Consider the following 72,089-nt stretch of genomic DNA (forward strand, 5'->3'; position numbering starts at 1 on the left):
TATTTGGACCATTTGGCATAAAACTTCTTATCTCTGAGAATTTGCAAAACTATTTGTAAATATACGCTATGCTCTTCAATGGACTTCGAGTAAACCAGTATGTCATCATTAAAGGCAACAACAAACTTATCCAAATAGGGCTAAAAATTCTATTCATGAGATCCATGAAAGCAGCAGGCGCATTCGTTACTCCGAATGGCATTATAATGAATTCATAATGATTATATCTCGTTCTAAAAGTAATCTTTGGAATGTCCTTCTCCTGAATCTTAAATTGATGATAACCAGAATGTAAGTCAATCTTCGAGAATACCGAAGCTCCTTTTAACTGATCAAACAAATCATCAATGCGTGGGAGGGGATATTTATTTTTGATTGTCACCTTATTGAGCTGTCGATAGTCCATGCAGAGACGCATTGATCTATCTTTCTTCTTAACGAATAACACTGGAGCTCCCCAAGGTGATACACTTGGTCAGATAAATCCCTTCTCCAACAACTCTTGCAATTGATTCTTTAACTCTTACAATTCTTTCGTAGCCATCCGATAAGGTGTTATTGCAATTGGAGCGGTTCCTGGCATTACTTCAATTTGAAATTCTACCTCTCTATCTGGAGGTAATCCTGGCAACTCAGAAGGGAAAACATCAGGGAATTCCTGAACTATTGAAATCTCATCTAATCCTTTCTCTATAGCTCTTGTATCTTTCACATTTGCAAGAAAACCTTGACATCCTTGTAGCAATAGCTTCTTAGCAGACATTAATGATATTACATTTGCTAAAGGATTAAACCTTTCACTGATCACACTTATTTTTGTTTCTCCTAGACACTTCAGGGTTACTTTTTTCGATCTGCAGTTAACATCCCCATAGAAACGGAACAACCAATCCATTCCCATAATCACTTCAAATTCGTCAAAGGGTAATTCCATCATATTAGCAGGGAATTCAATTCCCTGAATATTTATGGGACACCCCTTACAAACTTTGTTTACTCGAACACTATGACCTAAAGGATTAGTTACTATAATTTTATTACTCATGGCTTCTAAGGGAATCCTCAATTTCTTTATTAATTTACTTGTAATGTAGGAATAATTAGAACCCGGATCAATCAGTACCAATACTAATTTATCATACAGCTGAAAAGTACATACTATAATATCAGGATCATCCCGATCTTCACTTGTCTTTAAATTGTGTACCCGAGTAGTTGAGCGAACTTCATGTTGTGCAGAGGATTCAGACTGGTTTCTTCCTCTGCCCTTTCATCGTCCTCTCTGTGAGACAGAGCCAACTCTCTCATATGAAGCAGGCTCACCAACTAATAACGGGCAATCCCAAATAAAATGTCCGGCGTCTCCACATCGAAAACAAGCTCCATAAGCCATCCAACATGACTCAAAATGATTCTTCCCACAATGCTGACACTGTCTCGCTTGACTCTGAGTGGATCTTCCAGTACCAGATCCCACTGATTGCGTCTGTCTATGCCTCACTTAACTTGCTCCTTTAGCTGAGGATGCAACTGATTCGGATCTAGCTTATGATCGAAATCCTGAGTCTCTTCCTCTTTTTGGTGGTGCTGAGCTGGAAGAAACACATGTCCTCTTTGATGTCTGAACTCTTAATTCCCCGAATCTCTCATTCTAAGCTCTTTCAAGAGCTTTGGCACGATTAATCACATCTTGGAATGAGGAAAAATTCAATACTATCAACAGCTCTTTCAATCTAGGGCGTAAGCCCTCCACAAACCATTCACAAGCCTCTTTTTCAGTTGGTACAAGCTCAGATGCAAACTGACTAAGCTTGTTGAACTCACATTCATACTCATATACAGAGCGGTTCAATTGCTTCAAATTCAAAAACTCTTGTTTCATTTGCCGAATGAACTGATATCCAATGTACTTGTTTTTGAATTCTTCTAAAAACAAGGACCAAGTCAACTGGTCATTTGACATCCTCATGGTGACGTTCGTCCACCATATCCTCGCCTGACCCCTCAGTAACTAGACAACTCCATCTATTTTCTCCCCTTCAGAGCAGTGGAGACCATCCAACATGATTTTCAAATCATTTAACCAAAGATCTACCGCAACCGGACCTTCCTCGGCTTTTCCCTTAAATTCGGGAACTCATAAACCTCTCAACTCTTTTGCTACATTCATTCTTTGAGTTGGTGGAGCAGGAGGTTGAAGACGCGTCAGAATAGCATCTAACGTTCTGAAGAACGTATCATGATCTTGCACAGGCACTCCTTGAGATGCATGTTCTTCACATTCCCTGGCCAGGGTAGGTGAATTACTGCTTTAAGCATGCCTATCTTCTCCCGCTTCACTTCGGGAGCTACTATGTCCGGACATCTAATAAGAATAAACATATCGCTCTATTAGCAAAATAACATAATCATACTATACCAGATCAGAAGTTCTCACTTTTTTGTTGGTATGTATTCTATTTAAAGACTCTATAGACTCTGGTTTATGCCTAGAATCGGCTAAACCATAGCTCTAATACCATTAAATATAACACCCCTAACCCGTACCCGACCCATATACGAGTCCGAGATGTCACATTACCTTTTTAAAACATTACTCTTAACAAATAATAAAAAAATACTTAAAATTATATTAAGAAAATACGATAATATACATATAGTAATACAAGTTTACCAAAATACTCAGAGCATACAAAACTTAACCCTTTAGTTACATGCCAACACTCATTTACATAACAAAATGACCTACTGATTAGGTTGCTTCTGATCTGATAGTTGCAGGAGTAATGTTGTCAGATGCTTAACCTGTATCTTCTACTTTCTCGAATCCTACGCGTGAAACACTCACACGTTAAGTCATCGACTTAGTGAGGCAATGTAATAATAATAGCAAGGAACTGTAATGAAAATGCCATAATGATATGAAATGAGATGAAATCGTATGCTTAATCAATGTAGTTTATATCACCATCATCCTTACCCGTAAGCATATTACATTAGCATTCACGAATTTGTATTAATAAGTTATTGGGCCATGATACCATACTGAGAACCTAAGGTACATGAGTATTGTGAGGTTGTGCACTATGCTGTCACCACAGCTCGTATAATTTACACCAAAGTGTCGCATAGAAATTTGTCCCGAATGACCGCGTAGAATTTGTCACAAAGGACCGCGTAGAATTTGTCCCGAATGACTACATATAAATTCCTTAAGAATCATATACATATGCCAAAGATCAATTATATGTCTCAAAAGACCTCATAAATATTCCAAAGAATATATATATATATCCCGAAGGACCGCGTAGACCCTCTACCCTTGGCATGCCAACTATACCTATAGTTCTCATCTACAGAACATGGGCTTTTACAATTCACATAATTTATATCGCATAGACATATCATTTCCATACCTTTATCACATAATTCATATAACTTTTCCTGCATATTCATGTCACATAATGCATATAATATGAATTCATGTCAAGTATCATAATATGGAATGTGATCATGTATCAAATATTGAATCTATACTTATCACAAGTCTCGAACTGAATATAATACTATATTCATGCTATGCATATGCACTCACCTATAATTTCTTGCTTTTTCCTCGATCGATCTTACTTGTCGATTGTTCCAGAAATCTCATTTTGAGCTCGAAAATCACCTTATTTCAGCTCAAACCTTCATATTTTACTCCCTTTAATATTCCTAACTTTCATATACATACTTAAACTCATTTCTACTCTATAATCACTTCTTTAAACTCCAAATCTAATCCTTCCTATGTAATTGAAAAATTATACTAGTTTTGCAACATGCTCAAATTCCTATTCTAACACTTCCTATCCCTTAATTAACTTGATAACAAGTAAAATCTCACTTCCAATTCTTATTATGAACTCTAATCCAAGATTTCACTTTTCTACTTCATTTATTCAAATCCTCATATACTTCTCATCTTGAGGTTTTAAAACAAATTAAACTTCCTTTAAGCTTAACTATTACCTAATGGTCATAAATCAACCATAAATTCATCAAGAAATTCACTAACAAGAGATCTTACCTTTAGTTTGGGTCTCACGTATGAAGAAGAAGAAGAAGAAAACTCTGGAAGCTTGTTTTGGTTTCCTATACTTCCACGTGGTTTAATATAATACTAACCCCAATAATTATCTTACTATGAAAAGACCATTTTGTCCTTCTAATCCTCCTTCTTTATAATTTAATCCTACACAAAATAGCTCAAATAAGTCATTGAACTTTTCCATCATTATACTTTAATCACCATATTCTAAAACTTTACAATTTAATCACTAACCCGGTATGGAGGATGTTATAGAATAAGGGTTTGCATTTTAGATGGAAAGAGTTAGCGTTGGCTAACCAGATTATGTGATGGAAAATATATAGAAATATAAAATTTTGAGATGTTGTCAGGATAAGACAACCAAAGATGAGGTGGATCGGGATACAGTTGTATATTTTGATCATAATATTCTGACATAGTTAAGAAGATGAGGACTCGTATGTTTGAGTAAAACTAAGGATTGATAAGTAGAGTTTAAGAATATGTACACCAATGATCAGTTTATAAAATAAAGGAAGTTGGAATATTGAGCTGGAACAACGGAAATTACATAGTGTATGAGAATAAATGTGGATTTGATAAGTTAAGTAAACTATCACTGAGATAACTCCGACTGAAAAGAATGTATATGAATGGTTCGATGAAGGTTTATGTTTTAGATTGGAATAATTGGTTGTGACTAACATAATTATGTTATGATAAGTGTATTAAGTTAAAGGATTAGAAGATGTTGTCAGGGTAAATTAACTAAGTATGGTGTGAATTGAGACATGATTATGTATTTTGATCACAGAAATGTAAGGTAATGGAAGAGACAAAAGAATAGTAATGTATATGAATAAGAGTGTGGGTTGGATAAGTGAGTAAATTGCACTGGTTGGATTTCAACTGAGAAGATGAATATGAGTAGTCTGATTAGGGCTTATGCCCTAAATTGAAACATTGTTATTGATTAATTGTAATGGTATGGATAATAAAGTTATAGGATTTGAAGAAAATATAAAGTTAAGTTAATCAAGTATGATGTGAATTTGGATATGGTTTTGATCATATAGATATGATGTAGGCAAGGAAATATGTTGAAAACATTTTGATATTTCGATATAACAAATTAAGATAAATGAATTTTAAGATTCTCCAAAAAGATTTTCTAAGTATATTCAATATAATTATTCGAATATCAAAATATTACTCCAAATCTTTCAAAAGTCATTTTTAATCTTTACTCAAGTGTAAAATTAAGTTTTAATCTTAAAATTATTTCAAAAACAATTTTACAAAGTATTTTGAACCATTTCAAAGCCAAAAATTCCAGAATGTCCAGAGGGAACCGATTCCCCCTGAATGGTTTGGCTCCGAGAAAAATAGAATGCTCTGAGGGAACCGATTCCTCCCCAAGGGGATACCGATTCCCCCTGTTTAACGGTTGAAATATTTGAATTTTACACTTAGGGAACCGATTCCCCATGAGGGGGTACCGATTCCCCCATGCTCCAAGCTATTTTATTAATTGATTTCACACTAAAATGGCTCTATTGACTCCACTAATCATCCCCAACATTCAGAATCATTTGAAGGTGTATTTAAATAAGCTTAGAAGCCATTCATCAATAACAAAAAACAAGTATCAACAAGAATTAAGAGAGAATCAAAGAGAAAGCATCAAATCTCAAGTTTGAGCATTTTCAAGCCTATTTTCATTCAATATTCATTTTTTCTTTCCAGAACACTTATTGTGCTCAATTGTATTATTCTTGAGTGTTCTTTCTTTGTTATAGAATTGTGAAAACATCTTGCCTTGTGAGGATTTTCTTGTAAGTTTGCAAAATTTGTATTGTTCTCTTTGGGAGAGAGTGTTCTCAAGAATTTGGGGTATAATTCTTGAGGGATTTGTAAGGTTACTTTTTGTCCTTAAAAGAAAGACAAATTAGTGAATTTTTGGAAAATCCTTAGTGTGGATAGCTAAGGTAGTGGACGTAGACTTTGTTTGAGAAAGTCGAACCACTCTAAATCGCTGCGCAATTACTTTCAATTTTCTGCACAAGCTTCCACCAGAATTTTTATTTGCCAATTCACCCCCTCTTGGCTATATTCATAGATCGATTAACTCAACAAAATAAGTATTTGTATGTTTAAAAGGGGGCTTTGAGGAAGGAAATACAAGTACAAGAAATGGTAAAGAATGAGGTTCTATATAAGTAAAGTGGATTATTAAAGTTATGAAGTTGCGATGAAGATCAGTAATCAGAGATGAGTATAAATGATAAGAAAAGAGTATGTGAACATTAAAGAAAAAGATATGATATGTATAAGAAGATTTTGATTTTGAAGGAAAGAAATAATAAATGGATAGGAAAAGATTGTGTGTATAGTAATACAGACAAGGATTAAGAAATGAGCAAAAGCTTGATTTATGTGCAAAGCATATAGAGAATGATGAAAAAGATCAAGTGATTCATAATAATAAGGAATAAGGATTGGGGTAAATGACTATAAAATGAATGATATTATATGGACTTATAAAGATGTGGATGTATATGAAGATTTGAGTTTGGGGAAAATGGTAAGTTTGCTAGCAGTAACAGGAAAGATTAAGAAAGGGAAGCAACATGAAAATATTAGAAGACATTATATTATAAAGGTATGTAGTGAAAATTCGAGGACGAATTTTCTTAAGGAGGTGAGATTTGTAACATCCCAAAAGTCGGGTTAATGACCAAAATAGAATTTTTGGTAATTTAGTGACCAATCTCAGAAAAGATTGAAAGTTTAGGGATTTAAATGAAAAATATTGATGTTGGATTTAATAACAAAGTTTGAAAGTAATAAGGGTATTATGATCATTTTTCAGGAAAGATTTTTATTTCCCTTTATAAAAGGTAATAAGCACGTGGGAAGGAGATAATTTCTCCAGAGCATTCTTCAGCCTTCTTCTTCCTCCTCTCCACCGTGAAGCCTGGTATAAGGTAAGTGGGTATTCAGTTGGTTAATTCTTTTGTTTTAAAGCTTGTTTTGATTCTTGGGATATTAAGAAAGATTAAGAAAAGCTTTAGGTGGTTTAAAACTCAAAGATTAACAAGTTATGAGAAATTAAGAAAAATGAGTTTTTAAGTGAATTTTTGAAATAGAAGGAGTTAATAGATTTTGAAGTTGAATTTGACTTGTCAAGGGTTGAATTAAGAGATGTGAAGTGATAGAATGAGTTTTAAAACATGTTGAAAATTTGGTATGATTCTTGAAGTTAATCAAGAGGAGAGGATATTAAGGTTAAAGACAAGATAAATGAATAAAAATGAATCTAAGCATGTATATGTAAGTTAGGATTATAAAAGAGGATGAACCATGAAGTTTTGAAGATGAAAAAGTGAATTATCGTGCCTAAAGAGTAATTTCTGGGCAAGGTGTATCAGTACACATTCAAAGTGTACCGATGCACTTTTTAAAGAAAAAACATCGAATGCCAGGAATGTATCGATGCACTATGAGTGTGCATCGATGCACCAAGATAAATTTTGATGGTGCATCGATGCAGTAAGGGGTGCATCGATGCATCAATATTTCGAACCTATTTTGGGTACCGATGCACCTATAGTGCATCGGCACACCCCTGAAGGAAAAAGTGAATATTAGTTTATTAAGTTCGTTTAAGTTGATAATATAAGATTACAAGGTGTATGTATCTGATAATTGCCTTAAAATGTATAATTATGTAGATTCGGAGCCTAAACAAGTTCTGGGATCATTGACAAGTAAGATCGATCAAGGGGAAAGATAAGAGATTAGAATTGACTAGTGAGGCCAGGTGAGTGCATAATAGTGACATGTATTGTTTAATGGAAATAGGACTTGCGATGAGTTTATTTCCTAGAATAATATGCATGAAGTCATGAATAAGATTATGTGGTTGTTATTATTATATGTGTTATATGTGATTATATATTTTACATTAATTGTATGTATGCATAACTAAAGATATTGATGTGCTTTGTATATGCTATAGGATTTGTGTAAAACACTAAAATGTAATAATGAAAGAACATGAAATAAATTATATGATAGATACATAAGGAATGAAATGAACGAGTGAGCATAATATAATCAAGTATAAGTCATATTATATGGTATAGGTGATTACACGATAAAGGTTAGATGACTCTATGAGGATAGTATAAATTCGAGGGCATATGCATAAATAAGGATACATAAGTTATATGGGGAAGATTTATATAGTTAAAGGAAACTATGGTTTATGAATTATAAAGTGAAGAGCTACAAAGCTTTATGAAAGAGTATATGTATGAAATAATGGGAAATTGAACTAATTAAATAGATTAAATTAATATATATAGATTAATTATGTAAGTGAAAGGGGAAATGAGATAAGATAAGTAGAAATTATTTATAAGATAAAATGAGACTATTTGAACATGCATTATAAACTTTATAAAGGATGACTTAGGTTAAATCATTATATGATATAAATATAGGGCATTACTATGTAAATTACATTAAAGAGACATGTTTACACGATTACAAGATATGATACATGACATTAGATATATGAAAGAGAAAGTATATGTGATATGAGAAAGTGAAACAAGTTAAATGATATTTAATAAGGTGAATATAAGAGATTAAAGCATAAATTATACGAAAAGATATAAGTCATAGGATATGACACGTTTATAGGAACACAGGAGAAGTGTTATATGCCATGTGATACATGAATACGAAATGATATGAGAATTTACATGAACTACGTGATTAAATGTATATGTGAATGAAGCTATGAGTTTATATGAATATGTGATATGTTTACATGAATATGAAAAAGGATATAAAAGATAATGCCCATGATATGTGTCATGAGAGCTAGGGGTATAGTTGGAATGCCAAGAGTCGAGGGTCTACGCGGTTCTTCGGGACATATATGTTTCCTTTGGAACATCTATGAGATCTTTTGAGACACATACTTGGTCCTTGGAATATGTATATGGATCTAAAGGAATTTTCTACGTGGTCCTTAGGGGCATCTTATATGACACTTCGGTGCATTTCTACGCGAGACTTAGGTGTAATTCTACATGGCACTTCGGTGCATTTATACGAGCTGTGGTGACAGCATTAGTGCACAACCTCTATAGACTCACATATCTATAGTTCTCACATGTGTACATGGGCTAATAAAGAAGATGATATAAAAGAACCTTGTATGATATTATGTGCTTTGTTTGTAATCTTTATGGTGAAATGATATATATGATATGATGGTGATGTGTATATATTTTGGTTAAGAAGAATAGATACAAGAACATATGACTAAAAGATAAAGAACAAAAATAAGACTATTAAATAGATAATGAGAAATTTATTACATACGCTTTATATGCTTTGTGTTAGGAAATATGTTACCAGAATTATATGATGATATGGGTATTTTCTTTGTGAAACAATATGTATATATATATGATATACAAAATGCAATAAGTATAATATATATTAAACAGGAGTAATAATAATAATAATAGGTAAAAAGGAAATGGTATATATATATATATATATTTATGTTTGGATGCATTTTATGGTTTATCATGATTACATGAAATGTGCATAATAGGAATTAGTTATGATATGCTATAGTCAGATTGTTTATGCCTCACTAAGTCATAGACTTAGCGTGTGATTGTTTCACACGTAGGTTACAGAAGCGAGAAGAGAAGCGAAGAAGAGCAAGACAAGTCAACATCTCCCTTACAAAATTTCATATCAGAAAATAGATGCTTTGAATGTGTTTGGTTATTTTGAATATAGTTGGCATGCACTAATTGTTGAGTTAAATATGCTCTGATCGATTTTGGTTATTGTGGTCAATTTATGTAAATAAACCGCTTTTACTTTAATGAAAGTTTTAAATTTTCTTTGAATTTTGTTAAGAGTCAAAGTTTGAAAAGTCAATGTGACACCTCATACTCGTATTCGGGTAGGGTACGGGTCTGGGGGTGTTACAATGTTCCTCTACCATTATAGAATATTCATATGATTTTAATTTTTTAATTTGTTTAACAAAATTTTTTATCTTTATGTAATTTAGTCGACAAAAATCTCGAGATAATGTTCTCGAAATAATTTTTTCACGAGATAATGCACTCCTCATATTATTTGCTGAAATAGGGTGAAATCCACAGTGTTTGACGTAGGTCGCCATGTCTTTCGGGCGACCTACTACATCGCCAGTTTACCGGCGAGCTGCACAGAGAGAATGAACGTTTGAACGTTTTGCATGTCACATGCACGTCCCCAACACATAGGTCGCTATGCCCTCCGGGCGACCTTGTAGGTCGCTTTGCACTCCCAGCGTCCTGCCACTACATACTGATCCCTCGTGATTCCTCTTTCAGTTGCTCATGAGACCTCATGCATGCAGCTGTAATAGCTGCATTATTGCAGCACGATTTGAGCTGCAAAGTGCAACAATAATTCATGCAGCAGCTGGCGTAATTCCCTTATGCATGCAACCTTAATAGCTGTATTATTGCAGCAGTTCACGGGTGGACCAAGCTGAACCAAAAATTATTATCATTGATTCAATATATTGCTGTAATAATTCATGGGCGATGGGGGTTGTTGCTATATAATATGGTGTGAGGGGGGTTATCGGTTGTAAGAAGGAAGAAAGAAATGTGAAGGAAAGGAAGAATAAAGGAATAAGAAAGAAAGAAAGAAAGAAAGGTAACTGAGCATAATTTAAATTAGTTTAAATTATTAGTTAGTTAGTTAGTTAGTTAGTTAGTGGGCATAGTTTAGGTTAGTTATATAATATAACAAAAATTTAGTTAATTACTTTGTAAGTTTAAGTTAGATTAATGTTGAAGAATAATATTTAATTTGTTTGTTGAATCATATTAAATTAATATATATGGTTTATTATATGTCATTATTTTATTAAAAATAATTATAATTTATATTAAATTATTTATTATATGTCGTTTAATTTATATTAGTTTGTTGATGTTATATTATATGAAAAAAAACTAGTTAATTTGTTTTTTTAGTTTGTTAGTTTAAGTTAAGTTGTATTATAATAAAAATAGTTTATTAGTTTAAGTTATAATTTGTTATTTTTTGTTCTTGTGTAGTGTAAATTAGTTAGTTAACATTAGATTGTATTAAATGATTTTTTAAAATATTGTTGTTTAATTTTTTTTACAGATTCATTCGAATGGCTGACCAAATTCAACTGCTGAGACTTGACAATGAACATATTTCAAGTCATTTGGGAATAATGGTGAATAAAATATTTGTTTAATGAATTATTAGTAATAAATATTTGAATATTATTTTATGATTGTGATAAATTATTTGTATTATTTAATTGCAGGAGGACGAGCAGTGAGTCATTCGTCATCGGCTATATAAAGTGCCCAAGCCACACCGATTGATAGAAGAAAACTTACAAGAGGCTGGATTTTGGTATGTAACATTTGTGCGAGATTACAAGTTGGTCCCAGGTTTAATCAGTGCGTTGATTGAACGTTGGAGACCAGAAACGCACACGTTTCATTTGCCGTGTGGCGAATGTACGATAACTCTGGAGGATGTGGCAATGCAACAAGGGATCCAAACAAATGGGATGACGGTGGTAATGTCACATGAGTTTAATAATGTGGCACAACTTTGCAGCTTGTTTCTTGGGAAAACGCACGTACTACAAGAGTGTAAAGGGTGGCGTGTGAGGTTGTCATGGTTGAAGAATGAATTTCAGCTTCAACCAAATAGTACGGAGCACAAAATTATATATGCAACACGACCATATATATTACAGTTGATTGGGGGAATTTTGATGTCGGATAAATCCGGTAGTTATGTTCACACTCAATAACTTCTTTTTTTAAGAAATTTTGGGAATAGTAGGCAATATAGTTGGGGATCGGTGATATTGGCGTTCTTGTATCGTGAGATGTGCAAGGCGTCATTAGTCTTGAATGATAATAATACAACAGAAATCGATGGATGTTTGTTCCTGCTACAATCATGGGCTTGGCATAGAATTCCGTTTTTTACACCGATTAGTCGGACTGCGGTTGACTTTCCACTTGCCGGAAGGTAATATGAATTCTCTATTTTAATATAAAATATTAATTATAAAATATTTATTTTGATTAAAATTATTGAACAAAATGACCATATTTTTGTTTTGATTGATATACAGATTGAGGCATAAAATTGAAGGCACGTGGTTGGTGCACAACAACATTAAAGAGTTCAGGATAAAGATCGACATTAAGGCAAAAAAAAGAAGTATGTATAATATGTTATTTTTAATTATTATTTAAATTAACTATATTATTTGATTTAAATCAATTTTATTGTTATTTTAATTTTACAATTTAATTGGAGACTATACATGAATGAAGCAATTTTGGCGTTGGTTTCGCACGATGTTTTAGATGGGTTTCAATATTGGTGTGTTGTTACACCATTGATCAATTTTGCTTTTGTTGAGATCCAATTTGGGGATTGAGTACTGAGGCAATTCCACTTCCACCAACCTATTCCGCGGAGTCCATGGGATCATGACCTCCTTCAAAACTTAGATGGTCGTCGTCAGGTGAATTGGGTTGAGAAGCATGACCACCTGCACATATTTGATGATCGCCGTAAAGAAAATGTTAATTGGGTTGAGAAGCATGCAACCTACATTAATGCTTGGAACAATAGAGCTTCATTCATGCCAACTCTTGATGACATTCAAGACGACGACTTTAATTTTGAGACTTCGGCTAACCTTGCTTATTTTTGGAATAATTGAAAGCCATTCTTGACAACAATGGTAGAGAGACGATATTTTTTGAGGTTGAAGAAAAGATTTGGTAAAGCTGAATACTCTCTACCGAGTGGGAGTGTGAGTTCATCTCAACAACCTGAAACGGAAATGACCAATGTGGATAATAGCACACCACAACCGTTCGACGATGCGGGATCGTTGCATCACGCATTTGATGATTCTACTGCCCCAACATACATACCAGAGTTTGTGCAGCCTGAGGCACCCATCTACTCTCCTATGTTTGCGTCGACGTATGACTTTGAACACATGACAGTTCAAATACCCCCAATGAATGAAGAGGATGTGTACCATACTCCTGAGCATCCGCAACGGCCACAACGCATCAGACGTCCGCCCCGACATTATCATTCAACAATACCCCGACATCGGCAATAATTGTAAACTCGTTTGTTATTTGTTACAAATTAAATGTTGAAATTATACTAGGTTTTTCAACCTTAACAAATTCGACATATTTATAATGATTTTTAGTATCAAATCATTATTATAATTTTATTACTAGTAATCATTATTATCAAATAATTAAATATTAATAATAAATCATTATTAATAATAATTACTAAATCATTATTAAATCATTATTATCAAATCATTATTATAATGATTATTACTAAATCATTATTATAATGATTATTATCAAATCATTACAAAATCATCAGTACATTAAATATTAAAATCCGTATTAAATCATTATTATCAAATCATTACTAAATCATATAATTATTAAAAAATCCTATGTGTTCTGATTTAAATATGAACAGATTTGTTATTTGCTACAAATTAAATGATTAATGTTCGAATCTCTTTAAAAAACTTGATTACTAAATCATCAAATCATTAAATATTAAAATCATTATTAAATCATTTTTATGGTTAATTGAACCACACGTCCATTCGAATCTGTTCAAGTCCTCAAATTATAAATGTCATATCAATTAGGTCCCTCTATTTAAAAATTCCGCTCGAATAATTTATCGACAAAAATGTGTAGATATAATCATTTATCACCCCATTAGTATCAAATCATTATTATAATTTCATTATTACTAATAATTATTAAATCATTACTATTAAATCATTAAATATGAATAATAATTTCATTATTACTAGTCATTACTAAATCATTACTATCAAATCATTAAATATTAATAATAATTTCATTATTACTAATCGTTACTAAATAATTATTATAATTTTAAATATTAAATCGTTATTAAATCATGATTATTAAATCATTACTAAATCAAATCATATCATTATTATAAATCAAACAAGTGTTCCATGGATGGATATTAGTTATGTAACGAAAATATGGTTAATTGAACCACACGTCCATTCAAATATGTTCAAGTCATCGAATTATAAATCATTACAAAATTAAATCCGGATAAATACATAGAAATACATATATGATTACTAATGATGAGGCATATATCTTGGTAAATTAGGACAATTATTTCTTGAATGGCCTTCACCCCTACATAATCTGCATCTCTTTGCTTGACCTCTCTCTCTAGCATGAAAATCCATACTGGTATGAATATGAGTGGACTCAGGTCGACCTTTTGGACTTCTGCGAAGCATTGGATTTGGCAACCATTCGTCATGATCCTTTTTGGGCCAATATGATTCATTCGGGATCTGTCTGAACGCATAGCTGTAGACATTTAATATCCTACGTAGGTGAAAGCATTCATCAACATAAGTGTATGCGCTTATACTAGCATGCATACATGCAGCGACTGCATGAGCACATTGATATTTCCATGCCTGAAAATGACCACAACCATACCATTTGTGTCGTAAATCAACTCTAAATATTTGGTCTTCTCCTCCGACGTTACGACGTATGCACGACACTACAAAAGTATGACCAACTCGGTCGAAATTATGAACAACCATTGATGTTGTCAATCGCTCATTTGCTTCAATTGATTCCACCACTGTAGGAGCCCAAGTTTTACCTCTATTTATGAGAGTCTCATTTTTCTTGCCTTTATCCGACCAAACCTTAGCCAATCTAAAGTACATCTCTTTCACCACACTCGCTATTGGGAGATGGTGTGTACCTTTTAGAATCGAATTAATGGCCTCAGTAAGGTTTGTGGTCATATGTCTGTATCTTCGACCTTCATCGTATGATTGCAACCATTTTTCCCGCAGTATTTTTTAAGCCCATTTCCAAACACGCTGATCATCGTAAAATACCTTCAAATTCTCCAATCTCTTGTCAAAATTTGGTCGACGTAGTTCGTATCCTATTTCATAATATATTGTGTTAAACCGCAATTAAAAAAACACGTAAAAATGCACAAATATTGAAAATAAAACTTACCCATGCTGACTATCTCGCTAAGAATGTGTGCATTATGAAACCGGTCGATACTATTCTGACCAATATGACGGATACAAAATGTCGGATATACATATGGAGGTATCCAACGACTTCCTGGCCGTTCAATTGCCGCCAAAATACCTGTTCCTCTATCGGATATCAAGCAAACTCCATCTTCACGAACGACATATTGATGTAGATTGGTCAGAAAGAAATCCCAAGCCTCTGTTGTCTCTCCCTCAACAATGGCGAATGCAATTGGGAATATATTTCGCTCACCATCTTGTGCAACTGCCATCAAGAGTACATGCCTATATTGACCATACAACCACGTACCATCTACTTGGATCATACATTTGCAAAATGGAAATCCTTCATATGCGGGCATGGTTTGAGACTTCACTACGGTTCCTGGGATAAATCTCTTCATTGCTTGTAGCAAATGTGGTAGCTCATTGTACGATGTATCCCAATCTCCATACGCCAGCTTCATTGCATTTATCTTCGCATTCCACACCTTGCTATATTTTACTTGATATCCAAATTAACTTCGAATAGATGCAGCTAACACTAAACAAGATATCCTTGGATCCTTTTCAACCATCGCCTTCACGTATTCGCATATTACATCGGAATTCAATAGTCGGTGGTCTTGTTCGATGGAGTTTCGTAAACATGTGTGTGGACCATTGTACCTCGTGATGACCCAAGCATCGTACCTTTGATTTTTCGACACTCTGATCTTCCACTTGCACTCTGGGCGATATTTTATACACTTCACATATAGGGTTTTCTAGTTTGACTCTGCAACATGGACATCAACATGGCATTTGATGCAGTACTCTTTAATCGCCAACGTAGCTTCATTTTTTCCTCTGAATTACACCCCAACTGAAAATTCACCAGAATTATTGAATGATTCAGCCATTTGGTACGGAGATAAATGTGGCATGTTTGGGAATTCAGGTGCTCTCATCGTATCATAGTCTATCTCGTACATGTGAGGAGTAGCTTCCTACGGTGTCGGAACTTCATCAATTGCACCTCCACTGAAAAAAAATTCATCGTCGCCCAAAACGGGTTCTTCGGTTTCTTCATCTTTGCTTGAATCATCATGAATTTCTCCCCATCGATTTTCAGCATCAATATCAACAGCCAATTCCGGTATATTTCTCGTCTCATACTCTGCTGCTGTAGATATCCCTCCGACTTCATTTCCACTTTCTAATAGTTCCATAAAACTGTTTTGGAACCTGTATGTCGGGTACTTAAACTCACGATTGAAAGCCATTTCAGATGAATTTCGAGCCACATCTCTTAATGACCCAGGAACATCACATCAACAAATAACTCAATAACTGCTATATTGATTGACTTATGTAATCCAATCATAGTTCCAATATCATCATCTTCTTCAAGTGGAACTGCAACATATCTGATTAGGTTGGGACATATCATAAATCTATACCTCAAACCATCTACTGCAGTTCAAATTTTTCTTTCTATCTTCTGCTTCATTTCTATAAATGTGATGTCTTTTTTGAACATCATATTTATTGGTTTTTCAGACTGAAAAACAACTCTGACCTCATTTTCCCTGTCCATTATAATGGACAATCGTGAAAAAGTTGTTGCTCATTTTCTCTACAAATAAAAAATATATAAATTTAGATTAAAAAATTAGATAAGATAATTTCATAAATCATTAAATAATTAAATATAATATAATATACTATTATATTAATGATAAAATAAAATTTGTTATTTAACTTGATTGATTAATTACTAATATTAATAATAATGATTTAATAATTATTATTAATCTAATGATTTGATATTTAATGATTTAATAATAATATGATTTAGTCAATGATTACTAATAATTATTTATTATAAATATTTAATGATTTAGATTGTATACTAATCATTTAGTAATGATTACTGATAATAATGATTAGTTTGATAATATTTTTATTTTTTAAATATCAATCAAATTTGTTAATTAATTGTTATAAATTTTAAGATTATATTTAATTCAATTTTTACTCCTACTAATTTACAATTAATCTAATATAAATTAAACAATTTTTTTTAAAATAACACTAAATATTTTTAAACACAATATTTTTTTAAACGATAATAAATTAAACAAATTAATTTTATATAATCTAATATAAACTAACGAACTAACTAATTTACACATACACAACAACAAAAAATAAACAACAAAAAATAATAAATTACCCCGTATTTATGTCTTCTTCCTTTCCTTTCTTGTTTCTTTCTTCGAATCAATCTGTACGTGGGCAAATGTTGTGGAATAATGGCATGTACGTGTAAAAAAAATATTTCTTTAAACAACAATAAATTAAACAAATTAATTTAATATAATAAAATATATTATAATATAACATAATATATTATAATATAACTTAAACCAATAAACTATTTCTTTATTATAATATAACTTAGTTAAAATAACTAACTAACAAAACTAATTAAGCACTAATTAACTTTTTTTATAATATAACTTAAACTTCAACAAACAACCTAATATACGTTTAAACACATTAACAAATTAATTAAATATTTTTTTACATTTAATAACTTAAACTAAGAAACTAATTAACTAATTTTTTATATAATCTAATATATAACTTAAACTAACAAACTAATATAATATAACTTAAACTAACAAACTAATCATTTATACTAACAAACTAATTAACTAAATTTATGTTTTACCCTAAACTAACAAACTAATTATTTCATATAATCAACTAAATTAAACAATAAAAAATTACCTCACGAACGATGTTTGAGCCTTTATCTCCCTTTCTTCTTCTTCTTTTCCTTTCCTTTCCTTTCCTTTCTCTCGCCAAATTTTCTTTCTTTCTTATGATTCTACCCTAAACCCCTCATATCCAATATATAACGATCTTTGCACGGTTTTAAGCTGCAATCAATATGAGTTCAATAATTCACGTTAAAGGTATGGCACTAATTGCTGCAATAATGTAACACTAATTGCTGCATGCAACAGTTGATTTTACGCTGCAACAATGTAGTTATGATAGCGGGAGGGGACAGTCTCGAAGCTATGGCACGAGGGAGCAGATATGGCACGAGGGAGCAGAAGCTTGGTCGTCGGGCTTGCATGGCGACGTTAGAGGTCGCCCGGAAGGCATGGCGACCTATGTGGGAGTGTTGGCCATCATTCTCTCTCCGCTGGACATCGTGCATGGCACATGCATCATTTTTTGGACGTACAAGGGGGCTGGGAGTGCATGAAGACCTACAAACAAGGTCGCCTGGAAGGCATGGCGACCTACAAGGTCGCCTGGATGGCATAGGTCGCCTGGATGACATGGCGACCTACAAGGTCGCCCGGAGGGCATGTCGACCTATGTTTTGCATGGTACACGTAGTAGGTCCGCCCATAAGGCATGGCGACCTACAACCAACACTGCAGATTTCATCCTATTTCAGCAAATAATATGGTGCATTATCTCGTGAAATAATTATTTCGAGAACATTATCTCGAGAGTTTTGCCTAATTTAGTCATTCAACTTTATATTTTATTTTAATTATTTGATTACAACTATTTTAAATTCTTTTTTCCCATCAATTTCTTAATTCTTTTATACTCTCATCAATACTTTATAATAAAAATATCTTATTTAATAAAATAAAATAATAAATATATAATATAATTTTAGATGAATGGTTGATTTATTAAAAATATTACAAATCTTACTTACACATGTCAAAAAGAATATGAAGCAATGTGTATGTATATTAAATATAGTTAGAAAAAGTCGTTTGAATTAGAACCGGTTAATATTGTAGCATCATAAATATTACATTAAAATTCGAAACAAAACTTTGACAAATATATTTCATTTGACTCAACTCGAAATTCTTTCAAATAAAATTGTTATTGATATTATAATTGTTTTTTAGGCAAAAAAATACTTTAATAATAATATTGAAATTTTTAAATATAAATATATAAAAACTTATTAAAATATTTAAAATATACTATTAAAAATTATTTAAAATAAAATACTATTAAATATAGTAAAAGTTAAGTAAATACTATAAAATTTAAAAATAGCAAAATTGTACCATGACAAATTATAAATTATTATAAGAAAAAACTTATTTATAAAATATTAAAAAATTAAATATTTTTATTGAAAAATTATAAATTATTCATTATATCAATTAATGTTAAGTATCATGTCAACATTAACGATCAATAACGATTTTTATAAATTAAAGAGTAAAATTAATGTAATTCAAAGAATTTTAAATTTAAATTGATGCACCTAATAACGACAATCATATTTCTTATTTCGGACAATTGCGAAAAGAAAATTATTCCTTAAGTTGATATTTCTAATATAAATTGTAATACATTCATTTTAATAATTATTTATGTGTAGATATATCTTATTGAACATAATGTACATATAATTTAATAAATTTTTAAATATAAAAGTTGTCCACCTTAATCAATTTAGTTTTATCTATTTTTTCCGGTAGAAATCACTAATTTTATTCAAAATAGAAAATATATTAAATTACAATAAAAATTTATATTAATAATAGTTATTAAGCATATAATTAGGCCATTGTCTCATAATTATTGAAACAAAACTAGTAATTTATAATCACACAAGGACCATACAAGAAAATATTAAAATCTAATAAAGAAAATTCAAACAAAGATAGATACAAGCAGATATGATCGCATCGAAAAACAAACCATAAAAGAAGATCAAACTACTAAAATATCATCGACAAACCATAAATCAGACTTGAATGACATGAAAAGTTATCCACAAACACATAACGAGTATCCAAATCTAATCCGATGGTCAAAAGCAGGGAAGATAAACAATATAATATATAATCAACATATTAATCAGTCGTGGTGATGTTAAATCAATCCTTAAAAATGATAGGTGAAAACAACAGTTAAACAACTAAAAGATATAATAAATCGTGTCTTAAAGGTAGAAAAATCGTGTCATATAAATAGATTTGTTGAAAAAAATTAAAAGAAAATAAAAAGACAATAGAGAATATCGAGTGTCGATAACCAACGTTAAAGTTGACGTCATAGTCTATTAACAAAGATAAAAAAAAATGATAAATGGTGTATTGATGAGAGAAAATTAGGAGAGAAAAAGAAGAAGGTAAATATTTTACTTTTATTATTTTAATTTTATCTAATTTTGAATGAATTAGTATAAAAAAATATTAAAGTTTAATCGAATATGGATTTATAACCACATAAAGAATACTTGGCGTGAATTGAATAAAATAATATATTGTGTGGAAATATATTTTAGATTTTTATACCAAAGTAAAAGTAAAAAAGGGAAAGTTGGAGAATTTTGTTGGAATTATGCGTTTCCGAAGCAATTGATGAATGGTGAGGTGATGCTTGGTGGGAAGAGTAACGAGACAAGTCATATTAGGCACGCCGTTAAACCACCTTAACGTTTATACCAAAGAAAAGGAAGATAAGGAATTGTAACAAAAAAGAAACAAAGTCAAGAATTTTGTTGAATGAGTTATGAGTTTCCTAGCAATTGATGAGTGCTTGAGGTGAGGCCTGGGGAGGGAAACTAGAAAAGTAATAGTCTGGCACGCCGTTGAACCAACTTAACGGCTTGGATTGGATTCCGGCATTTATCATCCAACGGCTATAACCTTCCCTGAGATTCCATGCTATGGTCAGTTTGAACGCTACGACAAACGAGTGGTCGTCGTCTTTGAAAATTTAGCTGATGACGTGGTCAATCTCTGTCGCTTTGGTTTGGTCTTGTGTGTGGCATTTTATATTAATTAATGAGTGAATTAAATTTTTTTTAAAAAAGCAAGTGTGTACCCGCGACTGTTGAGAAGGGAAAGCAGATGGAGATTCTGATGCCAAAACCGCCACCGCCACCGATATAATTACGATTGTATCGATCATAATTGCAGGAATTTTGTTGGTGTTGCTTGGCTTGGCTTCTCTGCTTAAGTATTACTGTCAGTGCTGTTGTATACGCTGCCCGTGTTTCTCTTTCCGAAACTGTCCTGTTTTGGAATTCCATTTCAGTAAGTACATATATACATATATATTACACACGCACGTACATGAATGCATTTGCCTGGGTTATTATTGTTGTGAATCGTTCATCTATTCAATTTATTGTAATTTCAATCTGAGCGTGTTCATTTGTTCACCCTTTGGTGTAGGAATCCCAATAGTTAGTTGTTGTTTGTGAATTTGCTAAGAAAGTTGTTGAAATGGATTTTTATTTCTTTTCCTCCGCGACTGCCACTGGTAATTTCGTTTCCAAGGATAGTAGAGAAGACTGATTACATGATAGTGGTTATCTGCTTTGTTGCCCGAGTCTCAACGCTACTGTATCTCAAGCATTGATTTTGCAGTTAATTGTTGATTTCTTGTAATAAGCCATATTTTCCTTGTATGTAATTAAATTTCAAATAATCCATTCTTCCAGAAAGAGCACAAAATATAACAGTATAGATATAAGTATTACTGAATGAGCAGAAGATATGGGTTGTGTTCATAAATTCAATCTTCACTAGATAGTTTAGATGCATCTGGGTGTAACTGTGCGTGAGTAGAGGATGAAGAAAACAGAAAAGTAAAATTTAAGTAGTTGTACCATAAATATTGATAATTCATTCATTTTACTCCTACTGTGATTTTTGTTGATAAAATGACATTCTTTTGAATTCATATCCTATTTTCATAACTTTTAGTGGCTTCAAGCTTTTGTTTAACTGCCCACCTATGAGTGCACATGCTAGTGTTTGTTCATCGAATTGTGTGCTGTAGTACATTCTGATCATTCTTTTTCTTCCCCAGAAATCCGTGAACTTCATTATATTGGCTTCATTTTGCTCCTTGTCTGATGGGGTGGGGAAATATTTATAGAAGACGTGTGAGAGTATTCACAATGGCTTTGATAATCTACTTGGATTATAAGGTAAATTTCTTGATTCTCACTTCTATTATGAGTTAATGCTTGGACAAAATAATTCACCTACATTCTCCTTTGTCTGAAGGCTGTGCAACGAAGAGAGAAATGGACTAGCAAATCAAAAAGAGCTGCTTTATGGGAAAAGGCTCACGAGCGCAATGCTAAGCGTGTTCTCAGTTTGATAATAAAGTTGGAAGGCTTATGGGTGAAACTTGGGCAATATTTATCCACACGTGCTGATGTGCTTCCTGAAGCATATATATCCCTTCTCAAGCAATTACAGGATTCTCTTCCTCCTCGTCCCTTAAAAGAGGTAATCGTTCTATATTTTGATGCTCAGAGATCAACTTATTACCCAATGTTATCACTTTGATTATGAACAAAGAAAATGAGATTTAGTAGTTTAGAAAATCTCCTCCATTGCCTATCTGCTCAACTGATGTGGTTTTGAGGTTGTTATCATCACGTTATCTCACTTTGTAATTTATGTATCAAAGTCGTACAAACTGATGATTAGTAATACCATGGTTTGCCAACACAATGTATGGAAGCTGTCCTGTACTCCTGCTTAATTGGATTTTAGTCACCATGTGCAGTGTAATGACCGGATGTTATTGGCAGGTTGTTTTCAGTGTGCGTATATGCCATCGTGACTGGATATATAACTAGGTTTCCTAGTGCTTTTGCCACATTCATCCATTTTCCATTTTGTTTAAGTAAAGGCCATGTTTGTAAATTATTTAAAGAAATCATTATGCAACTGTCAGCAAAATTTTATTTCTGAAATTTAATTTACGTCAAATTGGGAGTATTTTTAATTCATAAAAGACATTAACCCCTTTGGTTCAGAGAAGGATAAAGACTGATATGGTTTCCTGCAGACCAGAATATTGGCAAATATTTTTTTTTTGGGATTTAATTTTAAGATTTTGATCTAGAATTCCATAAAAAACCCATACAAGAGGTAGCTTGGTGCATAGGTGTTCTCCAAAGGCTTCAATAAATGAATTTTAAGAAAATCCTACTAAGATGTGGATAGAGTCGCAGAGGAGTAACTTTCAATTGATTCTATACATTTCTATGCATAGGTCGTTCTCAAAGGCTTCAATAAATGAATTGTAAGAAAATCCTACTAAGATGTGGATAAAGTCGCAGAGGAGTAGCTTTCAATTGATTCTATACATATCTATTGTTTGGTGGAGAGTTTATATATGATTGTTTATGTTCGTCTTCCTATCAGTCCTTCCACATGCATTTATTGACTGGATACTTTTTTATAATTTTCTATTTGCACAGGTTTGTCAGACTATAAAAAAGGAGTTTGGCAAGACCATGGACGACCTCTTTGCTGATTTTGTGGAAGAACCTTTGGCAACAGCATCAGTAAGGAGGACTGTACTTATTTTGCTCTTCAAAGGGAAATGAAATTAATTTCCTTTACACTCTTATTGACAAACGAGGACATCTTTTATTCCATGCAGATTGCACAAGTCCATCGAGCAAAATTAATCAATGGACAAGAGGTGGTGGTTAAAGTTCAGCATGAGGGCATCAGAGCAATCATATTGGAGGTTTTTATGCTTTGGCATTTTAGACGATGGTGTGTGAAGTAGAGTTGTTGTCGTTATATGATTGTTAGGCATGCTTTTGTCTTTTAGGACTTAAAGAATGCAAAGTCAATTGTAGAGTGGATAGCTTGGGCGGAACCACAATATGACTTCAATCCAATGATAGATGAATGGTGCAAAGAATCCCCAAAAGAGCTTGATTTCAATCATGAAGCTGGTATGCACCATTTAACATGGTTTATTCTATATCTGATTTATTTAGTTGGGAAAAAGATGAATCTTCTCTTCTATTTAGTTGGGAAAAAGTGGTAATGCCGGTTGTACTGGTGATGGCTGCTTTGATATTGTGTTCCGTGACAGTAGGGAACAGTGATGTTCGACTTTAAAATGTCATTGGGAATTGCGCAGTAGGTAGCAATTGGTGCATGAACTGGAAAATGAAATTGTGGCAATAATGCTGGTCATGGTTGAAAACCAGTGACAAATGGAAGTTTCTTGGCATCAGCATAATAGTAATGGTTGCTGGTGGCTGGTTGGCGTTGTGGAGATCTAAATGTATTGTTCGACCGTGTAGTGGTCAGGCATCCAACCTACTGGGATCATGGGAATGGATCAACTCATTAAGTTATATGCTAATACTGGATTTGGGCCATTAACGTACCAAGGTCAAAAAGAGAAAGATGGACAAGTCTGGTTTTTTGAATTGTCTGCTTTCCCATAATTCTTTCTTCTTTCAAGTCATGCGAATATATTCTTGGAAAAATTTCAATTTATTACTTTCTTTCTTTCTTTCTTTCTTCCTTTCATTTTTGTTGTTGCATTCGTCTTTGTAGAGAATACTAGAATCGTGTCTAGAAATCTTGGGTGCAAAATGTTTCCCGGTGAGAGCTACTCTTCCAACCGTGTGAACGTTTTGATTCCAGATGTTATTCAGGTATATTCTGACCTAACCTTTGAATGTGAATACTGTTCTTGAATGTTCCAGAGTGTTTGTGATCCGATATAGTTATGAACTGCTAGAATTTCTGTCATCTGAACATCAGAAAATATTATGCTTCTGGTATCATGATTTGCTTGTAAATTAAAGAGAGGTAGCACTGGAGTATGAAGATCTAGAAGTGGAAATAAATTTTTTTTTGTGACCATGTGGAATTAATGTGTAAGATCAATACATATGAAAATCCCTCTAAACTAATGACTCCTTAAATTGTTACCTCTTTGAGGGTCAAAGAAACACCTAGATAATTTGAAAAACTGGAAAAGCAAAACTTACAACTAGAAGTGCTACATTAACTTCATATAACCAAAATAAAAATGAACTAATGTCAGATATACGTATGGAGGTGTTTGTTTATATTAAACAAATCATGAGGCTTTCAAATCTGTGTTTTTAATTTTTTTTATAGGAAAATCTGTGTTTTTAATGATTTCTTTTAAAACAAGAATGGTATTCGTACCCTCGTTTATCTTTGAATGTACTTCTCTTTATAATACCCGGTTCTTCTTGGAATGTGGCGGAGAAATTAATAGTGTGTGAAAATTCTAGCTTTGCTTGGTGAAATCTCCACGTGAGGAAGAATTTGCCTACTTGAGGCTTTACCATTTATCTGATTAGCATGCAAAGATTATTCCTTCGTTGTGGGTATATGTTTTCATTTCTGCTCATAAACGCTTACTCTGATCATGTTGGCTTTAATGACAGTCAACCAAAAATGTCCTCATCTTAGAGTACATGGATGGAATTCGTCTGAATGACTCTGCATCTTTGGAAGCTTTTGGTGTTGACAAACAAAAGATTGTTGAAGAAATAACTCGTGCATATGCCCACCAAATATATGTTGATGGGTTTTTTAATGGTGATCCCCATCCTGGTATCACTTTCTCTCTTGCCTTGCCAACTATGCTGATGGATTTTTAATGGCTATCTACATCCTGGTTCTATTGTGTTGTTTAGAATCTATTTATCTATCACGAGTCTATGTATCTATATATTTATCTATCACGAGTCTATGTATCTATATATTTATCTATCCATCCATGTATCCTCTGTGGTTTAATCTCTGTTAAAATTATTCACGTGGTTTATTTCTGATCCTCATGATTCTACTTGTGATTTCCCCCCTTTTAATGTAATATTTCTTGTTAACTTATTTGCAGGAAATTTCCTTGTGAGCAAGGAAGCTCCTCATCGTCCAATTTTACTTGATTTCGGACTTACAAAAAAACTATCAAGCTCTATTAAGCAAGCACTAGCAAAGATGTTTTTGGCTTCTTCCGAGGTTTGTGTCTATTTGTTATATGTATATTTTTGTAATTTGTTTTCTATAGCTCTTGGTTATCTGAAATTTAGATCATTATGGAGATGACTGATGGCTCAATATTTTTCCTTGAGCTGTAATTTACCTTATTTTGTCTTCCTTTGATTTAGCATTAAATAGTCATCTAATTCCTGTTATACCACTATTCATTTAACCTTTCTCTTCTTTGGACTTCAAATGTGAGGATTATGTTCTCATCCTAATTCATATATATCATTTTTTACTGGTCTCAACAACTCTAGACCTTCAAATATAATTTAGTTCTCCATATTCATCTTTGCAAGGTGAATATTTATGTCAGATATCATTCACTGTTATATTTTGACGTTTCTATTATTCTAGTCTCAATTATGAAATAATACATCACTTTTTGTCGCAGGGTGACCATGTGGCTCTTTTGTCTGCCATGTCAGAAATGGGCCTCAGGTTGCGCCTAGATATGCCTGAGCAGGTTATGGAGATAACGAATGTATTCTTCCGTAGTTCTACACCAGCGAATGAAGCTCAGGTAGGTATCCACTACTTGCCTCTAAAATTGTTTGTTTACTTCTTCAAGATCATCTCATGCTAATTCTTTTTGCATGAAGCAAAATTTGAAATCCTTGAACGAGCAAAGAGAAAAAAACATGAAGGCTATACAGGAAAAGATGCAGCTCAACCCTAAAGAAGTTAAACGCTTCAACCCGGTAAGTTTATTTCTTCGGTTTCTTTTGGTACTAGCGCTGTAAGTACATTACATCTACTGCTATTTTTCCTTTGGCATTTTCATTAACTATTTAATCCATCATTAACTAACTATGATTTATTTTTAGGTTGATGCGTTTCCGGGTGATATTGTAATCTTTGCACGGGTTTTAAATCTTCTGAGAGGTCTGTAATTGAAATTCCTACATTCACCTTGTATTAAATGATTGTGCACTTCGATAGCTTATCGCTTATTTTACTTTAATTTAGGGCTTTCATCCACTATGAATGTCCGGATAGTATATTTAGACATCATGAGACCATTTGCTGAATCCGTTCTTCAAGGGTGAGTCTATCTTAAGATTACAAGGTCAAGTTTATGAAAAAAATCTCATATTGAGTGTGATTACATTGTCAGAAACATTAATAGAGGACCATCGACAAATGTACAGTGGATCTACAACACACCAGTACATTCTGATGTAGAAGCCAAGCTGAGACAGCTCTTAGTTGAGTTGGGAAATACTGATAAAATACTTGGGATTCAGGTCTGCAGCACTATCTGTTATTAGACTGTGGTTTGATGATCTGACAATCCTTTGTTTTTCATTTTCTTAATATTTTATCTGACTTCCTTCATTACATCACTGCTGTAATTAATATTCAAGCTTGATGCCTGGCCTATAATTATATGCCTTTACTCCACTAACGCATCTGTGGAACTTCACTCTTCTTTTTCCACTCTTTCTCCTTATGTAGTGATTTTTTCAATCCAGTCCTTTGTGTCTTGAAATAGCTTCAATAACTGAGACTGCAACCCCCTAGTACTTCAATATCATGCAGTGTAGTAGGACCATATTCATCTTCATAAGTATATCTAGAGGACTTAAACGTGCTGTATTCTATGGTCCCAAAATATGTTGTTATATCTAATGTATAGGTTTAATCCTACTGCACTGTGCATATTTTCCTGGGAATGCATTTGGGATTAAGTTGTTTTCTTAGTGTATTTATGCTATTTTTGCAAATATGAACTTGAGATTAAATATGTTTATAATTTTGAAGGGATATAATAAAATGAATTTCATATTCACAATTTCTTATAGGTCTTTCCTATTCATCCCTAAATAGGCATTTAATAAATCAATGACTTTGCAATAATCATGAAGTTCATAATTACACATGCTTTATCACACAATTTATACTAAATTTTAAATCCAAATTCCTTCTTTTAAATCCTAGTTACCAAATGCAATCTTAAGAGTGATTTTGGTATTTTAACTGCTAATCTACTACCGTATTGGTCAGGCTTTAGTTTAAAAGTATATTTAACTTCTGCTAATTCTGATAATATTTTCAATTTTTATCTCAAGGTATGTGCATACAAAGATGGGGAGGTTATCATTGACACTGCTGCTGGAGTGCTTGGAAGATATGATCCTCGCCCAGTTCAGCCTGATACGCTTTTTTCTGTCTTTTCTGCGACAAAGGGTATAGCTGCAGGAATGTTACACTGGCTGGTAGACAACGGGTAAAATTTTATGTTAAAAATGTCTTTGGATGCACTATCCTGTAAAATCCAGAAGTTAGAATGCCTGCAAAAAATGTCACATGCAGGAATAAGTGGTTTAAATTGCAAATAATATGCAACTTCTTCCATAGAAGATATCTGTTAAAAAATAAATCAAGTTACGGAATTCTTTTATAGTCTCTAACTAATGATACCTTGTCTTGCAGAAAACTCAAACTTGAAGAAAATGTTGCAAATATTTGGCCAGAATTTAGAAGAAATGGAAAGGAGCACATAAAGGTTATAATTATGTGCATAAAAGCCTATTAATTTGGATAAACATTATTTAGAATAAGTATTTCAATATACACTAATTCCTTGAGTTTTTCCCTTTCAGGTTCATCATATACTTAACCATACATCTGGTTTGCATAATGCATTGGCTAACCTTAGAGCAGAAAATCCTTTACTAATGACTGAGTGGGATGAATGTTTGAAACGGATGGAAGAATCTGTACCTGAGACTGAAACAGGGAAGCAGCAGTTGTATCATTATCTTTCTTTTGGCTGGCTATGTGGTGGAATAATCGAGGTATTTTCTCATGCTTACTCATTGAATTACGTCACTGTACCTTTCCCATATACTTGATTGAGCATTAAGATTTTAACCATATTCCTAGAATGAGCATTTCATTTAATTCCATTATGATACATATTTGGGAAGATGAAAAGGTTAATCTTTCGATATTGTTGGGGATGAATGGAGCTATATTGCTCCGACTTCATTTTTCTTAGGAGTATTCTTGTCTAGCACACATATCTGGATATATATCTTGAGATATGACCCTCCAAGGACCCCAAAATTCGTGAAAAGACCCTGTACACTAACACAGAATCAAAACCAAGAGACCCACCACCTCTAACCCTGGGTTCTGTGATTGTAAGTTCCTTCTTCCCCTTAGGATGAGTCTACTCCGTACAAAAAGTACCCTTTTCTTTCATCTCCAAGCTTCATTGCTAACACAATATTGCTCTAAACAAACCTGAGAAAAAGTTGAACATGCCGTTACATACCTGTATTTGGTATTCACACTAGAGTCCGAGTAATATAAGAGATTTTAGGACTAATGGAGTTGGTAATCGTGACGAATCATTATTCACACCTAAGCTTTCAATCAAGTCGAATCATAGTATTGTTTGAATTCAAATGGAGCTATTCCATCCCTTGGAGGAAAGCTCAAAACTTTTAATAAATATTTTTCCTGTGAAGTTTGACTAACTTGGAGATGCTAAATTCTTTTGGAAACTTTGATAGTAGGAGGTGCGTTTTCTCATAACTCTCTTGCTTGAATTTGTTTTAGGACGTTTGTTTTATTTGATCTATTTTTTCTCGCCAAGCTTTTAAAAAAAACGTCTTTCCAGCAACACATTTCATGCTTCCTACTTGATTACTCATTCTTATCATTATAACATTCTTTTTCCTTACATTCCGACTGACTTGAAATTGTAGGATAGCTGGCTCACTCATATAACCTGGTTTTAATTTATTTACTTGGGTGAAACAGCATGCATCCGGGAAGAAATTCCAGGAGATTCTTGAAGAAGCTTTCATTCATCCTCTCAAAATTGAAGGCGAGCTATATGTTGGAATTCCTCCTGGTAATTTAATCTCCCGTCTTTGTCTTCTTGATTCATTATGTAGAAATGGCTCCATATTCATTGCTTGTGCAGGTTCTCTTCATCTTTCTCAAATTAGTATGTGATGCCTTCTTTATGTTCTAACATCCAGGTGTGGAATCTCGACTTGCTACACTGACGCTAGATACGGATGATTTGAAGAAGCTGTCAGAAATGCAGAATCGACCAGAGCTGCCATCGACTTTCCAACTGAACAACATTGGTGAATTTGCAGAATACTTGCCTGCTATATTTAATATGCTCAACATCCGTCGTGCTATCATACCTGCTGCTAATGGACATTGCTCAGCCCGTGCACTTGCACGTTACTATGCAGCCTTGGCTGATGGTGGTATGGTACCACCACCACATTCTTCTATTTCAAATTCTCCACTTGGAAGCCATCCCCAAATCCCCAAATTTCCTTCGAAAAAGATCCATGAAAAGCAAAAGGTTAAGGTAGAAGAAAGTAATGATAGTAAGCAAAGCAGTTATGCCAGGATTGAGGAGGACAATGATGACGAAGATGATGTAGAGAAGTATAGCAGAAGTAGCAGGGGTACAAGTGAGGGCATTGCAAAAAGAGAGAGGGGTGGAGGTTCTGAAAGCAAGAAGAGCAAGATATTTTCAAATCCAAAGGTTCATGAGGCATTCATGGGAGTAGGTGAATATGGGAATTTGTGTTTGGGCGATGGGACATTTGGACTAGGATTTAGGAGGTTTAAATCCAAAGATGGGGATGGGTCATATACTGGGTTTGGGCACTCGGGAATGGGGGGATCTACAGGTTTTTGTGATGTAAGGAACCGGTTTGCTATGGCTGTGACTCTGAACAAAATGTCATTTGGGGGTGTCACTTCAAAGATTGTAGAGCTAGTTTGTTCGGAGCTGAATGTGCCGGTGCCGGAGGGGTTATCGGGCTCTCATGATGTTAGCAGACCACTGATTAATTAATTTTAGTGGTGCTGCTACCTGTATTCTGTTTTCGTCTTCTTATCACTATCACTTTTTTATCCATACACATCATGTAATATCTGTATACGAATTTATTTATGAACAAAAACAGGAAATGGATGGACGATTGTATGTAATTTTTGTATTTCTTACGTTACATACACTAAATGAAAATTTCATATATTTGTATGCATATTAAAGTTGTATTTTTTCTATAATTAATTTAGAGTCGAATGAAAAGGGTTTAACCAGTCTCTCCAATCTTCTTTTTCAATATTTCAAACTATTTATGGAAGTTATTTATGTGCTTACAAAAAGCATGTGTGATTCTTGCTAAATAAGCTTTATCCACTTGGTGTATATATATATATATATATTCTATCAGTTAAATCATAATTTAAAATAATTCAATAAGATTTTAGATCAAACCTCAAATTTTTCATCATCTTTCGTCTTCCTCTACACCAAGTTGTTGTATAGGATGAGAAATTTGAGATTTGACCCAAAACTTTATTGAGCTATTTAAAACTATAGTTGATATAATATATAAATTTTAAGGACTAAAATTATTATTATATTAGGAAACATCATTATCTTCATTAAATTTTTAACGATTAGTAATTAAAATAGAAAAGAAATCGTAATATTACTTGCCATTTTTGCAGAAAAAATAGCATGGTGACCAAAATTATAGAAATACAATAGTTTGATGACTAATGTTGTAGTTTAACCATGTTATACTTTCTTGTCAAGCTTTTATATGAGATGATGTATTTTTTACCCAATATAAAACTATTTTACTTTTATATAGATTTAAGAACGTTTGATAAGTGAAAATAAATGACATATATTATTAGTAAACAAAGAAAAGGTATTTACTAAAAAATCAAAAAGTCAATCTCAATAATCTATTTTTACTCATACAACTGTACTTAAAATTTTATAAAATTAAAGAGTTTTATCTTATATAATAGGATCTTATCCCATAATATATATATTTTGCTCTTCTTGCAGTAGGCATTCAATGAATTCATTAAAGTAAGCATGTCCATCAGTTGTCCAAATTCCCTACTCTGTCTTGATAATAAATTTCAGGTATGCATTTTATATATCCCCTCTGAGTCCGCTCTCTTAATCACTTGCCCTGCTCAAGTTTTTGCTGTTTTTCTGCAATTTTCCTAGATTTGACGAGGAAGGAGTGGACTCATTCGGTGCATTCGGACAAGTATCCCATAATGCTCACCAAGTTCATGATGATGAAGAGGGAGTATTTATTCAAGTAGTATTGCAAAGTGGCCCCAATGCGCGAGATGAGGAGGATTGTTGATGAGATGCGAAATTGTGAGGGTATTCTGATGAACTTCGTGGTGGTGGAGGAGACGAAGGCAGGACCTCTCATGGTGGGGGCGGAAAAGGCCTGGGACTGGGACTGGGACTGGGTACACCTGGGAAATGAAGTTGGTGATGCCTATGGCGTATGAGATGTGGGGTTGAGCAGTAGGAGCGCGGAGCACTACAAGGGGAGAGGGGAATGCATAACGGAGTTCTATCTAGGGATGGACATGAGACCGAATTGATTAAGTCAGGTTTTTTTTATAAAAAAAATTAGGTTCAGGTTAGGTCGGGTTAGATTTTTTTTAAAGGCGTTGTTCGGGTCGGGTCGGTTTCAGATTTGGGATAAAAATGCCCAACCCGATCTGAGAAAAAAATATTTTACTTTATATATTTAAGAATAATTATAATAATACCCCTTTATATATTATTATTTTTAATTAAATCACTGTTTTTATTAAATAAAAATAAAATAATTATAATAATATCCCTTTATATATTATTTTTTCAATTAAATCACTGTTTTAATTGAATAAAAATAAGATTTTTTATTATTTCGAGTAGATCAGGTCGGGTGAAAGATATAAAATTTTCGAGTCACGTCGGGTTGGCAGAAACCCGATCTATGCCCATCCCTAGTTCTATCAGTTAGCTGGTTCCTTCTGTCGAAGAGAGCAAGGCCTTAAGAAAGGCTCCAAGTTGGTGCCTTGTGACCATTGAACTGAAATTCATCGTTTGTTTGTGCTAACTTTGCACATAAAATGAACATCATTATGATAATACAGAAAAAATTGTCTGCAATGCCATACATGCTGCGATATTATTCAGTCTAGGCAAATAGCAAAACAAACAGATAACTAACATCGATCGACGACAATCGAGTGTCCTAGATTGTTAAGAAACTATATTATATCGTTTCCTCAATTTTCAGAACCTTGCTGATAGAAAGATTCGTATGTGGCCACTCTTGGCTTTGATTCAGGCAGCTCTAGTTCTTCCATAAATCCCATGGTCATCTTGGTAAAGCTTTCCTTGTGCAATTGTTTCCATTCCTGTTTAACACATGCAAATATACAATCACAAACAATGAATCCGGTGCACAATATACACACACAGACACAGTTTTAGATCCCATGTTCCTCATCATGATAAAACTTCCTCACTCAATGCCGGTCTCCACTATTCAGCTCTTGTTATTTGCCCTTTAAGGCAATTGCTACACTGGAGTACTTTTTTTTATTTTATTTTTTTAAAAGAAGTTTACAGTTTTCTACAGTAAAATCAAGATGGGTCATCTGATCAATGAAACCGTATCCTTTGAAAAATATAAAACTGACATGATAAAGCAAAAATCCCAAATAGATCAGATCGGGTTAGGTAATGTTGATGATGTTCGATATCATATATGAATGGCAGGAAATGAGTGGTGACTTGCAAAAGTAAAAATGCTGAGGGAAGAAAAAGGGGCACAAAGAAGTACCACGCGATAGGAATTAAACAATTCCAGAAACAAAGTACGCACGATGCAATTTGAGAAATGTAAAGTTAACCCTTTCAGTTAATTAGCATAGCAGAACGGAAGGAACAAAGAAGGATTATGGACCTTTATGTGTTTATTTATTTATTTTTAGTTTCTGAATTTATTGTTAGCCAGAATGTATAGAATTTGAATAATTTGAAATCACAAATCCCAGGCCACCCATCCGTGAAGGTGAAGGCGGGCTAATATACGGCGTTATCGGATATATTATAATATATTTAATGAATTCAGTTTAGCGCTATCGGAAATATTGAGTAATAATAATGTAGTAGGTCTAAATCATGAAGAAATATTAAAAAATTTGGCAACCGGCAAACTTAACTTGTCAGTTTGTGTCGATACAAATGAAAAATATATCTCTCCATAACAATATTACAGGTAAAAATATGACAAAACCGGTCTCGAAATGATAAAACCGATAAAACGATACCGGATATGTTGAAAGTGTCAATAATTTAATATAAGTATCGACACTTTTAGAATTTAAAAGAGAAGAAGTTATAGCGCCTATAAAATATCGATACTTTAAAAAAATGTATTGATTCATAACAATATAACAGGTAAAAATATGACAAAACATATCTTAAAAATGACAAAACCGGTAAAAAATATCGGATATGTTAAAAGTGTCGATAATTAAATATAAGTATATAAATTTTTTGGAATTTAAAAGAAAATAAGTTATAGCGCCTATAAAGTGTCGATACTTTTAAAAAAATATCGATCTATAACAATATAACAGGTAAAAATATGACAAAACCAATCCCAAAATGACAAATCCGGTAAAGCGCTACCAGATATGTTGAAAGTGTCAATAATTTAATATAAGTATCGACACTTTCTGAATTTAAAATAGAAGAAGTTATAGCGCCTAAAAAGTATCAATACTTTATGAAAATGTATCGATCTATAACAATATAACAACTAAAAATATGATAAAGCCGGTTTCAAAATGATAAAACCGATAAAGAACTACCGGATATGTTGAAAGTGTCGATACTTTAATATAAGTATCTACACTTTTGAAATTTAAAAGAGAATAAGTTATAGCGCCTAAAAAGTATCGACACTCTTTAAATTTGTGTCGATATATTTGTTCAGACGAGGTGTACGCATAAACTGTCGATACATTTATAAAAAGTATCGATCCCAATACATTAAAACCGATAATTATTAACAGGTTACAATGTAAACGGTAAAAATATACCGGTTAATTAGCAAATATGTCTACATTATGTATCGACACTCTTTAAATATGTGTCGATACTTTTTTTACAAAATGAAAGCACAAACAGGTGCACGCATAAAGTGTCGATACATTTAAAATTATATCGATCTCAAAAACATCGGAACCGATAATTATAATGTAATAGGTCAATTTACAATGTAACCGGTTGAAATTTACCGGTTTAATGAGAAAATAGGTCAATATAAACGCTATCTATTACATTATATAAGCGCTATCTATTATATTATATAAGCACTATTTATTACATTATATAAACACTATTTATTACATTATATAAGTGTTACCTAATATGTTATTGTACTTGGTAATATTTCTGGTTAAATGCCTATTTTATTATATAAGCGCTACCTATTACATTATATAAGCGCTACATATTACATTACATTATATAAGCGCTACCTAATATGTTATTGTGCTTGATAATATATTTAATAATATTTTTGGTTAAATGATATAACATAACCGGTCTAAATTTTAACCGACCACTTCTTTAATAGCCATTTTTTAACTGTTTTTAGGTGCAGCACAGCCGAAGTACCCCGTGGTGTTGAAACTTGAAATAGTAGCCAAAAAGAAAGTTGAAAATACCTCAAAATCCCATTCTCCGTACAAGCTGGGATCACTTATGTTGCTCCAGACATAGGCGTAAGCTTGTAACTTGTCAGAATTTTCCTGCATAATGGAATAACAGAGCATATAACTTTTAATCATAATATAATTATTACTAATTTCGATTAAGAGAGTGTATTTAATTTGGGAATGCGTATGATGAATGTGTTGGGAATATATTTTAGCACCTTGAAGAATCAATTTTCAATACAAGCCAAGCCAAAAGGAAGGAGAACAGCAGAAACATTAGAAAAGATTGAGAAAGACTGGGTTAGACTGGACTAGTATACTGCTAGAATGAGTAGTAGAGGGCATTAGGACTTAAGTTACCAGCGAAGAGACCTCAACGCTAGTCCTCTGGTACTCAACATCCTCAAATTCATCCAAAATAAGCAATTCAGGATCCGTTAGTCCCAACAACACCTGCCACACCACCGATGCAAGTTAGAAAGACAGAAGGGTAGAGTATTCATTTATAATTTGTATGAATTAATGAATATAGGGATGACGGGACACCCTGCCGGTAACATGACTGTTTTGGACAGGGAGAATTGCCGGATAAACGCGTCCTTTAATGCTAAATCTGTGGCTGCACAAATTGAGAATTGGAAGTAAAATTAAAAGAAAAAGCAGCAGCCGTTGATAATTGAATTGCGTACGGATGAAGCCGATGAGATGAGAAAATATATATATATACAAGTTATTCAGAACAGCAGCGGAGGAAGGGGGGACTCGGTTCAGGAGGACACGGACCACATCATCTGCTAATAGGCTTCCGTATACAAATACGTTGTGCGCTGCCGCCGCCGCCGCTGCTTGGCTCATTTTCCTTCACTTCCGATCCGATTCCGATAGATTATATTAAATCTTTTTATTTATTTAGTACGCGCGTTCCTCTTTCCTCCCTCAATCTCAACCAGCCGACTGCCAATTGGCAAATTGCCAGCGGCGCCAACTTCCTATAACTATATATATCTACAACAGTACAATGAAACCCAAACCCATTCACAACAGCCCAACACTATAAACAGAACTTAGTTAGCCCACAATCTCATGTTTCACCTTCATCTTATCCCGATTATTTGCTCAAATTCAAACATCTCTCTGACATTAAGGGTGCGTTTTGGTTCACGGAATGTAAGATTACCAGTGGGAATAAAAGATTATCTAGGAATAAGATTACTGAGAATGTTGTATTTTGTGTTTGGTTGGTTTAGCAGGAATGTAAGATTACCGTGTTTTGTTAAAGGAATAAAAGATTATTAGAATGTATATTTGAACAAATTGTTCTTATTATATATTTGTTTTTTAACGAGTTGAAAATATTTATATATTTTCTTTAAAATATTTAAATTCATAAATTTTATATAATTTTTTTACAAAATTGAAAATATAAAAAGGTTTAATGAAATGATAAAATTTTATTTTAACCCCTGAACTTCATATAAAATTTTAATTATAGATTTTTTTTTGTAAATCTAAAATAGTTTAAGGATAAATTTGTAATTTAACCTTCGTAGAATTTTTATTATTCAATGATAGAATAAATATATTTTTGAAGAAAAAAAATTAAGGGCATTTTAGTCCAAAACGCTAGTAATCCAACAATACCTAAGGAAATGGAGATAATGACATTCCCGGTAATATATTCAAAAAATCCACTTTTAGTAATGTAAGATTACCAGGAATGACATTTCCGGCCAACCAAACGGGAGAATGTGAATTCCATTCCCATGGGAATCTCACATCCCCCAACCAAACACACCCTAATATGTTGTTTACAAAAAAAAAAAAAACTAGGTATTGAGCATATCAATTTTTTCTTTATTATATTTTAGCCGTGTGTATGCACATTACACGGTAGACGTGAACTAATATTTCAGGTTGAACGAGGGTTAGAATCCAGTCCATTCTATTTTATCTATTAATATTTAACATATTGATTGTCATTATTTAAATGTAAAAACAAACTTGTAAATAATTAACAAACATATATTAGATGACAGTGAACACAAAATAATGGTGGAAAACCAAACCCTTTTATCGGTGGATAGAAATTAGAGCACAAAATGCGTTCCAAGTTTCATGACAGACATCTGCAAGACGCTTAAAATCATGGAAAAATTTATGAAAATTTATCCATCAATAAATTAAATCTTAAAAATAACTGATTTTTATATAAAATTAAAATGAACAAATTGAAACAAAATCTATTTAAACATGAATAATTTTATAAATTTACGTGTACACTTGATAGATATTATATTAATGGTACACGACTTGTATTTAAGAACTATTTTAAGCCGCTTCTCGGATCTATTATAAAGAACTCCAACCCAAAGCAGTCAATTTAACTGTCTTCTGTGACAGTTTAGCTTCCATTTTCCAATGAAATGATTCAGTAATTCTCTATAAATGGTTGAGGTAGAAGCATTTTGATCGGAAATCAAGAATAAAAAAGGTCTATTTTGTCTTAAAGCACTTGACACATACCAATACACTCTGGTCTATAGGGATACACAGGTCTATTTTAATAGAGCGAGGCATCAGCATCGCAACCATTCCATAGAATATCTTTTAGTTCAGCAGTTAAATTGAGGACAGCAGAGGAATCCGTAACATCCAAATGCGTTAATCATTAACAAATATGGTTTTTAGTGCCCTTTAAAACGAAACTGAATCCCACTCAAGCTACACTAACATCGTTCAAAAGGTCTGAAGTGAGAAGAACAAATGTAGTGCCGCAGCTGAAAAGTACCTAAATGGTTAGTTCCCTTGGCATCGGTCAAATGTTCATGGGTTCAGGGCTAGGGGAATTCAGAATATCCAGCAACGAATTCTGTGGCTCCAATTCCTCATGCCACAACTGCAGTTTGTCACCAGGGTAGAAGTTCCTCGTCACTCCTTCCAAATTGATCTGCAACACAACACAAAAAAACGTAAGGCCAGATCCGTACACAGAATTCACATCATACATGCAAGAATAATTTGTTTAGAAGTGCAAAATATCTTACCACCACAGTGCAAACAACACCCCCACTAGCACCATCACGAGCAATGGCAAGGGAAACTGCTTTAACCACTAGTTGCTACAATGGATTTCCATAAAACAATTCATAATGAAGTTAACGGTCAACCAATCAATAAGTACTTTTACAAAATATGAATTAAGCTGTTAAAAGAATTAGAAAACAAAATATGAAATAAGTTTGAATAAAACAAAATGTACCTCAGCTTCATCCTTAGTCATTCCTTCCTTCCATGCCTGATCAAAAAACCCATAAAGGTAACTGGAGCCAGATCCTGCACAAAGAAGGTCAATCCAGATCATAACTATTTTGCCACAGTAGTGCACCACTTGCTAAAGGCACCCCTTATTTTCTTAACCGAACTCCCAATATTTTAGGTTCACTTTAGGAACTAGGTGATGTACAACTTTGAAAAACCAATAACTAGAGGTGAGAAAAAAGGTCAATCTTATTTCATTGGTAATTAGTTAAGTAATTATGGAGAAGACTTTACATATTTTACAACCGACTCCTGATTAAAAGGGATATTAGCCAAAATTCTCAAGGTTATAATGACTGCATTGAACCTTTTCCAGCTCCAATTTCTCAGGCTGAACTAGGAAGGAAAGAGAAAAATCCAGACTTAGCAATACACAGATAAGTAGGTAGGTGAACCTTAGCCAAAAGAAAAAGACCATACAAATGCCAACTATGCATATAATTGCATACATGTAATTTAATGAGAAGGAATGCCAAACCAGGCATCAAGCTTCACTCCCTAATGGAAGGAAAGGATGCTTAAGTTAAAAGATGAGATTATCATACCCCCAATAGCAAAAGGCTGCTCAATCAGTGTTCCACCTAGAGGAATTCCATATATTTTACCACCCTCATACTTATCCCATCCGCCAACAATAAGGCCAGTCTCAAGTATGTTCTACTCAAAATATAATAAAAGTGGGTCAACCACACAGATATGAATTATGGGGAAAAGATGAAAATATCATCATTTGATCCTAAAAGATAAATTATGCATATAATTATGCATATCATTTGATTCAGGGGGTGTCTGAAGGCACATCACCAGATAGAGTTAATACCCCAGACCTTCCAGGAGAGACTCCTTTGTTGACGTGACGGCATTTAGTGCGCAATTGTGTTTTAAAGCTAGGGTTCAAGGTGAAAAAAGGCAGGCCCAAGTAAAAATGGCTCTTGCATTTATGTTTTTTCTTCCAATTTTTTAAAGTAAAAAATTGTAATATCTATATCTATCTATCCATACTATATTACAAAATTAGAAGTCACTACTTAGGGATTCAGCACATGACTAATAGATTTAAATACAAATCATTTACCACTCCACCTAAGGTTATTTGTTGAATAAAATTTTGATAAATATAATTTTATATAAAATGTTTTCTCTCACTCGCAACATGAGCGTGATAAAATCCAGTTCATAAATAAATAAAAGGAGGTGTTATAGTCTATGCAAAGATTTTCCTGAAGCCATGACACCAAATTTTATTAGGTTAAAAAAATCAACAAAGGAAGCTGAAAACTCAAATGTATAATGTTTTGAGAGAATATAGACCAGTTTCCATCCTCGACAAAGTTTTAGAGACAAAATTAAAATGTTGGCAGTTTTAATTCCAAAAAACAAAAAAAATTGTTACTAAGCGTTCTACTGTTTTCATTTTTCTGTTTCTACCCTGTTCTACTTTCTTCTCCTCTTTAGGCACCACAGCTGTTGTCTCTATTCTCATACATATATTTTATATTTTTAATTATAAATGTGTTCCTCATATTACTCATGCGAGAGCTCTTTCTATGAACCTCTAGCAACAAAGGACTCCTAATGCCTAGAGTGCTTGCCCCCTTGACTACATTGGTATCAAGTAGTACATAAAATCTGTATAATAGGGAGGTGATGTATAAACAGGCACTAAATTTACCATGCACACCTTTAAAAAAGGAGGAATAATAAAATGGGAAATGGTTGACAAACAAAAAAGTAGTCAAGTAAAGTTTCTAAATCGTAAGCTCAAACCTTGTTATTGTAGGATAGTAGCCTGACAAGATATGCAGCAACTTTGACAGTTGCAGGTTGCCCTAGCTGAATCCTGTTCATGCAGGGGGGAAAGCTATTAAACAATCACTCATAGTAGAAGTTTGAAAACAATCATAAATAGTAATAAGAAATGTGAAGAAAGAATAATAACCCAAGAATCAATGATGACTTGAACTTAACACAAATAAGCTAAAGCATTGTGTAGACAAATAGTGCAAAGCTAATTAGTACGTAGGAGTATACAAACTGGAAGCAATTGCTAAGTCATTGTGTAGGGATGAGATGAGAACTAGGTTTATGAACTGCAATCAGGTGGAGTAGAATATATGAGCACATTCATGGGTGAACAAAACCTTTAACAAGCTCTTGAAATTTTAGCATGCGAGCGAAGTATTAATACCATAAAGGATGTCGCAAATGTTTCAAATGGGAACAAACTTCAATAGGAAGGCAAAGTAACAAAGTTAATTAAAATTTAAAAAAAAGAGAAAAAAGAAAAGCAAATAATAAGAGAAAGTATAAAAAAGAACTGACGTATGTTGGTGAAGGAAGTAGCGGACATAGTCGGAAACAACCTGAGAATCAGCAGCCTGCAACATGACACTCGTTTTACTCATCATATCTAAAAATATCTAAACGTTCTTTCCCTTTTCCCCGTTGTGGAGGGCAAAAAAATCCTAAACAAAAGTGTAATATATCACGAGGAAATATGAGTTGAAGTAGAAGTAAGAATTACGGATCCAGAGCGGCAAACGTAGACGTTATCAGTGAGTTGTGTAATTTTGTCAGATGCTCGGTTAGCAACATACATCCCTAATCAACCAAATAAAAAAAAGTACATTATTTGGAAATTCAAATTTCTAATAATAAGAGTAAAAGACAAAGGAATAGAATACCAGTGCTGGTACGAGAGTCGGCGCCCAGGACGACACCGCCGTTGTAGGTGACTCCGATGATAGTTGTGCCCATTGAGTGAGGGGCGTTCAAGTGCATATTCAGATCCATTTGGTTCTTATTTTCCTTTGATCGTCTCTTCCCCCAAACCCTAAATTATAATCCAAACTCTGCTTCAAATTGTTTGAAGACCCTTCTTCAACACTATCAAGAGAGAGAGAATAAATACAACTCACCTGACCGGACCGGACCGGACCGAACGGACTTGTTTCTCAAGTTTTTTTTATCTTTCTTTATATTGTTGAACCGGAGTCCGGTTAATTATTTTATAAATAATTATATGAAGAATTTCTAACATAAACAATTTAAAACAATATAAATTTAAGCAAAATTACATGAATTTTTTCGAATTATATTAATTATTACAATTTTATTATATTTTATGTAATACAAAATTACCAAAAATGTTAACTAATTCTATAATGTTTTATATAATATTTAATTACAGGATATATATATATATATATAACTTAATAATATTAAAATAATGATTTTTGAATAGATATTTTAATCATATTCAAATTGCAATGATAAGAAAAATAAAGAAATAATTATTTTATAATTATTATATTTGATTTTATGATAAAGTTTAAAAAATTGTAAGGGTGCGTTTGATTCATGGAATATAAGATTATTATTGGGAATATGATTATCGGAATGTAACATTACCTAACACATTACTGTGAATGTTACATTACTGTGTTTGGTTTGTTAGGCAGTAATGTAATATTACAGTGTTTGGTTGAAGGAATAAAAGATTACTGAAATGTATATTTTACCAAATTGACCTTGTTTTGTATTTTTTAACAAGTGAAATTCTAATTATTTAAATAAAAATTATTTATATAAAAATTCATCGATAATATATTATTTTATTATTTAAATATATCATGTATTATTTTAATTTTAATTAATATTAAATTTTACATCTTCATCAAGTATGAACTTTGAAAGTTTTGAATTGAAATTATGAATTAATTGAAATTTATATGCATGAACGATTGGGAAATTTGTGCGAATTAATCATTCATTGAAACTATGCGAATGGAAAATTTCCGAGTTGTATATTTAAGCTAAATGTATCACTGTAATGGTGTTCCTTCCTGCATATTCAAGATTCCTCGAAAGATGATTTCTACCGAGTCGGACACTTGTTACAGATGATTTCTACGACTCAGACTCTTGTTACAGACGCTATGTAGGCGGCACACTGGATCTAGCTATCGAACTTTCAGCAGCACAACAGGAAACAACATTATTAAAGCACAAGAATGGACATATATCAACCTTTGAAACAGCCCGAAGTTCCACAAGTGTGTCCCTGTTTATTAGTACCTACAAAACAATTTACGGCTAGATAACGTGGCCTAAAAGAAGGGTACCAAAACAATTTACAGAAGTTCCAAGAAATTATTGTTAATTGGAGTAATGTAACAGAATGTGAAAGACCCGATAACATTTTCAGTGGTTTTAGCATTTATGGAAATTATGTATTATCCTCATACCAAAAAAGTACAGGACTAAACGGAAGAATCAACATAAACATGACATACATCAAGGTTAAATCCAAAAAATCATAGTTTCAATACATAGGCATGTGAGTGTGGAAGATTCCATAAATTCTACACCCATGCTTAATTACATTTACTAAGTAAAGAATAATAACTTTTACCATACCTCTTTGGCACGTATAAAAGATCACTGGCCAGCATCAACCCTGATGACGGGAAACGAGGTTGCTAGATCATAGCTGAAATAGAATACATGCAAACACTCAAGAGGTTATATTTTAAAAGATAGCATCATAGGAGAGAGTCGAAATAAGTTCAGAATCACAGACAAGATAGTTGCATCGTACCTTTAGCATGAGGCATCATGAACTGTTTACCCTTTTAGTTCCTGCTGAAAGCAAAAGACAAGCCTGACCTACAGCAACTGTATGTACCTGTGGGGAACCAATATTACCAAGTTAAGAAGGAATTCTGTGAATAAAGAAAAAATTAAATCTCGCTCTTGAGCTGAAGTAACATAAACTCGAGACATCCAGAGAAAATTTTCTTAACAAAATATTGAAAACGAGACAGACTGATATCTTTGAAGAACGAAAATTCACCTCATTTTGTAACTGCATAAGTGAATCATAGATGGCAAAACCCTCCGTCTCCAAGCCAACCTGCATTATAAGAGCTTTAAATTAAGCCAACCTGCATTATAAGAGCTTTAAATTAATGTACGTATAGCAAGCAGAAGCGAACATAATGCATGGCAAGCAGAAAAAGTGCCAGCATGGAAGAAGAAGCTAGTGTTTACAATTCAGATACTATTCGGGTTTATATACAGTTTCATATTTGTAGGTTTACATGCACTTAATCTACACAAAAGACTGAAAATTCAAATTTTAACTCAACTTACTTTTTTTACTTATTAAATGAGAACCAAGGTATGAGTCTAACATCTCCAGAAGCTACGCGATCCATAATGTATTACATCTTAAATTCATTATCAAATTTGAAGGTACCATATGCAAATCTCACCGTTTCACCATCATCACGAGTTGTTCCCGTAGAGTTTATGTAAAGATAGATTGGTTGCTTGGGATCCATCCATTGAAGATACATTAGTTCTGCAACTACATGCTCTGTCACTGCAGGCACAAGCTGAAAGGTAGAAACGATCAAACTGTTTGAACAAGTTACAGTAACAACAAAATAGTATGATATAGGAAATAATACTCTTGGTTTGCTTTCTCGTACTGAGAGATCCATGAATTAGGATCCTAATACATATAGATACAGATTGTCCCTCGGGAACAAGAATTTCCAGGAAATAGTTATCTCAAAACTCTTAACAAGATTGCAAAAACATGAAATTCCAGTTATCCTCAACCAAATTTTGCAATTTTTATAAAAATAATTTCTAATTTGGTAAAGCATATGCAGCAGAAAACATTTACAATTTATAAACCTCACCCACCCACCCACCCTTTTAAATCGGAATTCGGGAATACTCACCGGCATGCCAATGTAAACTATTCTACCGTTAAGAAGCAATGAAGGTAAGTCCGGTGGAGGGCTTTTCGGCCTCTGCGCATTGTATGACAATGATCTTTCCACCTAATTCAGTTTCGATGAATGATTAGTTCGAAAAATTTCAATCAATACAAATTTATCAACTAAAATATATTTAAAAAAACCTAATACTATATCTGAAAACAAGAGCTCAAAAATTTTCCATTCGCATAGTTTCAATGAATGATTAATTCGCACAAATTTTCCATTCGTTATTGCATATAAATTTCAATTAATCCATAATTCTAATTCAAAACTTTCAAAGTTCATGCGAATGAAAATTAACAAAAATAAATAAATCAAAAAGCCAGAGAATAACCAGATTTAGAATGAAGAATGTGGAGACAGAGAGTTCTCGACTTCCACGGACATAAAAGACGATGGCCCATATATTGGCATCCCCTTCAACCATATAAGGAGGAGAACACAAAGGCGAATAAACACCAAAATACTACCCATCGAAGCAGGGGAGCAGCGATGGAAGGCAGACGAAAATCACGCACGGCCGGAATTTCAAAGAATCCCGATAGCCAGAACGAAGTGGGGAGGGCTATTTTAGACAACAGAGACGGGAATAATGAAATATCTAAGGGAGATGAGGGATGGATATTCCCGGGAAAACAGTAAACTAAATCACCGTTGGTGTTATGTTTTACCTGGCACTTGGTAATCTGCCTCCATCTAAACGTGGGTATATTAGGGAAAAAAACATTCCCCAGGAATGAATTATACCATGAACCAAACGGGGCCTAAATCTGATTCATATGGTATTCTCTTAAATGACTTCATCTTTAATAACGTTGCTTGCTCACATGAATTTGTCCTTGCGCGTAGCTCACCTAGGCTCGTCACTTCTATGGTTCTCATACTATTGTGTCTCTCACGCAGCTTATTGTCATGTCGCTCGTCCAATGATAAAAACCATCCTATAGGTGTTGTTTAAACATCAATGTTGTTGTCTCCTTTTCAAGTTCTGGCTCCATAGGTGATACCATTCGTGATCGGGATTATAGACACCCGTTTTTGTCCGGATTTTATTTTTATTTTAAATTATTATTATTATTATTATTATTATTTACTTTTATTATTACTAGTTGTTACATTTTGTAGGCTTGAAAATGGAGCCCAAATTACAACTACAACTGATTCAAGCCCAATAAATAGGCTATAACCCAATACCCCAGCCAACAAAAAAATCCAGTAGCCCAACAGGATCCAACCGGAACCAGCCCAATTCAGCAACCCCTAATCCTCCAGTAACAGCTACTGCTGCCACCGATTGATCTGAACCGTCCGATCACGCGTGTGATCCACGCGCACACTATTTGACTTCTTTGTCGCGTGAGCCGCCACCGACAACTTCCACGCCGCCACCGTAAACAAATCTGGCCGAACAATGATAGAAAATGCTCCAAATCAAGTCAATCAACCACATCAATCTAAAAACCCATTTAAAAATAGCCTAAATCCCACCAAATCCGGGATATTTACTAGGGAAATCATCCCCCTACGCAGATCGTCATATCTACCCAAAAAACACCAAAAAATAACATGCAACCAGATTTTAAAGAGGGGGAGAGAAAGGAAAAATGAGATTCGAACGAAGAGAAGAAAAAATGAGGTTTTCGAGAAAAAAAGAAATCGAGAGAGTTTTTCCCAAAAAAACTGAGAATAATAAGTAAAAAAAGTGAGAGAAATAAAAGAAAGGAAATCGAAAAAAACTTACCTTGTAGATGGATCTAACCTCCAGAGACTTCACCAGAACTAGGCGAGCCCACCACCAAAGGTAAAGCCTCACCTTTTTTTTTTAATCTAGGTTTTTTTATGGAGGGTATGGGTCTCGGTTTTAGGATAGGGGAAGGTCATTTTTTTAGAAATGATAGAGGGGAAGACAAAAGGTTTGATTCGGTTGGGGGTTTCTAGTGTTATCGCCGTTGACGTACGGTAGCTAGGGCGGTTGTGCTTCTCCTCGCGGTGGTGGAATGAAGAAAAGGGGGAGGAGATTTGAGAGAGTTTCTCTCTCTCTCTCCCCCTGGTTTGAATGAAAACAAAATAAATGAGGGAATTATTGGTTGGGATTTTGTTTCTAAGCATTTATATCATCACTGAAACAACGTAGTTTCAGAATGGGTGATGTTGTATTTTTGCATATGAGTTAATACCTATTTCAGTCCTTCTGGTTTTATAATCATCATTTCTGGCCATTAATTGAAATGTTGTATTTTGTTGTTTTGAGCTCTTATGTAACATCCCAAAATCAAGGCTAGTAACTAAAATGAAAGTTTTGAAAACTTTGTGCTTAATTTCAAAACAAGTTAAAAGTTTAGGGATTTAATGGGGAATATTTTGTGAGGAATAGTATAGTAAATATTAAAGGAAGTAAGGGGTAAACTGATCTTTTCAATGAAAAGATTTTATTTTCCCTTTATATAGGATAACAACACGTGGAGAGGGGGATAAATGAAAGAAAGCTTTGGAGTCTTGGTTGGTTTTCTTATTCTTCTCTTCCCGTGGCTTCATTAATAAAGTAAGTTGGTCTCAAGTTAAGGTTTTCTTTCATGTTTAAGCAGGTTTTGATTATTGAGTGATAAGAAAGCTTAAGGGAAAATTTAAAGTGGCTTAAAACTCAATGATGAACAAGTTATAAGAGATTTAGTAAAATGAATTTTTGAGTGAATTATTGAAATAGAAGGAGTCAGGGTTTCAAATCGCAGTCGCGATCACGTTTTCGGTTATTTCGGATTTACCGTGATTGTGGCCGTCGCAAGCGCTATTACGGCCATCGCTGACGCTATTGCGGCTGTCGCGGGTAAATCGAACAGCGACGAAACCGCTATATCGCGATCGCGGATCGTTTTTTAAAACCCTGGAAGGAGTAAATTGATTTTGAAGTTGAATTTGACTTGTCAAGTGTCTAATTAATAAGGTAGAAGTAATATAAGTGAATTAAGAACATATAGAAAATTTAGTAAGATTTTTGGCTCTAAGAATTCTAATGAGATATTGAATGTTGAGCTGTTTTAAAGTGATATAAGATGGTTTAAATAAGTGTAGTTAAGCTTCAAGGGTTAAAAAGAGGTTATGGTAGAAAAATTAAGTAAGTTTGGTAAGATTTACGGGTTATAGAAGTGTATTTTGGGCAAGGAGCATTAGTACTATTCATCCAGTACTGATACTTCAAAGAGGAAGTTAGTGTTAATTGAAGCATGGGTATCGATACTGGTTGAATGAGTATCGATACCATAAGGCACAAATTTATGAATTGTTTATTGGGTATCAATACCTGGGTAGGTAGTATCAATACCAAGAGTACCGATAGTATCGATACCCATTTTTGAAATAAGGATTTCGAATGCAAAAAGGGTATCGATACCCAAGCTTGGTATCAATACCATAGTTAGGGAAGTATCAGTACCATGCATGGGGGTACCGATACTACTCAAAGTATAAATTGTATTAAGCATTTTGCTCAGCTTGAGTTATTAAGGATCGAATTGTAACACTAAGAATTCTGTTATGCATGTTTGATTGTGTAGATATTGATTGGAAGTGAGTATTAGATGAATCAATGAGATAAGATCGAGCAAGGAAGAAGTAGGAGATTAGTATTAACTAGTGAGGCCAGGTGAGTGCATACTAGTAGCATATGGTGTCTAATGGAAATATGACTTGCGATAAGTCTATTTCCTATAGTAGTATGCATGAAGTCATGAACATGAGTAAATGTTTGATATGAGTGTATGTGTTGTATGTTATTGTATATATCACATGATTTGTGTGAACATGCTTGATATGTATTACATGTATGTTAATTGTGTGAATATAAGAGGATAAAAACATAAACTATATGAAAATATATGAGCCATATGATATGACCTATGAGAACATATAAGAAAGTATATGAGTTATATGTGCTACATGATATAAGTAATTTCATAAGAAATGACATGAGCTATGTGATAAGAAGCTATGAGCATATGAGATATGAACATGTGAATATGTGAAATGATATAAAATATAATGCCCATGTTATGTGTCATGAGAGCTAGAGGTATAGTTGGCATGCCAAGAGTTGAGGGTTATCTATGCCCTTCGGGACATATGGACAGGTTACCTATGTTCTTCGGGACGTATGGACATGTTACCTATATCCTTCGGGACATATGGACAGGTCACCTATGTCCTTCAAGACATATAGACAGGTCCTTCGGGACATAGATGACGTCCTTCGGGACATAGATTTCATATGCCACTCAGTGAAAATTATACGACATGTGGTGACAGCATAGGTGCACAACCTCAATGTACTCACATATATTTAGTTCTCACATGTTTACATGGGCTAATAAAGAGATAACAATAAACATATTACATGTGACGTATATGCTTTTGTGATGTGAATTGTATTACATGATTTATATGATGACATGTGTATTGTTTGGTTAAATGAGTCATATGTTGGTTAAAAATGGTAGGTACACGAGAATATTATTAAAAGCTATAAATGATAATAATATTGATAGTGAAATAAGGTTAATGATGGAAATGATGAGTGATGTGTATATGTGTACATTTGATTATATATAATGTTATATTGTTTTGTGTGATAGCATGTTATGATATGTTCATACATGGTTAAGTAGTTTGAGTTTCCTTTATAAGTTTAGTGCCTCACTAAGTCATCAATTTAGCATGTGAATGTTTCATACGTAGGTTTCGAGAAAGTTAAACAACAAAGAGGAGCAAGACATGTCAGCTATCCTTCCTAAAAATCAGATCAGGAAAGAGATTTGAATCATATGTATTTTGTTATATTAAATTTAGTTGGCATGTACTAAGAGATTTAAATTGAATATGCTCTGATATATTTCGTAAATCTGATTGTATTTTAATTAATGTAAAATATTCAGTTATTTTAATAAAAATTTGAGTTTTCAGTTATTTTGTACAATAATATGATTTAAAAGTTTAATGTGACATATTGGACTCGGATCCAGGTCAGATACGGGTTGGGTGTTACATTTAATGGTATCAGAGCTAAGGTTTAGCCGATTCTAGGCCTAAACCAAAGTCAAACAAGTTATAAAATGTGTACATGCCAATATAGAATGAAATTTTTTGATCTGATAGTGTAAGGAGTATGCTGTCTTGCTAATAGAATAAGATTAGTATGATACAATAGAAATATGATTATGAGAATTTATGAAGAAAAGTGAGAGGTAAATCTGATGGTGGTCATAATTCACCTACCCTGGCCAGGCAGGATGAAGAACGGACACCTCATGAAGTGTCTTGTCAAATCAAAGGTTGTTTTCATAAAGTTGAAAACATGTTAGAATAGCGTTAGAGGGTATCTATTGTTTTGAATCGAAAAAGTGATATGGAGTAGTTTCGTTATTACGTGAATAAGATAGAATATGGTGGACAAATGTCACCATAAGAACGTTAAAAGATCAAACGATGTGGTTAGAATTTGTAGAAGAGTTCAAGAATAAGTATATGAGTAATAAGTTTATAAGATAAAGGAAATCAGAGTTTATGAGTTTAAAATAAGAGAATAGTATTGTGTATAAGTAAGAGTGTGGATATGATAATGGTTTGCATCCTCGATTGAAAGAATTTACGCTAGCTAACAAGGTTATGTGATGGAAAGTGCATTGGAGTTAAAAGATTTGAAGATGTTATCAGGTTAAGCTAATCAAATATAAAGTGGATCTGGATATAATTGTGCATCTTAATCATGTAGATGTGATGTAGTCAAGAAGATAAGGATTCACATATATGAAGGAAGCTAAAGATGTAGTAGAAAAGTTTAAGATGATAAAAAGGGATGTGTGTATTGTGATTCGAACAAGGATTTTACAAAGAATAAGATTTCTGCAAATAGTGTTGACTATCAGAGTTATGAAAATGCTATAAAGATTGATGAACAGGGATAAGTATGAGTGATATGAAAAGAGTATGAGAGAATAAGGGAAAATATATGACATGTGTTATAAGGAGATCTTGATGTATGGAAAAATAATTGGATAAGGAAATGGAAAAAAATGGAGTTTAAAGGATCCAATATGACAAGGGTAAGATTGAGGTTATAAAATCTTAAATTCTTAGTGAAACGAGAAAGAGTCGTCATAAGTGATGTATTAGAATTTCATTGAAGATTAATTAGGATTTGTATAAGGAAATGGAGTAAGTTAGAACTGTTTATTATAAAGTGGTGATTGTTCTTTGGATGAGTACGTAAAGTTATATGAAAAGATTATGTGTATCGTAAATATATACAAGGATTAAGGAGTAAGTAAAGGTTTGGTTTATGTAGCGAAGCAATTAGAGAATGATGAAATAAATTAATTGATTCATGATATTGAGGTGTAAGGATTGGAGTTACTGTTTATATTATGAATGACATTATATGGATTTATAAAGGTTGGACGTATATGAAAAATTGAGTGGGGAAACGATAAGTTTATTAGTGGTAAACAAGAAAGATTAAATAAGGGAAGCAATATGAGAACATTAGAAGATATGTTCTTATCGATTTATACAATGAAAATTCGAGGACGAATTTTCTTAAAAGGATGGGAGATTTGTAACATCCAAAATTCAGGTCTACTGGTTAAAATAAAAGTTTTGAAAAATTTGTGCTCAATTTTGAAACAAGTTAAAAGTTTAGGGATTTAATGGGGAATATTTCGTGAGGAATGGTGTAGTAAATATTAAAGGAAGTAGGGGGTAAACTGGTCTTTTCAATGAAAGGATTTTATTTTCCCTTTATATAGAATAACAACACGTGGAGATGGGGAGAAATGAAAGAAAGCTCTGGAGTCTTGGTTGGTTTTCTTCTTCTTCTCTTCCCGTGGCTTCATTAATAAGGTAAGTTGGTCTCAAGTTAAGGTTTTCTTTCATGTTTAAGCTGGTTTTGATTCTTGAGTGATAAGAAAGCTTAAGGGAAGATTTAAAGTGGCTTAAAACTCAAGGATGAACAAGTTATAAGAGATTTAGTAAAATGAGTTTTTGAGTGAATTATTGAAATAGAAGGAGTAAATGGATTTTGAATTTGAATTTGACTTGTCAAGGGTATAATTAAGAAGTTAGAAGTAATAGAAGTGAATTAAGAACATATAGAAAATTTAGTAAGATTATTGGCTCTAAGAATTCTAATGAAATATTGAATGTTGAGCTATTTTAAAGTGATATAAGATTATTTGAATAAGTGTAGTTAAGCTTAAAGGGTTAAAAGGAGGTTATGGTAGAAAAATTAAGTAAGTTTGGTAAGATTTTCGGGTTAAGGAAGTATATTCTGGGAAGGGGGTATCGTTACTGTTCATCCAGTACCGATACTTCAAAGAGGAAAATGAGCGTTAATTGAAGCATGGGTATCGATACTGGTTGAATGAGTATCGATATCATAAGACACAAATTTATGAATTGTTCATGGGGTATCGATACCTGGGTAGGTAGTATCGATACCAAGAGTACCAATACCATTATGATAGTATCAATACCCATTTTTGAAATAAGGATTTCAAATGCAAAAATGGTATCGATACCCAAGCTTGGTATCGATACCATAGCTAGGGAAATATCGGTACCATGTATGGGGGTACCGATACTACTCAAAGTAGAAATTGTATTAAGCATTTTGCTCAGCTTGAGTTATTAAGGATCGAATTGTAACACTTAGAATTATGATATGCATGTTTGATTGTGTAGATATTGATCGGAAGCAAGTATTAGATAAATCAACGAGATAAGATCGAGCAAGAAAGAAGTAGGAGATTGATATTGACTTGTGAGGCCAGGTAAGTGTATACTAGTAGCATATGTTTCTAATGGAAATAGGACTTGCGATGAGTCTATTTCCTATAGTAGCATGCATGAAGTCATGAACATGAGTATATGTTTGATATGAGTGTATGTGTTGTATGTTATTGTATATGTCACATGATTTGTGTGAACATGCTTGATATGTATTACATGTATGTTAATTGTGTGAATATAAGAGGATAAAACATAAACTATATGAAAATATATGAGCCATATGATATAACCTATGAGAACATATAAGAAAGTATATGAGTTATATGTGCTACATGATATAAGTAATTTCATAAGAAATGACATGAGCTATGTGATAAGATGCTATGAGCATATGAGATATGAAATGTGAATATGTGAAACGATATAAAATATAATACCCATGTTATGTGTCATGAGAGCTAGAGGTATAGTTGGCATGCCAAGAGTCGAGGGTTACCTATGTCCTTCGGGACATATGGACAGGTTACCTATATCCTTCAGGACATATGGATAGGTCCTTCGAGACATAGATTTCATATGCCACTCAGTGGAAGTTATACGAGCTGTGGTGACAGCATAATGTACTCACATATCTTTAGTTCTCACATGTTTACATGGGCTAACAAAGAGATAAGAATAAACATATTACATGTGACATATATGCTTTTGTGATGTGAATTGTATTACATGATTTATATGATGATGTGTGTATTGTTTGGTTAAATGAGTCATATGTTGGTTTAAAATATTAGGTACAAGAGGATATGATTAAAAGATATAAATGATAATAATATTGATAGTGAAATAAGGTTAATGATAGAAATGATGAGTGATGTGTATGTGTACATTTGATTATATATAATGTTATATTGTTTTGTGTGATAGCATGTTATGATATGTTCATGCATGGCTAAGTAGTTTGAGTTTCCTTTATAAGTTTAATTCCTCACTATGTCATCGACTTAGCGTGTGAATATTTCACACGTAGGTTTCAAGAAGGTTAAGCTGTAAAGAGGAACAAGACATGCCAGCTCTCCTTCCTAAAAATCAGATCAGAAAAGAGATTCGAATCATATGTATTTTGTTATATTAAATTCAGTTGGCATGTACTAAGAGGTTTAAATTGAATATGTTCTGATATGTTTCGTAAATCTAATTGTATTTTAATTAATGTAAAATAGTCAGTTATTTTAATGAAAATTTGAGTTTTCAGTTACTTTATACAAGAATATGATTTAAAAGTTTAATATGATATCTCGGACTCGGATTCGGGTCGGATACGGTGTAACACCAAAAACCCGTACCCGACCCGAATACGAGTCCGAGGTGTCACATTGACTTTTAAAACCTTGACACTTAAAGAAAATTCCCGGGAAATTTAAAACTTTATTTAAAACAAAATACTTTAATTTATATAGAAGAGACTACAAAATACAAACTCGATCAGAGTGCTCATAATTAACGACTTATTACATGCCAACACTCTATACACAACAAAATACATACTTTGTCGATTACTTCTGATATGATCTTCTAGTAATAATACTGTCCTTGCCACTTCTATTCTTGCTCTTCACGTTTCTTGGTACCTACGTGTAAATCACTTACACGCTAAGTCATAGACTTAGTGAGGCAATAAATAAACAAGTAACAATAGATTCATGAAAATGCCTTCTTACCATTTGATCATGATATTTCAATATGCATTGATATATTTCCTATGACATATATAATCAAGTCATGTACACATGAAACTTACCTTTTTGCATCACTTTCACTTTAATTTATATTTCAATTATTGTTGTTGTTGCCCATATATATTATTGAGAATAGATGTATGTGAGTACATTGAGGTTGTGCACCAATGCTGTCACCACAGCTCGTATAAATTCCCTCATGGGGCACCGAACATTTGTTCAGTATTCATCCCGAAGGACTACTATATATGTCCCGTAGGACCACTACGTCCCTAAGGACTACGTCCCGAAGGACTACAATACCCTCGACTCTTGGCATGCCAACTATACCTATAGCTCTCGTATCATATACTATGGGCATTTATTATGAATATATTTCTCATCACTTGTTCTTTCTCTTCTGTCACATACCACATGTATGTGTAACCATATATTTCATATCATATCACATATTGCATATTCATATGTCATTTCATATATTCACATAGCTTATTTCATTTCACATTGGTCATATCTCATAGTATATATCACATATGCATATAATCATGTATATCATATCATATATCTTATGTTTCATGCTCTTATGTTTATGCATATCATGTATTCATGTACATATAAGAATCACATATCAAATAACATTTTAAGAGTCACTTTTTACCATAGTAACTCTATCACTAGCTCATCGCAAGCCAATGTTCAATAATATAATTACAATTAAAATTACACTCACCTTAGCCTTGCTTTGATTCGATTATAATCCTTTGATTATTCCGGAACTTGTTTTGGCTCAATATCTACATAAATATAACATTTCAAAACAACTATCAGAAGCCTAAACCTTAAACTTTATGTTAACAACTTAAGCCAGATTATTGAACCCAATTTCATTTTTCCTTTAGGGGGGGATCGATACCCCCTGGAAATTTTCTCGTTCTAGAAGGGGAATCGATTCCCCTTCATAGGGTATCGGTTCCCTATGCCCATAAATTGTATTTTAAGCCCAAAAATCATCAATTTTCACTTAATTCTTCTATTTTAAACCCCTATTATGTCATTAAACTCAACTACCATTACTTAAACCAACTTATATCCATGAAAATCATCTATAACTTCAAAATCCTATTCTTCATATGAAATTCAAGAATCATACTCAAATTTCAATATGTTCTAAATACAATTCTAACACTTCATATTCCTTAATTAGCATGATGACAAGTCAAATTTAACTTCAAATTCAACTTATCAACTCTATTTCAAGATTTCATATAAAAACTCGTTTTCTTAAATCTCTTATAACTTCTTCATCTTTTGATTATAAGACAACTTAAGCTTTCCTTAAGCTTAGTTATCATCTAATGATCAAAACCTAACCTTTAATTTAACAAATAACCAACAAATCAGAAAACCCTTACCTTTGCTATGGCTTTCTCTCGTATGGAAGAACAAAGAGGAGAAGAAGATATATTCTTCTTATCCCTTTTCCCCCGTATATATCCTCAACATAACACAAATTAATCATTTAATGGTTAAATGACCATTTTGCCCTTTAATTCTTTGGATAATTACTAAAAAATTTTAGGAAATATTTCCGAACAAATCATCGGACTATACAAATATCCTACTTAAATCACCAAACTCTGAAGTTTTATGATTTAGTCACTAACCCGTATTTTGGGATGTTACAAATCTCTCCCCCATAAAAAAATTCATCCTCGAATTTTCATTGTACAAAGAGATAGGGATATTGAATCTTCATGTCTTCTTCACGTTCCCACGTCGCTTCTTCCACCTTGTGATTTCTCCACAGCACTTTGACTAATGGAATAGTCTTGTTCCTTAATTGCTTGACTTCGTGAGCCAATATTTGAACAGGTTCTTCCTCATAAGTCAAATCTGATTGAACATCGATCTCTTCGGTAGTCACTATATGAGATGGATCGGATCGATATTTCCTAAGCATGGAGACATGAAAGACGTTGTGAATTTTCTCCATTTTAGGTGGCAAAGCTAATTGATATGCCACTGGTCCTACTCTCTTAACGATTTCATATGGTCCAATAAACCGAGGACTCAATTTTCCTTTACGTCCAAATCTCAATACTTTCTTCCACGGAGACACTTTCAAGAACACTTTATCTCCGATTTGAAACTCAATTTCTTTCCTTTTTAAATCAGCATATGATTTCTGTCTATCAGCTGCAGCTTTCAGATTATTCTGAATTACTTGGACTTTCTCTTCCATTTCCTGAATCAACTGAGGACCAATAACTTCTCTATCCTTAAGTTCATACCAATTCAAGGGTGTACGACATCTTCTCCCATATAAAGCTTCATAGGGAGCTATTTTGATGCTTGACTGATAACTATTGTTGTATGCAAATTCAACAAGTGGCAAATATTTTTCCCACGATCCTTTAAATTCAATAACACAAGCTCTTAACATATCCTCCAGAATTTGGATAGTTCGCTCAGACTGACCATCTGTCTGAGGATGAAATGCTGTGCTAAAATTCAGTCTTGTGCCCAATGATCCATGTAAAGACTTCCAAAATCGTGACGTGAATCTAGGATCCCGATCAGAAACTATGGAAACAGGTACACCATGTAGCCGTATAATCTCTCTGATATACAACTCAGCATATTTATCCATAGAGAAATCAGTTCGTACCGGAATAAAATGAGCTGACTTAGTCAACCTGTCTACAATCACCCATATTGAATCTCTTTTGTTCGGAGTTAAAGGCAACCCCGTCACAAAATCCATTGTTACATTCTCCCATTTCCATTGAGGAATTGAAATTGATTGTAACAGTCCCGACGGAACCTGATGCTCAGCTTTAACTTGGTGACAAATCAAACATTTTGATACAAATTTCGTAATGTCTTTCTTCATTCCCGACCACCAATATCGACTATTGAGATCCATATACATTTTGTTTCCTCCTGGATGCATCGTTAATGGACTACAGTGAGCTTCCATTAATAAATCATTCTTTAATTCATTAACATCTGGAATCACTAGCCTCCCTTGATAATATAGGTTCCCATTAGTTTTCATCTCATAATATGTATATTCTCCATTCTTTATTTGCTGCAACTTCTTTGAACACTTTTCATCTTTGGCTTGCAATTCTTTAATCCGATCTAACCATGATGGTTTGATAGTTAATTCCGCACAAATTGCACCATCTCCGCCTAATGATAGTTTAGCATCCATAGTTCGTAAGGCTGCAAATGTCTTTCGATTTAAGGCATCTGCTACCACGTTTGCTTTTCCGGGATGAAAATCAATCACAACATCATAATCCTTGAGAAATTCTACCCATCTTCTCTGTCTTAAGTTCAACTCTTTCTGGGTCATCAAGTACTTTAAACTCTTGTGATCTGTATACAAGTAGCATTTTTCACGATACAAGTAGTGACGCCAGATCTTAAGAGCAAACACTACTGCAGCCATCTCCAGATCGTGTGTCGGATAATTCTTCTCATGCGGCTTTAATTTTCGTGAAGCATAGGCCACCACCTTGCCTTCTTGCATTAACACACATCCCAAGCCATTATGAGATGCATCACTATACACTACAAAATCCTTGCCAGACTCAGGTTGAACTAATACTGGAGCTTCTGTCAAAATCTTCTTTAACTTTTCAAAACTCTCTTGGCATTCTTGAGTCCAAGTAAATTTTACTTCCTTTCTCAACAACTTAGTTAGGGGTAATGCTATTATTGAAAAGTTTTTAACAAACCTTCGATAATAACCAGCTAACCCCAGAAAACTTCGGACTTCTGACACATTCCTTGGAACTTCTCACTCCAGAATAGCTTTAATCTTTTGAGGATCCACTCGAACTCCTTCTGCAGAAATTACATGTCCAAGAAATGTCACTTCATTCAACCAGAATTCACATTTAGAGAATTTAGCATAAAGCTTCTTATCTCGTAAATTCTGCAAGACAGTCCTCAAATGAGAACTATGCTCTTCCTCTGACTTTGAATATATTAAAATATCATCAATTAAAACCACTACGAACTGATCCAAATAGGATTGAAAAATTCTGTTCATTAAATCCATGAAAGCAGCTGGTGCATTCGTAACTCCAAACGGCATTACAATAAACTCATAGTGACCATATCTTGTTCTAAACGCCGTCTTTGGAACATCTTTCTCTTGAATCTTTAATTGATGATAACCCGAACGTAGATCGATTTTTGAGAACACTAAAGCTCCCTTTAATTTATCAAATAAGTCATCGATTCGAGGAAGTGGATATTTATTCTTGATAGTCACTTTATTGAGTTGCCTGTAGTTAATGCAGAGACGCATTGAACCGTCTTTCTTCTTAACAAACAAAGCTCCCCAAGGTGATACACTTGGTCTAATAAAACCTTTGTCCAGTAATTCTTGTAATTGAATCTTTAACTCTTGCAACTCTTTTGGAGCCATTCTGTATGGCGCCATTGCAATGGGCGCTGTTCCCGGCATTATCTCAATCTGAAGTTCTACCTCTCTGTCCGGAGGTAAACCTGGCAATTCTGCAGGGAATATATCAGAGAACTCTCTAACGATAGGAATTTCTTCCATCTCTTTGTCTTTGGCTCTTACATCCAACACACTAACAATGAACCCTTGACATCCTTGTAACAGTAACTTCTTTGCCGTCATCACTGAGATCACATTCGCCAATGGATTCCACCCTTCACTAAACACCACGATTTCTACCTCTTTTGGACTTCTCAACATTACTCTTTTCAGTCTACAATCGACATTAGCATAATAACGATATAACCAATCCATTCCCAGTATCACTTCAAATTCTTCAAAAGGTAATTTCATCAAATTTGCAGGGAATTCAATTCCCTGAATTCGTATGGGACACCCTCGACTCACCATATTTACCCGAGCACTGTGCCCTAATGGATTCGTCACTATCATTTCATTACTAGTATCTTCTAACGGAATGCTCAATTCTCTCTCTAACTTACTAGTAATGTATGAATATGTAGACCCTGGATCGATCAATACCATAACATGTTTATCAAACAGTAGAAAGGTACCTGTTATAATTTCTGGATCATCCCGATCTTCATTGGTCCTGAGATTATACACTCGAGCAGTGGAACGTATCTCTTGTTGAGCAGAGGACTCTGACTGATTTCTTCCTCTGCCTCTACCTCTTCCCCTATGGCCTGAAGAAATAGACCTCTCTGGCTGTGCAGATTCATCGACTACTCTAGGACAATCCCGAACAAAATGTCCGGTCTCCCCACATCTAAAGCAAGCTCCAGAAATCCTTCTACATATCCCAGAATGATTTTTTCCACAATGTGGGCATTGTCTGTCTTGACTCTGGTTAAATCTCCCAGTTCCAGATCCTGCTGACTGAGTTTGTCTTCCTCTCATCAAATTTAATCCTCTAGCTGAGGATACCACTAACTCTGATCTAGCTTGAGGTCGAGAACCAGCATCTCTACCTCTTTTTGACGATGTGGAACTTGAAGAAGCACCCGTTCTCTTGACTGTTTGAGTCCTTGAATTTTCAAATCTCTCATTCTAAGCTCTTTCCAAAGCTTTGGCACGATTGACTACCTCTTGAAATGAGGATAGATTCAATACAATCAACATCTCCTTCAACTGAGGACGTAACCCCTCTACGAACCACTCACAAGCATCATTCTCAGTAGGAACAAGCTCGGCAGCAAAGCGGCTCAACTTATTGAATTCACACTCGTACTCATATACAGTGTGATTCCATTGTTTCAGATTCATGAACTCTTGCTTCATTTGTCGAACAAATTGATCTTCGATGTACTTATGTTTGAATTCTTCTAAAAACAAAGACCAAGTTACTTGGGCGTTAGTCATCCTCAATGTAACATTGGTCCACCAGATCCTTGCTTGTCCTCTCAACAAGGAAATTACTCCATCTAGCTTCTCAGCATCGGAACAATGAAGTCTAGTAAGCATGACCTTCACGTCATTAAGCCAAAGGTCTGCAGTAACAGGACCTTCATTGGCTTCCCCTATAAACTCTGGAGCTCCTAATCCCTTCAATTCTTTCGTAACATTCATTTTTGGAGTTGAAGTAACATGAGGTTGAAAACGCGTCAATACCGCGTCTAAAGTTTTAAAGAATACATCTTGATCATTCACAGGCACTCCAGAGGGTGTCTGTTCTTCACTCTGCCTGGCCAGGGCAGGTGAATTACTGCTTTCAGCGGGTATATCATCTCCCACTTCATTTCTTGAACTACCTTGTCCGGACATCTATAAAAATACAATCATATAGTTCTATTAGCACAACAGTATACTTACTATTCCATCAGATCAGAAGTTTTCACTATTTTGTTGGCATGTATACCTTATAAAACACTCTAGACTCCGGTTTATGCCGAGAATCAACTAAACCTTAGCTCTGATGCCATTAACTGTAGCACCCCAACCCGTACCCGACCTGAATACGAGTCCAAGGTGTCACATTGACTTTTAAAACCTTGACACTTAAAGAAAATTCCCGGGAAATTTAAAACTTTATTTAAAACAAAATACTTTAATTTACATAGAAGAGACTACAAAATACAAACTCGATCAGAGTGCTCATAATTAACGACTTATTACATGCCAACACTCTATACACAACAAAATACATACTTTGTCGATTACTTCTGATCTGATCTTCTAGTAATAATACTGTCCTTGCCACTTCTATTCTTGCTCTTCACGTTTCTTGGTACCTACGTGTAAATCACTTACACGCTAAGTCATAGACTTAGTGAGGCAATAAATAAACAAGTAACAGTAGATTCATGAAAATGCATTCTTACCATTTGATCATGATATTTCAATATGCATGGATATATTTCCTATGACATATATAATCAAGTCATGTACACATGAAACTTACCTTTTTGCATCACTTTCACTTTAATTTATATTTCAATTGTTGTTGTTGTTGTTGCCCATATATATTATTGAGAATAGAGGTATGTGAGTACATTGAGGTTGTGCACCAATGCTGTCACCACAGCTCGTATAAATTCCCTCATGGGGCACCGGACATTTGTTCAATATTCGTCCCGAAGGACTGCTATATATGTCCCGTAGGACCACTACGTCCCGAAGGACTACGTCCCGAAGGACTACAATACCCTCGACTCTTGGCATGCCAACTATACCTATAGCTCTCGTATCATATACTATGGGCATTTATTATGAATATATTTCTCATCACTTGTTCTTTCTCTTTTGTCACATACCACATGTATGTGTAACCATATATATTTCATATCATATCACATATTGCATATTCATATGTCATTTCATATATTCACATAGCTTATTTCATTTCATATTGGTCATATCTCATAGCATATATCACATATGCATATAATCATGTATATTATATCATATATCTTATGTTTCATGCTCTTATGTTTATGCATATCATGTATTCATGTACATATAAGAATCACATATCAAATAACATTTTAAGAGTCACTTTTTACCATAGTAACTCCATCACTAGCTCATCGCAAGCCAATGTTCAATAATATAAGTACAATTAAAATTGCACTCACTTTAGCATTGCTTTGATTCGATTATAATCCTTTGATTATTCCGGAACTTGTTTAGGCTCAATATCTACATAAATATAACATTTCAAAACAACTATCAGAAGCCTAAACCTTAAACTTTATGTTAACAACTTAAGCCAGATTATTGAACCCAATTTCATTTTTCCTTTAGGGGGAATCGATACCCCCTGGACATACTGGAAATTTTCTCGTTCTAGAAGGGGAATCGATTCCCCTTCATAGGGTATCGGTTCCCTATGCCCATAAATTGTATTTTAAGCCCAAAAATCATCAATTTTCACTTAATTCTTCTATTTTAAACCCCCTATTATGTCATTAAACTCAACTACCATTACTTAAACCAACTTATATCCATGAAAATCATCTATAACTTCAAAATCCTATTCTTCATATGAAATTCAAGAATCATACTCAAATTTCAATATATTCTAAATACAATTCTAACACTTCATATTCCTTAATTAGCATGATGACAAGTCAAATTTAACTTCAAATTTAACTTATCAACTCTATTTCAAGATTTCATATAAAAACTCGTTTTCTTAAATCTCTTATAACTTCTTCATCTTTTGATTATAAGACAACTTAAGCTTTCCTTAAGCTTAGTTATCATCTAATGATCAAAACCTAACCTTTAATTTAACAAATAACCAACAAATCAAAAAACCCTTACCTTTGCTATGGCTTTCTCTCGTATGGAAGAACAAAGAGGAGAAGAAGATATATTCTTCTTATCCCTTTTCCCCCGTATATATCCTCAACATAACACAAATTAATCATTTAATGGTTAAATGACCATTTTGCCCTTTAATTCTTTGGATAATTACTAAAAACTTTCAGGAAATATTTCCGAACAAATCATCAGACTATACAAATATCCTACTTAAATCACCAAACTCTGAAGTTTTATGATTTAGTCACTAACCCGTATTTTGGGATGTTACATACGGGTTGGGGTGTTACATCTTATCTTTCAATTTTTATAGTTAAGTCACCATTCTATTTGTTATGTTATTTTTGTTAATGTTCTAATCTGGCCATGATGTTTAAGAATCTTATCTTTTAGTCATTATTTAGTATAAATGATTTAGGTATAATTATCATTTACTCTTTCATTTTTCTGGTTCAATTTATTTTAGTCCTTAACATTATTTATGGCTTATTTTCATTCTTGGTACCTTTATTGCTTAATATTTTTTATGGTTGATCCTATTATCATTAGTGTTATTGTTTGGTCTCTCTATTTATTATTAATACAATTTAGTCTTCCTTGTTAATATATATATTTAGTTTCCTTGTTTCTATTCGGGCCTTAAGGTTTACATGTTTTTATTTTGGCCATTTACATATATGTACATATATATAATTATACGTATGGACGCTACACTATACATATGCATATTTATGGTGAATGAATACATTTTATGTATTATATTACATATGAATATTTCATCATTTATATTGGATAAATATTTGTATATATATATATTGTTGTATACACTAAGTAGGCACACATACTTATACACTATATTTGACACTTATACATTCATACATTTCGTTTCGAGTCAATTTTATTTGATAATGTATTTTAATTCGTTATTCGAATTTATTTTCAAGAACAACAATTTGTAGAATGTGTGTGGAAAACATTGTTTGATCGGAGTAGTGTAATTCGATACGATGTTCTAACGAAATGTGAACTCTAAATAAATCAAATTTATGCTTTAACGATAATCAATTCGTTTTTTTATGATGCAATGAGTGTTGTTTTAAATAGCAATTTATGCAAATGTCGATTTTCAATTTATATTCGATTCACATTTTTATCGAGGAAGGAATATTCTTTTACATATAAGAAATTGGCGAGATAGGTTTCCCGATAGAGGATTGTTAATCTCGAGATTTTGTTTCAAGTTAAAGAATTTTTTCTAATTAATCAATTCGGAGTAAATTAATTAAACTTCAAAAAGTGGATTATACTTTAAATATCGATTCATATTTCATTTTCCACTATTGCGACAACGTGTGAGCGATTAAGTACCAATTTTTGGGCGTTGTGGGGTGCGTATCCTTCCCCACGCGTAAACGACTCCCGGACCCTTTAAATCGAATTTTTGGTAATCACATACCAATTTTTGTCTTAAAAATAATTTTTTCTTAAAATTGTTTTAAAAGACGTTTGTATGTATTCGACTTATCTTGTTCAAAGGTCGATTGCGACTCCCATCTAAATTAATTCAAAATCTTCAATTTTTTTCAAAATAAAATCATAATTATTTTTTTAAACTTAACTGTTTAAAAAAAATGATTATGACATGATATAGCTAGATGATTGTCGATCACAAGGCAATTAGCATAACTAATGCCTTACAAACAAAACTTTGTGTTTTTACATCGACTTTCACACTGCTTGGACTCTCGGCCTTGAGAAACTACATATATAAATTGATTGTTTAGTAGGAGTAAAGCTCTTTGTAGATTATGATATGTCATTTAGTTCATTCTCCGTTGTTCGTGCTATACACCTGTAGCGGCAACAAGCGTGGACAATTGTCGTTGCTTGGATATCCCGAAAAAATAATATGCTTGCTGATACCATTGTCAAGTTATCATCAGTGAACTCATACCAAACCCGGATGCTTCCCTCACCTCCCCAGTCTCTTCAGCACATTCTCGATCGTGATGTTTTAGGATTCACCCTATTTTCTTTGTTTAAGTTATGAATGATTAAAATTATTTAATAGAATTAATTTATTGTTAACGAGTAAAATTGTCAGTGTATGGATCGGGTCGGATTAGGGTCTTAAAGATATATTTTCCGGGTAGGCAAGATTTCATTCAATTGTATCCTTGATAAAAGAATTAATATGGAGGGCCTATAAAAGTGTTTCTTTTCAGAATATTTAAGAATGCATGTTATTTTATATATAGTGAGTGGTATTGTTTTATAACTAGTAATGTTGCTTTCAATTTTGCAGCTACTATGACAAATCATATTACTTGGGACACAAATATTTCTGAACCAGTTTTAGAGGTTGATGTGAAATTGAACGTAAGTCTTGAGGTTGTTATCTTATTGGCTTGATAGCTCATGGTAGTCACCTGGAAGTTAAATTTTAATTCTGCTCTGTGACAAAACACTCTGTTTTTTGGGTTGTCTAGTTGTTCAGAATATCCATCCATCCATCCATCCATCCATCCATCCATTATTTTCCAAAAAATCTAGAATCGCTAACTTTTGAATTTACCAAGTAACTGTGAAATTGACTTCCGATGTTATTGAATCTTTAATAAAGTTGAAGTCTAATTTCTTTTTTGAAGGAGGAAAGGGGGAAGAAAGGGAAGTTGTGGGAGGAGATACCCAACTTTGGAAGATCAAGTCTCGGTTTAGAGAACGAAAACAAAAATGGCCTTTGTTTTCTGAAACCAATCACAGCCTAAGTTTTGGTAGTGTGGAGATGATGCCAATCATTATGAATCTTCTCTTCTACATAGCATGAGTAAAAAGCCTCTTCCATGTCTTTCGGTAACCCCTTTGGGTCCTCCCACTTTTGACTCCTACCAAGGCCAGTCTAACTTTTGCATGGGTTTGGTTTTACTTTTTAACTGTGTGCAGTCAACAAGGGAGGACTAAATCAACTGTTTAAAAAATAAGCAGCCTTGGTACAAATCTTGGTGGATGTATTCTGTTCACTGAAATTTTATTTATTGATACATTAAGAGATTTCAATCTCCCTGTCAATCATAATTTTTATCAGTTTGCCAGAATGAAAAGTTTGGTCTAGAATCTAGATTCTAGTTCTGGCTTCTCAACCATAGAGGAAGCGAACATCATCAAATACTCAATCATGCGTCTGAACTTGCAATTCATTTTAGGTTATTGAATTTCAAGATTCTAGATTTAGCTCATATGTTAAACTCGAATGGGAATAAGGCTCATATGACTTGGTTTATATTTTACTTCTCTAGAATCTTGATTGGAGTCGTATTTTTTAGAATGTCAGCATGATAATATGATTGTATTCCTGTTTTAAGCATGCTAGTTTCTTTAATTATTTCATCTTTGTAGCTGCTTAGGTGGTTGTCCTCTCTTTTACGCGGACAACCCTGTAACTGGTGCTGACTTTGTAAACAGGTTTACACGCGACCATTTATTTTACTGCCAATTTCAGCTGTTGAGCGTCCAGGAAATGTGTAAGTATGTTTTATTTAATTGCGGCACACAGATGCTTGGATTATGTGTACGTGTCCTCATTTTATAACTCCAAAGAATTTGTCTAGAGGGCTTGCATGACATTTAAGGAGCCTCTATCTTTACTATTATTTCAGTTAGTATCTTCATTTAATATGTATCTATATTGAAGAATGTTTAGTAATTTAGTATGTGTGATTAAGTGCATTGCATAGTTGGACAGAAACTTAATCCCGTGCCTCGAGCTGCTTATTCATTAAGATAAACTGCAATTAGTATGGGAGGAAGGATTTTCATTGTTTTTTACTCGCTGATTTTTCCATGTATATCTCATACAATGCAATTGTTATTAATACAGAATGATGCAAGCTCTAGTGGATAGACTTGTTCCTTTGCTTCTTCAGCAACTAGTGGAAGACTACAAGAAGTGGGTTCAACTTCAAAAGCAGCTTATAAATTAGATAATTTGTTCATATTGGCAGTTTAGTCCCATGAAAGGTGTTAATCTGCTACTTCTAGTAATAGCATTCACTAATCTTTGTTAAAGGTAATTTTTTTATTAGATGTCGTATCCTTGTTGATTATTGATGTCATAACCATTTTTCAAAAAAACAATTAAATATTATTTTTAAAAACAATTATGACTTTAATTTGGAAAATTTGGTGATTTTGGAATTGATTTGAATAAAATAGAAAAGAGTCGCCATCGACCTTTGGGTTAGGTAGGTCAAATACCTAAAACGTCTTTTAAAAACAATTTTTAAGAAAAATAATTTTATAAGACAAAAATTTGGTCTACGTTACCAAAGATTCATTTAAAATAGGTTCGGGAGTCGGTTACGTGTGGGGAAGGGTAAACACCCCCACAACGCCCAAAATTGGTACTGTGTAGCTTACACATCGTCGTAAATGGTGGAAATTACAATTTGAGTATGAAGTAAAAATATGATCTATTTATTGAATATTTGTTAAAATAATAGAAGTACTTCACTTGGTAAGAAATCTCAAGATTTGCAATCCTCCAACGGGAAAGCTATCTCATCTATTTCTTATCTATAAAGTACATCCTATCTTTGAATTACCACTAAATAATATCGTCATGAGTAGAAAATAAAATATGCTTAATTTATGTATTGTTAATATTAACATACAACCATTAATACAATAAAAATTATGAAAAATAGAATAATAAATAAATTATGATCTATTTATTGAATATTAGTTATAAATAAAAAAAAAAAATCCTTTTCTTGATAAGAAATCCCGAGATTTGCAATCCTCCGCCGGGAAAGCTACCTCGTCTATTTCTTACTTGTAAAGAATATTTTCTCTTTAATAAAAATGATGAAAATTGACATAAAATGCATCATACTATACTTTTCCAAAACATACATCACTCATATTAAGATTCAATGAAGAAATAATAATAAAGATTAAAATTTAAATATTAAACAATATGAACATCTAATAAATTAACAACAAAAAAAATAAAATAACAATAAAAATAATTTCTATAAGCTTGTAAAAGGAAGAATTTGCGTTTTTTATTCCGTTTGAACGTCGTATCGGATTGTACCCCTTCGATCAAGTGATACTTTCCACGCCCGTTCTATAAATATGTGTTCTTGAAAATATAATCGAATATTTCATACATAAAAATATAATGAAAATAAATGTAATTGTAAATATAAAATAAAATTTTTATATTAAATGAAACTAAAACATTTTTATAATACAAATACCATGTAATAAATAAATACTTTCATACATAAATAACTAGCATAATAAGTAAACATTATAAACCCAAATGAAATCATTAAAATGCAAATACTTACAAGAATAAAATAACACAAATTTGAAGGACAAAAAAATAGCACAAAGTTAAACATACAGGATTAAAATAATAAATAGCAATTAAAGGGATCAAAATGGATGAAATAAAAACTAAAGGGATTAAAATAGTAAAAATAGAAACTTATGAGTAAATAATAGTTACAAATAAAATAGAACCCATATCACAAATGTTTAATAATAGGCATTGGAAATAAAACAAAACTATAACTACCATTAAGGACTAAAATAAAATAACCATATACACAGAAGACTAAACAATAACTAAACCAACTATCCAGCAGTGACTAAAATAAAGAAATCACAAATGTCATGGCCAAATCAGGATATCAATGAGAATGAACAATACACTAAAATAGTGACTACAATGGAATAACTAAAAAATCTTTACATATTCAAGTAATCACCGAATATATAGATAAGTGACTAAAATAAAAGTACTACAAATATGATGACCCAATTCGAATATCGCAAAGATCATAATATACATGGAAACAAATGATCAAATTGAAATATTTGAAAATATTGAAACCGGAATCAAATATAGACGAAAATGATATAAAACCTGAATAGTGACCAATATATAACAGTGAAAAGATAAAAGCTCAAACTCAAATAAAATGAAACTTCATTTAATGACTAAATAATATGGTTACAAAACATCAAGGACCAAAAGTGGTATTAGACCCTAAAATTTAAAACACGGGGAGAACTATCAGAAGATGAGGGACTGAAACCAACAATATCCCTTTTTCCTCAAAACGCGCAGTCTCAACCCGGTTCAAAACGACGTCGCTCGGCGTCTGTATCATAACCCACTTAAAGGGTTATTTGAAAACCCTAACCCATCTCAAACCCTCAGCCGCTCTCCCTTTCTCCTTCACAAAACAGAGAGCCGAAAAGGCTCTCAACCTTTCTCCTTTTCACCCCCTTCTCTCCAGCAAACAGAAACCACTCCCCGGCCACCGTAGATCGGTGGCCATGGGGTAACCTCATCTCTCTCTCACCTAAAAACCTAAGCGAATCACACCCCAAAACCCACTGCACTCCAACCCTAACCAACCTAGAAGAGGAGAAGGTTTTACCTTCAGATACGGGGCTAGCTGGGATCGGAGAAGGTCACAACGAGGTTCACGGTGGTGGTTCGAGGAGGAGGTAAAACTTTTCTTTTTTCTCTTTTTTTCTTCTGTTTTTTTTTCTGTTTTCGAAAAAAATTTCCTTTTCTTCTTTTTTCTGTTCTTTTATCTTTGCTTGCCTCTGGATTCCTGGTGAGATGATGATGATATCTAGGTAGATAGGATTTGATTTCTCTGATTGGGTGAATAAAATCCAGATTTTCCGGGATTTTAGGGTGCTACTTTTTTTTTAGATTTGGGGTAAGTTTAGGCCACTGTTATTTGATTGGGTTACTGTTTTTACAGGACCGGTCATGCATGCAGAGCAGTCGGCGGCGACGGGACACCTCGGCTTGGTGGCTCGGTGATTGGCTCACGGTTGCTCACCGGCAGGCATGACTGGTGAAGATCAACGTGCGGCTGAGGGATTGGACTCTGGCTTGAGCGGCGGCTGTGTAGTTAGGGTTGGGTTTGAAACCCTAGTCTGATTTAGGGTTTGAAACCCTAAACTGATTTAGGGTTTGAAACCCTAAACTGATTTAGGGTTTGAAACCCTAATCTGATTTAGGGTTTGAAACCCTAATCTGATGGGTTGTTGGGCCCCGGGATTGGGCCAATTGGGCTTCGGGTTGTTGGGCTCCGGGATTGGGCCTTTGGTCTCTGGGCCAATTGTAATCAGGCCTTAATTTGGCCTGCAAAAATACATGTAATTAATTTATAATAAAAATAACGATAATAATAATAATAATAATAAAATAACAGAAAAAAAACCCGGACAAAAACGGGTGTCTACAGCTGCCCCTCTTTGCACATTCTTGTGTTAACAAGAATAGGGCAAAGACGACAAGAAAACACGTTTTTGTCTGGTCCTCCTCCTTTTGGTTTTAAAAAAAAAGGATAATTTTGTTGGTGGGGACGACACTGCTCGTACGCAATGAAGAGGTCTGGTCGTCTAAGGGTGACACGGCTCCTACGTGATGAGGAAATCTGGTCATCTTTAGGAAGGGTGATAACTCGGTTCCTACGTGATGAGGACGGCTGGTTATCCTAATGTTGACACAGCTCCTACGTGATGAGGAAGTCTGGTCGTCTAAGGGTAGATGACATGGTTCATACATGATGAAGAACTCTGGCCATCTTAGGAAGGGTGATAACTCGGTTCCTACGTGATGAGGACGGCTGGTTATCCTAATGTTGACACTCTCCTACGTGATGAGGAGATCTGGTCAGTTGATGTTGACTGATTCATTGCTTCAATAAGTCTCGAAGATCCTGTAAAAATGGTCATATGCCATGATTTCATGTTAGCAATATGTCCTAAGGATGATCTAAATGCATGTTTAAAGGGTTATGCTTAGTTCGATCCTGGCATTGGGAATCTCTCATACTCTTTGACCGGAATATGCGATATTTATGCGTTTGTCCACGCCTGGTTACTTCCTTGACCTCTCATTAAATATTCTTTGACTTGGTCCTTCTGATCTACCCCGAGAGAGTTTATCTTGCCTCTTTGATTCTTTGGTCATTGATTGATTTTTCAGAGAAAATTCATTCAGAATGGCCTTTCCTTGTTGCATGCCTTTAAATTGGGACTTCTTTGCTTGGGAAAAGTATGATTATGTTGAAACTGATTTCTTTAATTTAAACCCTCTTTTTTTTTCTCAATGATTTGTTTAATGATTGATGGGAGCGTGCCTTTGTATGTGTTCTCTGGCGAACACCTGTTTCAAAATCCCTATACTCTGACACTTTTCCGAGTAAGGCATAATAACCGTTATTGATTAGCATTTGGTGAATATATGCGAGGATATTGAATCAAATTCAAAAATTTCGCTGAGATAGGTAATGAGAAAGTACAATCTATGGGATAAGAAACAATATATACAAAGGAAAAACAATGGACAAATATAGTGAATATCAAATGCTGAGTCCTTCTATTTCTTCACCCAAATCTTGCTCGAAAGTTGACATGTGTTTCGAAGATTCAGATCGTACAAGAGTGTGAGCATGAGAGTTTCCCTAAACGTTAGGCTTCCGAGGGAATCCACCATTTCAATTTTGATTATTCGAGCCGTCCATTACGGATTTTCAACTCGAATCCTCCTTTGGTTTCAAGATGCCCATTTGGGTTTTCATCTTGAACCCTCCTTTATTTATTTTTTTCTTCTTTTTCATTTTTCATTTTTTCATTTCCTTCTCGTTTTTTTTTTTTTTTTTTTTTTTTAAGTGTAATATCGCTTGACCGATCTGAATTCACGGGATTAGGCAAATCTTCCCCATCATTTTGTTAACACCAAAGCTCCTGAGAATGCCTTTTTTACAACATAGGGACCTTCCCAGTTCGGCATCCACTTCCCTCGAAAGTCTTTTTGCATAGGTAAGATCTTTTTAGTACCAAATCGCCTTCACGAAATTCTCGAGGTCTGACTTTCTTGTCATATGCTCGTATCATCCTTCTCTGGTACATTTGGCCATGGCAGATAGCTCTCAGCCTTTCTCCTCAATCAAATTTAATTGATCAAACCTACTTGTACCCAATCAGCCTCGTCTAGTTTCAACTCCATCAATACTCAAGAAGGTATTTCCACCTCAATAGGTAAAACTGCTTCCATCCCATATACCAAAGAGAATGGTGTTGTCCCAGTAGATGTACGAACGGACGTGCGATAAGCAAGCAACGCAAAAGGTAATTTTTCATGCCAGTCCCTATATGTTTTCTTTTGTGATGATCTTCTTGATGTTTTATCGCTGCTCTACTGCCCCATTCATTTTTGGGCGATAAGGAGCCGAATTGTGATGTTGATCTTTAACTTTGTGCAAACTTCCTTCATTAAATCGTTGTTCAAATTCAATGCATTATCTGTGATGATCCTTTCAGGTGTTCCATATCTACAATGATTTCTCTTTTTAGAAATCTGCACACTGCTCCTTTTGTGACATTAGCATAAGAGCAGCTCAACCCATTTGGTGAAGTAGTCTATAGCCACTAAGATAAAACGATGTCCATTTGAG

General features: G+C 33.6%; 3 protein-coding genes and 1 pseudogene across 4 annotated transcripts; 1 reads left to right on the forward strand and 3 right to left on the reverse strand.

Annotated features, from left to right (window-relative positions):
• Window positions 1-21,179: 21,179 nt before the first annotated feature.
• On the forward strand, window positions 21,180-45,919 carry LOC120210936. Of its 2 annotated transcripts, XM_039209579.1 has the most exons (20): window positions 21,180-21,394; window positions 22,176-22,296; window positions 22,376-22,603; window positions 23,587-23,673; window positions 23,772-23,861; window positions 23,949-24,075; window positions 24,692-24,792; window positions 25,561-25,729; window positions 26,016-26,137; window positions 26,556-26,684; window positions 26,764-26,862; window positions 26,989-27,046; window positions 27,131-27,206; window positions 27,279-27,408; window positions 28,234-28,391; window positions 28,598-28,670; window positions 28,768-28,962; window positions 29,936-30,029; window positions 30,160-31,034; window positions 45,883-45,919. In XM_039209579.1, the coding sequence occupies exons 2-19, from the start codon at window positions 22,222-22,224 to the stop codon at window positions 30,999-31,001; spliced, it is 2,853 nt and encodes a 950-aa protein (XP_039065510.1). In that variant the 5' UTR covers window positions 21,180-21,394; window positions 22,176-22,221; the 3' UTR covers window positions 31,002-31,034; window positions 45,883-45,919. The 2 variants fall into 2 exon arrangements, with proteins under 2 accessions (XP_039065510.1, XP_039065518.1); XM_039209587.1 differs by lacking the exon at window positions 45,883-45,919 and having other exon boundaries at window positions 30,160-31,138.
• LOC120210961 (AIG2-like protein D) lies at window positions 33,175-36,631 on the reverse strand. The gene is made up of 5 exons (XM_039209606.1): window positions 36,429-36,631; window positions 36,248-36,320; window positions 36,062-36,154; window positions 35,711-35,794; window positions 33,175-33,385 (listed from the first exon to the last, which is right to left on the reverse strand). The coding sequence occupies exons 1-5, from the start codon at window positions 36,554-36,556 to the stop codon at window positions 33,254-33,256; spliced, it is 510 nt and encodes a 169-aa protein (XP_039065537.1). The 5' UTR covers window positions 36,557-36,631; the 3' UTR covers window positions 33,175-33,253.
• Window positions 38,375-41,897, reverse strand: LOC120210951 (proteasome subunit beta type-6-like). Its single transcript, XM_039209594.1, has 8 exons — window positions 41,704-41,897; window positions 41,544-41,620; window positions 41,342-41,397; window positions 40,787-40,859; window positions 39,565-39,676; window positions 38,961-39,034; window positions 38,746-38,820; window positions 38,375-38,648 (listed from the first exon to the last, which is right to left on the reverse strand). The coding sequence occupies exons 1-8, from the start codon at window positions 41,810-41,812 to the stop codon at window positions 38,517-38,519; spliced, it is 708 nt and encodes a 235-aa protein (XP_039065525.1). The 5' UTR covers window positions 41,813-41,897; the 3' UTR covers window positions 38,375-38,516.
• LOC120210254 lies at window positions 42,956-59,067 on the reverse strand (annotated as a pseudogene).
• Window positions 59,068-72,089: the final 13,022 nt, after the last annotated feature.

This window comes from Hibiscus syriacus, unplaced genomic scaffold (assembly GCF_006381635.1).
Source record: "Hibiscus syriacus cultivar Baekdansim isolate YM2019G1 unplaced genomic scaffold, ASM638163v2 tig00000715_pilon, whole genome shotgun sequence".
Lineage (NCBI taxonomy): Eukaryota > Viridiplantae > Streptophyta > Magnoliopsida > Malvales > Malvaceae > Hibiscus > Hibiscus syriacus.

Bases quoted from the DNA above. Each gene is read 5' to 3' on its own strand.
- LOC120210961 (XM_039209606.1), bottom strand. From the start codon at position 36,556: ATGAGCCAAGCAGCGGCGGCGGCGGCAGCGCACAACGTATTTGTATAC. The intron at 36,155-36,247 runs GTGTCCCGTCAT...GTGGTGTGGCAG, and splicing joins ACAGTCATGTTACCGGCAGG to GTGTTGTTGGGACTAACGGA. The intron at 33,386-35,710 runs GTATTTTCAACT...TGTGTTAAACAG, and splicing joins ACGGAGAATGGGATTTTGAG to GAATGGAAACAATTGCACAA.
- LOC120210951 (XM_039209594.1), bottom strand. From the start codon at position 41,812: ATGGATCTGAATATGCACTTGAACGCCCCTCACTCAATGGGCACAACT. The intron at 39,677-40,786 runs GTTTGAGCTTAC...TATTTTGAGTAG, and splicing joins TACTATCCTACAATAACAAG to AACATACTTGAGACTGGCCT. The intron at 38,649-38,745 runs GTAAGATATTTT...GTTGTGTTGCAG, and splicing joins GTGTTGTTTGCACTGTGGTG to ATCAATTTGGAAGGAGTGAC.
- LOC120210936 (XM_039209579.1), top strand. From the start codon at position 22,222: ATGGGGTGGGGAAATATTTATAGAAGACGTGTGAGAGTATTCACAATG. The intron at 23,674-23,771 runs GTAAGGAGGACT...TATTCCATGCAG, and splicing joins AACCTTTGGCAACAGCATCA to ATTGCACAAGTCCATCGAGC. The intron at 27,207-27,278 runs GTGAGTCTATCT...TTACATTGTCAG, and splicing joins GCTGAATCCGTTCTTCAAGG to AAACATTAATAGAGGACCAT.